The 65,023-nt window shown below is 50.5% G+C and overlaps 1 protein-coding gene across 1 annotated transcript; it reads right to left on the reverse strand.

Moving 5' to 3' along the window:
- Window positions 1-24,171: 24,171 nt before the first annotated feature.
- On the reverse strand, window positions 24,172-60,665 carry LOC140110404 (obscurin-like; the record flags this gene model as incomplete). The annotated part of the gene is made up of 21 exons (XM_072132221.1): window positions 24,172-24,885; window positions 27,431-27,580; window positions 27,728-27,803; window positions 30,919-31,142; window positions 35,346-35,585; window positions 35,659-35,743; window positions 36,165-36,332; window positions 37,667-37,789; window positions 37,864-38,031; window positions 38,172-38,279; window positions 38,421-38,546; window positions 39,450-42,036; window positions 43,516-43,593; window positions 44,020-44,065; window positions 47,022-47,174; window positions 47,273-47,299; window positions 53,529-53,701; window positions 53,783-53,860; window positions 57,350-57,410; window positions 58,114-58,314; window positions 60,584-60,665. Coding segments are annotated over 21 exons (5,129 nt in total), but the record flags the coding sequence as incomplete, so codon positions are not given.
- Window positions 60,666-65,023: the final 4,358 nt, after the last annotated feature.

The raw sequence follows: 65,023 nt of genomic DNA on the forward strand, positions 1-65,023 counted from the left end.
ATCTAAAGGAGAACGTTTACCTGCACTTTTCCCCGCATAAAGGGCTGTGTCCAGAAGATGGACTGTTCCTAAAGCTTTCTGAGAGACTTTTAGCCAACTGCCATAGAGGAAAAGTTGCTATGTTAATGTTTTGCACTGATTGTCTTTCATTTTCAGGAATGGACATTTTGTTTTGCAATATCCATGCCTTTTTTCTCCACAGGAAAATGGACATTTTTGCTATCACTACTATGAGTAGTCATTTTGTAACGTTATCACGTTCAAGCCAGTTACCCATTGGGCTGCTAAAGCCAATGTGCGTTTGACATGATGTTTGCACAACTGTCAGTTATTGCCAGTCAGTTTACACCTAACCATTTCATAGGCTTTGCAAGATTGTAGTTGAGGCTGTGTCGGACCGTCTTTGTATGTTAATCCTGACCGCAGGCTTACACCTAGAATTGGAGCTCTGTACAACTGCGGGTCCTTAGGGGACCGGGGGTGTTCATCCAGTAGCACCTAGACACCATACAGCCAGGGTAAGACCGTCAGATGGCAGGTAAAACTGTATTGTATGCACTACATATACTGATAAGTGTATTATATTTGTCACCAGGGATGAAGAGTTTTCGGACAAATAGTCAGGCCTTGGATTACAGGACATGACACCACACCTTTCTCTACTATACAGCCGGTTTAAGGGTGTTAGCTACCAAATGTTACATTCTTTGTATTTTGTGTATCTACTCCGACACCAACCCAGGTGCCTGTCTCCAGGACCATGGGCGGTTTGTCCCCTACACTGCACATAGCCAGCACTTCCCAGCAAGTGCAACCTATACCATCTAAACCCCTGCCGGCTGTTACACACCTGGACCCTCTGGAGACCATCTGCTCCTGGTCAACGTTAGTTTTTCTTCTCCCATCTGGTCCATAGCCGAGCCGTGGGCGGCTCTTTCAATTGCCCTGGGGGTATGCAACACCCCTGCCAATGCATAGGCAGAGGAGTAGTTGCGAATAAGCCCCTTTGTCTTTGTGTCCCAAGCAGGTAAGCCTGTACTACTCACTTCAGGGTCAGATAGAGGTAATTAATAGTGGTAGATACTGCCTGAACAGGCAAGGGTTGAATCTGTGTTTAATATCTGTTATCCAATTATATGCTTCACTGTAAGCTGGAGTGTGATTGGAGAGTGAGACCACCTGACCAGAGTGTAACAAAACCCCTGGACAGGAAGTGACAAGTCCTCTTAGGATCCAGCTCTCTAGGAGAACACACCTAGCAGATGATCCACCAATCATATAGAGAGAGACCATGTGTCGCACACCCCTAGTGCTACCACACAGAATACCTAGGATTAAAGCTGCAGCTTCCATATCTGGACACAGCTACCTCCCAGCCTGCACCTACTACCAGGCTGGGGAACTACTCCTGAGGATCACTCTCCATGACCACTCCAGTAATCCGGAATCTCCAACAATCCGGCATCTGTAACCAGATTGTTTGGCTCGTTGCCTGCCGTTGGTTGAATAAAGAAACGTGAGTTATTTTGCACAACGTTGCCTCCGTCTGATCCCTGGATACGGCTGTTACCACCACGGGCGCCACATCCATTACTCAGGGACTTATACTACGGACAATAAAGGGGCTGCCCCAGGGAGAACCAGTACCCTCCATATTTCTTGCTGAAGACCTGCAGGGCTGTAGGACAGTCCTCCGGTCCCCATACCAAGCACCATGACCACAGCGCGCCCTAGGCCACAGCCGCCAGCCACTCCGGTATTCTGGGCCCCGGCTGCCCAGAGTTCTCTGCCCCATGTAACACGTGTAATTCGTGTCGAACCGAAGTTTTCCTTAACAAATTCGTTAGAATCGATTTGCGCATCTCTAATTGACGGCCCTGCTTGCCAGAGCTTACAGTCTATGAGAATGAAGGGGGGACACATGAAGTAAAGATACTTGTATGCTGGTACACTAGAGCTTACAGTCTATGAGAATGAAGGGGGGACACATGAAGTATAGATACTTGTATGCTGGTACACTAGAGCTTACAGTCTATGAGAATGAAGGGGGGACACATGAAGTATAGATGCTTGTATGCTGGTACACTAGAGCTTACAGTCTATGAGAATGAAGGGGGACACATGAAGTATAGATACTTGTATGCTGGTACACTAGAGCTTACAGTCTATGAGAATGAAGGGGGGACACATGAAGTATAGATGCTTGTATGCTGGTACACTAGAGCTTACAGTCTATGAGAATGAAGGGGGGACACATGAAGTATAGATGCTTGTATGCTGGTGCACTAGAGCTTACAGTCTATGAGAATGAAGGGGGGACACATGAAGTATAGATGCGTGTATGCTGGTACACTAGAGCTTACAGTCTATGAGAATGAAGGGGAGACACATGAAGTATAGATGCTTGTATGCTGGTACACTAGAGCTTACAGTCTATGAGAATGAAGGGGGGACACATGAAGTATAGATGCTTGTATGCTGGTACACTAGAGCTTACAGTCTATGAGAATGAAGGGGGGACACATGAAGTATAGATACTTGTATGCTGGTACACTAGAGCTTACAGTCTATGAGAATGAAGGGGGGACACATGAAGTATAGATGCTTGTATGCTGGTACACTAGAGCTTACAGTCTATAAGAATGAAGGGGGGACACATGAAGTATAGATGCTTGTATGCTGGTACACTAGAGCTTACAGTCTATGAGAATGAAGGGGGGACACATGAAGTATAGATACTTGTATGCTGGTACACTAGAGCTTACAGTCTATGAGAATGAAGGGGGGACACATGAAGTATAGATACTTGTATGCTGGTACACTAGAGCTTACAGTCTATGAGAATGAAGGGGGGACACATGAAGTATAGATGCTTGTATGCTGGTACACTAGAGCTTACAGTCTATGAGAATGAAGGGGGGACACATGAAGTATAGATGCTTGTATGCTGGTACACTAGAGCTTACAGTCTATGAGAATGAAGGGGAGACACATGAAGTATAGATGCTTGTATGCTGGTACACTAGAGCTTACAGTCTATGAGAATGAAGGGGAGACACATGAAGTATAGATGCTTGTATGCTGGTACACTAGAGCTTACAGTCTATGAGAATGAAGGGGGGACACATGAAGTATAGATGCTTGTATGCTGGTACACTAGAGCTTACAGTCTATGAGAATGAAGGGGGGACACATGAAGTATAGATGCTTGTATGCTGGTACACTAGAGCTTACAGTCTATGAGAATGAAGGGGGGACACATGAAGTATAGATGCTTGTATGCTGGTACACTAGAGCTTACAGTCTATGAGAATGAAGGGGGGACACATGAAGTATAGATGCTTGTATGCTGGTACACTAGAGCTTACAGTCTATGAGAATGAAGGGGAGACACATCAAGTATAGATGCTTGTATGCTGGTACACTAGAGCTTACAGTCTATGAGAATGAAGGGGAGACACATGAAGTATAGATGCTTGTATGCTGGTACACTAGAGCTTACAGTCTATGAGAATGAAGGGGGGACACATGAAGTATAGATGCTTGTATGCTGGTACACTAGAGCTTACAGTCTATGAGAATGAAGGGGGGACACATGAAGTATAGATGCTTGTATGCTGGTGCACTAGAGCTTACAGTCTATGAGAATGAAGGGGGGACACATGAAGTATAGATGCTTGTATGCTGGTACACTAGAGCTTACAGTCTATGAGAATGAAGGGGGGACACATGAAGTATAGATGCTTGTATGCTGGTACACTAGAGCTTACAGTCTATGAGAATGAAGGGGGGACACATGAAGTATAGATGCTTGTATGCTGGTACACTAGAGCTTACAGTCTATGAGAATGAAGGGGGGACACATGAAGTATAGATGCTTGTATGCTGGTGCACTAGAGCTTACAGTCTATGAGAATGAAGGGGGGACACATGAAGTATAGATGCTTGTATGCTGGTACACTAGAGCTTACAGTCTATGAGAATGAAGGGGGGACACATGAAGTATAGATGCTTGTATGCTGGTACACTAGAGCTTACAGTCTATGAGAATGAAGGGGGGACACATGAAGTATAGATGCTTGTATGCTGGTACACTAGAGCTTACAGTCTATGAGAATGAAGGGGGGACACATGAAGTATAGATGCTTGTATGCTGGTACACTAGAGCTTACAGTCTATGAGAATGAAGGGGGGACACATGAAGTATAGATGCTTGTATGCTGGTACACTAGAGCTTACAGTCTATGAGAATGAAGGGGGGGCACATGAAGTATAGATGCTTGTATGCTGGTACACTAGAGCTTACAGTCTATGAGAATGAAGGGGGGACACATGAAGTATAGATGCTTGTATGCTGGTGCACTAGAGCTTACAGTCTATGAGAATGAAGGGGGGACACATGAAGTATAGATGCTTGTATGCTGGTGCACTAGAGCTTACAGTCTATGAGAATGAAGGGGGGACACATGAAGTATAGATGCTTGTATGCTGGTACACTAGAGCTTACAGTCTATGAGAATGAAGGGGGGACACATGAAGTATAGATGCTTGTATGCTGGTGCACTAAAGCTTACAGTCTATGAGAATGAAGGGGGGACACATGAAGTATAGATGCTTGTATGCTGGTGCACTAGAGCTTACAGTCTATGAGAATGAAGGGGGGACACATGAAGTATAGATGCTTGTATGCTGGTACACTAGAGCTTACAGTCTATGAGAATGAAGGGGGGACACATGAAGTATAGATGCTTGTATGCTGGTACACTAGAGCTTACAGTCTATGAGAATGAAGGGGGGACACATGAAGTATAGATGCTTGTATGCTGGTACACTAGAGCTTACAGTCTATGAGAATGAAGGGGGGACACATGAAGTATAGATGCTTGTATGCTGGTACACTAGAGCTTACAGTCTATGAGAATGAAGGGGGGGCACATGAAGTATAGATGCTTGTATGCTGGTACACTAGAGCTTACAGTCTATGAGAATGAAGGGGGGGCACATGAAGTATAGATGCTTGTATGCTGGTACACTAGAGCTTACAGTCTATGAGAATGAAGGGGGGACACATGAAGTATAGATGCTTGTATGCTGGTGCACTAGAGCTTACAGTCTATGAGAATGAAGGGGGGGACACATGAAGTATAGATGCTTGTATGCTGGTGCACTAGAGCTTACAGTCTATGAGAATGAAGGGGGGACACATGAAGTATAGATGCTTGTATGCTGGTACACTAGAGCTTACAGTCTATGAGAATGAAGGGGGGCACATGAAGTATAGATACTTGTATGCTGGTACACTAGTGCTTACAGTCTATGAGAATGAAGGGGGGACACATGAAGTATAGATACTTGTATGCTGGTACACTAGAGCTTACAGTCTATAAGAATGAAGGGGGACACATGAAGTATAGATACTTGTATGCTGGTACACTAGTGCTTACAGTCTATGAGAATGAAGGGGGACACATGAAGTATAGATACTTGTATGCTGGTACACTAGAGCTTACAGTCTATGAGAATGAAGGGGGGACACATGAAGTAAAGATACTTGTATGCTGGTACACTAGAGCTTACAGTCTATGAGAATGAAGGGGGACACATGAAGTATAGATACTTGTATGCTGGTACACTAGAGCTTACAGTCTATGAGAATGAAGGGGGGACACATGAAGTATAGATACTTGTATGCTGGTACACTAGAGCTTACAGTCTATGAGAATGAAGGGGGGACACATGAAGTATAGATACTTGTATGCTGGTACACTAGAGCTTACAGTCTATGAGAATGAAGGGGGGACACATGAAGTATAGATACTTGTATGCTGGTACACTAGAGCTTACAGTCTATGAGAATGAAGGGGGGACACATGAAGTATAGATGCTTGTATGCTGGTACACTAGAGCTTACAGTCTATGAGAATGAAGGGGGGACACATGAAGTATAGATGCTTGTATGCTGGTACACTAGAGCTTACAGTCTATGAGAATGAAGGGGAGACACATGAAGTATAGATGCTTGTATGCTGGTACACTAGAGCTTACAGTCTATGAGAATGAAGGGGAGACACATGAAGTATAGATGCTTGTATGCTGGTACACTAGAGCTTACAGTCTATGAGAATGAAGGGGGGACACATGAAGTATAGATGCTTGTATGCTGGTACACTAGAGCTTACAGTCTATGAGAATGAAGGGGGGACACATGAAGTATAGATGCTTGTATGCTGGTACACTAGAGCTTACAGTCTATGAGAATGAAGGGGGGACACATGAAGTATAGATGCTTGTATGCTGGTACACTAGAGCTTACAGTCTATGAGAATGAAGGGGGGACACATGAAGTATAGATGCTTGTATGCTGGTACACTAGAGCTTACAGTCTATGAGAATGAAGGGGAGACACATGAAGTATAGATGCTTGTATGCTGGTACACTAGAGCTTACAGTCTATGAGAATGAAGGGGAGACACATGAAGTATAGATGCTTGTATGCTGGTACACTAGAGCTTACAGTCTATGAGAATGAAGGGGGGACACATGAAGTATAGATGCTTGTATGCTGGTACACTAGAGCTTACAGTCTATGAGAATGAAGGGGGGACACATGAAGTATAGATGCTTGTATGCTGGTACACTAGAGCTTACAGTCTATGAGAATGAAGGGGGGACACATGAAGTATAGATGCTTGTATGCTGGTGCACTAGAGCTTACAGTCTATGAGAATGAAGGGGGGACACATGAAGTATAGATGCTTGTATGCTGGTGCACTAGAGCTTACAGTCTATGAGAATGAAGGGGGGACACATGAAGTATAGATGCTTGTATGCTGGTACACTAGAGCTTACAGTCTATGAGAATGAAGGGGGGACACATGAAGTATAGATGCTTGTATGCTGGTACACTAGAGCTTACAGTCTATGAGAATGAAGGGGGGACACATGAAGTATAGATGCTTGTATGCTGGTACACTAGAGCTTACAGTCTATGAGAATGAAGGGGGGACACATGAAGTATAGATGCTTGTATGCTGGTACACTAGAGCTTACAGTCTATGAGAATGAAGGGGGGACACATGAAGTATAGATGCTTGTATGCTGGTACACTAGAGCTTACAGTCTATGAGAATGAAGGGGGGGCACATGAAGTATAGATGCTTGTATGCTGGTACACTAGAGCTTACAGTCTATGAGAATGAAGGGGGACACATGAAGTATAGATGCTTGTATGCTGGTGCACTAGAGCTTACAGTCTATGACAGTGATGGCGAACCTTTTAGCGGCCGAGTGCCCAAACTGCAAGCCAAAACCCCCCTTATTTATTGCGAGGTGCCAACCAAAAATTAAAGCAGTAACTTATTGCTTCCTGTTCCTCAACAACGTTCGATCATATTGGCCTCCTGAGGACAAGCTGGAAAATTTGCATCATTTTAGCTTCTTTCCAGTTTTCCTCAGTACTCAGAGAATCGTGGGGCCAGCAGGAGGTCCTCCAAAGATAATTCGGCCCTTCTCCCTCTTCCTACATTCCCAAGTAAGTATCACTTTAATATATGACTGAAAGCAGCATAGAGTCCTGTCTGGTGTGCTGGGGCGATGGCCCGGGTGCCCACAAAAAGGGCTCTGAGTGCCGCCTCTGGCACCCGTGCCATAGGTTCGCCACCACTGGTCTATGAGAATGAAGGGGGGACACATGAAGTATAGATGCTTGTATGCTGGTGCACTAGAGCTTACAGTCTATGAGAATGAAGGGGGGACACATGAAGTATAGATGCTTGTATGCTGGTACACTAGAGCTTACAGTCTATGAGAATGAAGGGGGGACACATGAAGTATAGATGCTTGTATGCTGGTGCACTAGAGCTTACAGTCTATGAGAATGAAGGGGGGACACATGAAGTATAGATGCTTGTATGCTGGTGCACTAGAGCTTACAGTCTATGAGAATGAAGGGGGGACACATGAAGTATAGATGCTTGTATGCTGGTACACTAGAGCTTACAGTCTATGAGAATGAAGGGGGGACACATGAAGTATAGATGCTTGTATGCTGGTACACTAGAGCTTACAGTCTATGAGAATGAAGGGGGGACACATGAAGTATAGATGCTTGTATGCTGGTACACTAGAGCTTACAGTCTATGAGAATGAAGGGGGGACACATGAAGTATAGATGCTTGTATGCTGGTACACTAGAGCTTACAGTCTATGAGAATGAAGGGGGGGCACATGAAGTATAGATGCTTGTATGCTGGTACACTAGAGCTTACAGTCTATGAGAATGAAGGGGGGGCACATGAAGTATAGATGCTTGTATGCTGGTACACTAGAGCTTACAGTCTATGAGAATGAAGGGGGGACACATGAAGTATAGATGCTTGTATGCTGGTGCACTAGAGCTTACAGTCTATGAGAATGAAGGGGGGACACATGAAGTATAGATGCTTGTATGCTGGTGCACTAGAGCTTACAGTCTATGAGAATGAAGGGGGGACACATGAAGTATAGATGCTTGTATGCTGGTACACTAGAGCTTACAGTCTATGAGAATGAAGGGGGACACATGAAGTATAGATACTTGTATGCTGGTACACTAGTGCTTACAGTCTATGAGAATGAAGGGGGGACACATGAAGTATAGATACTTGTATGCTGGTACACTAGAGCTTACAGTCTATAAGAATGAAGGGGGACACATGAAGTATAGATACTTGTATGCTGGTACACTAGTGCTTACAGTCTATGAGAATGAAGGGGGGACACATGAAGTATAGATGCTTGTATGCTGGTGCACTAGAGCTTACAGTCTATGAGAATGAAGGGGGGACACATGAAGTATAGATGCTTGTATGCTGGTACACTAGAGCTTACAGTCTATGAGAATGAAGGGGGGACACATGAAGTATAGATGCTTGTATGCTGGTGCACTAGAGCTTACAGTCTATGAGAATGAAGGGGGGACACATGAAGTATAGATGCTTGTATGCTGGTGCACTAGAGCTTACAGTCTATGAGAATGAAGGGGGACACATGAAGTATAGATGCTTGTATGCTGGTGCACTAGAGCTTACAGTCTATGAGAATGAAGGGGGACACATGAAGTATAGATGCTTGTATGCTGGTACACTAGAGCTTACAGTCTATGAGAATGAAGGGGGGACACATGAAGTATAGATGCTTGTATGCTGGTACACTAGAGCTTACAGTCTATGAGAATGAAGGGGGGACACATGAAGTATAGATGCTTGTATGCTGGTACACTGAGCTTACAGTCTATGAGAATGATGGGGGGACACATGAAGTATAGATGCTTGTATGCTGGTACACTAGAGCTTACAGTCTATGAGAATGAAGGGGGGACACATGAAGTATAGATGCTTGTATGCTGGTACACTAGAGCTTACAGTCTATGAGAATGAAGGGGGGACACATGAAGTATAGATGCTTGTATGCTGGTACACTAGAGCTTACAGTCTATGAGAATGAAGGGGGGACACATGAAGTATAGATGCTTGTATGCTGGTACACTAGAGCTTACAGTCTATGAGAATGAAGGGGGGGGCACATGAAGTATAGATGCTTGTATGCTGGTACACTAGAGCTTACAGTCTATGAGAATGAAGGGGGGACACATGAAGTATAGATGCTTGTATGCTGGTACACTAGAGCTTACAGTCTATGAGAATGAAGGGGGGACACATGAAGTATATAAGCTTGTAAGCTGGTACACTAGAGCTTACAGTCTATGAGAATGAAGGGGGGACACATGAAGTATAGATGCTTGTATGCTGGTACACTAGTGCTTACAGTCTATGAGAATGAAGGGGGGACACATGAAGTATAGATGCTTGTATGCTGGTACACTAGAGCTTACAGTCTATGAGAATGAAGGGGGGGACACATGAAGTATAGATGCTTGTATGCTGGTACACTAGAGCTTACAGTCTATGAGAATGAAGGGGGGACACATGAAGTATAGATGCTTGTATGTTGGTACACTAGAGCTTACAGTCTATGAGAATGAAGGGGGGGCACATGAAGTATAGATGCTTGTATGCTGGTACACTAGAGCTTACAGTCTATGAGAATGAAGGGGGGACACATGAAGTATAGATGCTTGTATGCTGGTACACTAGAGCTTACAGTCTATGAGAATGAAGGGGGGGCACATGAAGTATAGATACTTGTATGCTGGTACACTAGAGCTTACAGTCTATGAGAATGAAGGGGGGACACATGAAGTATAGATGCTTGTATGCTGGTACACTGAGCTTACAGTCTATGAGAATGAAGGGGGGACACATGAAGTATAGATGCTTGTATGCTGGTACACTAGAGCTTACAGTCTATGAGAATGAAGGGGGGACACATGAAGTATAGATGCTTGTATGCTGGTACACTAGAGCTTACAGTCTATGAGAATGAAGGGGGGACACATGAAGTATAGATGCTTGTATGCTGGTACACTAGAGCTTACAGTCTATGAGAATGAAGGGGGGACACATGAAGTATAGAAGCTTTTATGCTGGTACACTAGAGCTTACAGTCTATGAGAATGAAGGGGGGACACATGAAGTATAGATGCTTGTATGCTGGTATACTAGAGCTTACAGTCTATGAGAATGAAGGGGGGGACACATGAAGTATAGATGCTTGTATGCTGGTACACTAGAGCTTACAGTCTATGAGAATGAAGGGGGGACACATGAAGTATAGATGCTTGTATGCTGGTACACTAGAGCTTACAGTCTATGAGAATGAAGGGGGGACACATGAAGTATAGATGCTTGTATGCTGGTACACTAGAGCTTACAGTCTATGAGAATGAAGGGGGGACACATGAAGTATAGAAGCTTCTATGCTGGTACACTTGAGCTTACAGTCTATGAGAATGAAGGGGGGACACATGAAGTATAGATGCTTGTATGCTGGTACACTAGAGCTTACAGTCTATGAGAATGAAGGGGGGCACATGAAGTATAGATGCTTGTATGCTGGTACACTAGAGCTTACAGTCTATGAGAATGAAAGGGGGACACATGAAGTATAGATGCTTGTATGCTGGTACACTAGAGCTTACAGTCTATGAGAATGAAGGGGGGACACATGAAGTATAGATGCTTGTATGCTGGTACACTAGAGCTTACAGTCTATGAGAATGAAGGGGGGCACATGAAGTATAGATGCTTGTATGCTGGTACACTAGAGCTTACAGTCTATGAGAATGAAGGGGGGGACACATGAAGTATAGATGCTTGTATGCTGGTGCACTAGAGCTTACAGTCTATGAGAATGAAGGGGGGACACATGAAGTATAGATGCTTGTATGCTGGTACACTAGAGCTTACAGTCTATGAGAATGAAGGGGGGACACATGAAGTATAGATGCTTGTATGCTGGTGCACTAGAGCTTACAGTCTATGAGAATGAAGGGGGGGACACATGAAGTATAGATGCTTGTATGCTGGTGCACTAGAGCTTACAGTCTATGAGAATGAAGGGGGGACACATGAAGTATAGATGCTTGTATGCTGGTACACTAGAGCTTACAGTCTATGAGAATGAAGGGGGGCACATGAAGTATAGATACTTGTATGCTGGTACACTAGTGCTTACAGTCTATGAGAATGAAGGGGGGACACATGAAGTATAGATACTTGTATGCTGGTACACTAGAGCTTACAGTCTATAAGAATGAAGGGGGGACACATGAAGTATAGATGCTTGTATGCTGGTACACTAGAGCTTACAGTCTATGAGAATGAAGGGGGGACACATGAAGTATAGATACTTGTATGCTGGTACACTAGTGCTTACAGTCTATGAGAATGAAGGGGGACACATGAAGTATAGATACTTGTATGCTGGTACACTAGAGCTTACAGTCTATGAGAATGAAGGGGGGACACATGAAGTAAAGATACTTGTATGCTGGTACACTAGAGCTTACAGTCTATGAGAATGAAGGGGGACACATGAAGTATAGATACTTGTATGCTGGTACACTAGAGCTTACAGTCTATGAGAATGAAGGGGGGACACATGAAGTATAGATACTTGTATGCTGGTACACTAGAGCTTACAGTCTATGAGAATGAAGGGGGGACACATGAAGTATAGATACTTGTATGCTGGTACACTAGAGCTTACAGTCTATGAGAATGAAGGGGGGACACATGAAGTATAGATACTTGTATGCTGGTACACTAGAGCTTACAGTCTATGAGAATGAAGGGGGGACACATGAAGTATAGATGCTTGTATGCTGGTACACTAGAGCTTACAGTCTATGAGAATGAAGGGGGGACACATGAAGTATAGATACTTGTATGCTGGTACACTAGTGCTTACAGTCTATGAGAATGAAGGGGGACACATGAAGTATAGATACTTGTATGCTGGTACACTAGAGCTTACAGTCTATGAGAATGAAGGGGGGACACATGAAGTAAAGATACTTGTATGCTGGTACACTAGAGCTTACAGTCTATGAGAATGAAGGGGGACACATGAAGTATAGATACTTGTATGCTGGTACACTAGAGCTTACAGTCTATGAGAATGAAGGGGGGACACATGAAGTATAGATACTTGTATGCTGGTACACTAGAGCTTACAGTCTATGAGAATGAAGGGGGGACACATGAAGTATAGATACTTGTATGCTGGTACACTAGAGCTTACAGTCTATGAGAATGAAGGGGGGACACATGAAGTATAGATACTTGTATGCTGGTACACTAGAGCTTACAGTCTATGAGAATGAAGGGGGGACACATGAAGTATAGATGCTTGTATGCTGGTACACTAGAGCTTACAGTCTATGAGAATGAAGGGGGGACACATGAAGTATAGATGCTTGTATGCTGGTACACTAGAGCTTACAGTCTATGAGAATGAAGGGGAGACACATGAAGTATAGATGCTTGTATGCTGGTACACTAGAGCTTACAGTCTATGAGAATGAAGGGGAGACACATGAAGTATAGATGCTTGTATGCTGGTACACTAGAGCTTACAGTCTATGAGAATGAAGGGGGGACACATGAAGTATAGATGCTTGTATGCTGGTACACTAGAGCTTACAGTCTATGAGAATGAAGGGGGGACACATGAAGTATAGATGCTTGTATGCTGGTACACTAGAGCTTACAGTCTATGAGAATGAAGGGGGGACACATGAAGTATAGATGCTTGTATGCTGGTACACTAGAGCTTACAGTCTATGAGAATGAAGGGGGGACACATGAAGTATAGATGCTTGTATGCTGGTACACTAGAGCTTACAGTCTATGAGAATGAAGGGGAGACACATGAAGTATAGATGCTTGTATGCTGGTACACTAGAGCTTACAGTCTATGAGAATGAAGGGGAGACACATGAAGTATAGATGCTTGTATGCTGGTACACTAGAGCTTACAGTCTATGAGAATGAAGGGGGGACACATGAAGTATAGATGCTTGTATGCTGGTACACTAGAGCTTACAGTCTATGAGAATGAAGGGGGGACACATGAAGTATAGATGCTTGTATGCTGGTACACTAGAGCTTACAGTCTATGAGAATGAAGGGGGGACACATGAAGTATAGATGCTTGTATGCTGGTGCACTAGAGCTTACAGTCTATGAGAATGAAGGGGGGACACATGAAGTATAGATGCTTGTATGCTGGTGCACTAGAGCTTACAGTCTATGAGAATGAAGGGGGGACACATGAAGTATAGATGCTTGTATGCTGGTACACTAGAGCTTACAGTCTATGAGAATGAAGGGGGGACACATGAAGTATAGATGCTTGTATGCTGGTACACTAGAGCTTACAGTCTATGAGAATGAAGGGGGGACACATGAAGTATAGATGCTTGTATGCTGGTACACTAGAGCTTACAGTCTATGAGAATGAAGGGGGGACACATGAAGTATAGATGCTTGTATGCTGGTACACTAGAGCTTACAGTCTATGAGAATGAAGGGGGGACACATGAAGTATAGATGCTTGTATGCTGGTACACTAGAGCTTACAGTCTATGAGAATGAAGGGGGGGCACATGAAGTATAGATGCTTGTATGCTGGTACACTAGAGCTTACAGTCTATGAGAATGAAGGGGGACACATGAAGTATAGATGCTTGTATGCTGGTGCACTAGAGCTTACAGTCTATGACAGTGATGGCGAACCTTTTAGCGGCCGAGTGCCCAAACTGCAAGCCAAAACCCCCCTTATTTATTGCGAGGTGCCAACCAAAAATTAAAGCAGTAACTTATTGCTTCCTGTTCCTCAACAACGTTCGATCATATTGGCCTCCTGAGGACAAGCTGGAAAATTTGCATCATTTTAGCTTCTTTCCAGTTTTCCTCAGTACTCAGAGAATCGTGGGGCCAGCAGGAGGTCCTCCAAAGATAATTCGGCCCTTCTCCCTCTTCCTACATTCCCAAGTAAGTATCACTTTAATATATGACTGAAAGCAGCATAGAGTCCTGTCTGGTGTGCTGGGGCGATGGCCCGGGTGCCCACAAAAAGGGCTCTGAGTGCCGCCTCTGGCACCCGTGCCATAGGTTCGCCACCACTGGTCTATGAGAATGAAGGGGGGACACATGAAGTATAGATGCTTGTATGCTGGTGCACTAGAGCTTACAGTCTATGAGAATGAAGGGGGGACACATGAAGTATAGATGCTTGTATGCTGGTACACTAGAGCTTACAGTCTATGAGAATGAAGGGGGGACACATGAAGTATAGATGCTTGTATGCTGGTGCACTAGAGCTTACAGTCTATGAGAATGAAGGGGGGACACATGAAGTATAGATGCTTGTATGCTGGTGCACTAGAGCTTACAGTCTATGAGAATGAAGGGGGGACACATGAAGTATAGATGCTTGTATGCTGGTACACTAGAGCTTACAGTCTATGAGAATGAAGGGGGGACACATGAAGTATAGATGCTTGTATGCTGGTACACTAGAGCTTACAGTCTATGAGAATGAAGGGGGGACACATGAAGTATAGATGCTTGTATGCTGGTACACTAGAGCTTACAGTCTATGAGAATGAAGGGGGGACACATGAAGTATAGATGCTTGTATGCTGGTACACTAGAGCTTACAGTCTATGAGAATGAAGGGGGGGCACATGAAGTATAGATGCTTGTATGCTGGTACACTAGAGCTTACAGTCTATGAGAATGAAGGGGGGGCACATGAAGTATAGATGCTTGTATGCTGGTACACTAGAGCTTACAGTCTATGAGAATGAAGGGGGGACACATGAAGTATAGATGCTTGTATGCTGGTGCACTAGAGCTTACAGTCTATGAGAATGAAGGGGGGACACATGAAGTATAGATGCTTGTATGCTGGTGCACTAGAGCTTACAGTCTATGAGAATGAAGGGGGGACACATGAAGTATAGATGCTTGTATGCTGGTACACTAGAGCTTACAGTCTATGAGAATGAAGGGGGACACATGAAGTATAGATACTTGTATGCTGGTACACTAGTGCTTACAGTCTATGAGAATGAAGGGGGGACACATGAAGTATAGATACTTGTATGCTGGTACACTAGAGCTTACAGTCTATAAGAATGAAGGGGGACACATGAAGTATAGATACTTGTATGCTGGTACACTAGTGCTTACAGTCTATGAGAATGAAGGGGGGACACATGAAGTATAGATGCTTGTATGCTGGTGCACTAGAGCTTACAGTCTATGAGAATGAAGGGGGGACACATGAAGTATAGATGCTTGTATGCTGGTACACTAGAGCTTACAGTCTATGAGAATGAAGGGGGGACACATGAAGTATAGATGCTTGTATGCTGGTGCACTAGAGCTTACAGTCTATGAGAATGAAGGGGGGACACATGAAGTATAGATGCTTGTATGCTGGTGCACTAGAGCTTACAGTCTATGAGAATGAAGGGGGACACATGAAGTATAGATGCTTGTATGCTGGTGCACTAGAGCTTACAGTCTATGAGAATGAAGGGGGACACATGAAGTATAGATGCTTGTATGCTGGTACACTAGAGCTTACAGTCTATGAGAATGAAGGGGGGACACATGAAGTATAGATGCTTGTATGCTGGTACACTAGAGCTTACAGTCTATGAGAATGAAGGGGGGACACATGAAGTATAGATGCTTGTATGCTGGTACACTGAGCTTACAGTCTATGAGAATGATGGGGGGACACATGAAGTATAGATGCTTGTATGCTGGTACACTAGAGCTTACAGTCTATGAGAATGAAGGGGGGACACATGAAGTATAGATGCTTGTATGCTGGTACACTAGAGCTTACAGTCTATGAGAATGAAGGGGGGACACATGAAGTATAGATGCTTGTATGCTGGTACACTAGAGCTTACAGTCTATGAGAATGAAGGGGGGACACATGAAGTATAGATGCTTGTATGCTGGTACACTAGAGCTTACAGTCTATGAGAATGAAGGGGGGGGCACATGAAGTATAGATGCTTGTATGCTGGTACACTAGAGCTTACAGTCTATGAGAATGAAGGGGGGACACATGAAGTATAGATGCTTGTATGCTGGTACACTAGAGCTTACAGTCTATGAGAATGAAGGGGGGATACATGAAGTATATAAGCTTGTAAGCTGGTACACTAGAGCTTACAGTCTATGAGAATGAAGGGGGGACACATGAAGTATAGATGCTTGTATGCTGGTACACTAGTGCTTACAGTCTATGAGAATGAAGGGGGGACACATGAAGTATAGATGCTTGTATGCTGGTACACTAGAGCTTACAGTCTATGAGAATGAAGGGGGGGACACATGAAGTATAGATGCTTGTATGCTGGTACACTAGAGCTTACAGTCTATGAGAATGAAGGGGGGACACATGAAGTATAGATGCTTGTATGTTGGTACACTAGAGCTTACAGTCTATGAGAATGAAGGGGGGGCACATGAAGTATAGATGCTTGTATGCTGGTACACTAGAGCTTACAGTCTATGAGAATGAAGGGGGGACACATGAAGTATAGATGCTTGTATGCTGGTACACTAGAGCTTACAGTCTATGAGAATGAAGGGGGGCACATGAAGTATAGAAGCTTGTATGCTGGTACACTGAGCTTACAGTCTATGAGAATGAAGGGGGGACACATGAAGTATAGATGCTTGTATGCTGGTACACTAGAGCTTACAGTCTATGAGAATGAAGGGGGGACACATGAAGTATAGATGCTTGTATGCTGGTACACTAGAGCTTACAGTCTATGAGAATGAAGGGGGGACACATGAAGTATAGATGCTTGTATGCTGGTACACTAGAGCTTACAGTCTATGAGAATGAAGGGGGGACACATGAAGTATAGAAGCTTTTATGCTGGTACACTAGAGCTTACAGTCTATGAGAATGAAGGGGGGACACATGAAGTATAGATGCTTGTATGCTGGTATACTAGAGCTTACAGTCTATGAGAATGAAGGGGGGGACACATGAAGTATAGATGCTTGTATGCTGGTACACTAGAGCTTACAGTCTATGAGAATGAAGGGGGGACACATGAAGTATAGATGCTTGTATGCTGGTACACTAGAGCTTACAGTCTATGAGAATGAAGGGGGGACACATGAAGTATAGATGCTTGTATGCTGGTACACTAGAGCTTACAGTCTATGAGAATGAAGGGGGGACACATGAAGTATAGAAGCTTCTATGCTGGTACACTTGAGCTTACAGTCTATGAGAATAAAGGGGGGACACATGAAGTATAGATGCTTGTATGCTGGTACACTAGAGCTTACAGTCTATGAGAATGAAGGGGGGGCACATGAAGTATAGATGCTTGTATGCTGGTACACTAGAGCTTACAGTCTATGAGAATGAAAGGGGGACACATGAAGTATAGATGCTTGTATGCTGGTACACTAGAGCTTACAGTCTATGAGAATGAAGGGGGGACACATGAAGTATAGATGCTTGTATGCTGGTACACTAGAGCTTACAGTCTATGAGAATGAAGGGGGGCACATGAAGTATAGATGCTTGTATGCTGGTACACTAGAGCTTACAGTCTATGAGAATGAAGGGGGGACACATGAAGTATAGATGCTTGTATGCTGGTACACTAGAGCTTACAGTCTATGAGAATGAAGGGGGGACACATGAAGTATAGATGCTTGTATGCTGGTACACTAGAGCTTACAGTCTATGAGAATGAAGGGGGGACACATGAAGTATAGATGCTTGTATGCTGGTACACTAGAGCTTACAGTCTATGAGAATGAAGGGGGGACACATGAAGTATAGATGCTTGTATGCTGGTACACTAGAGCTTACAGTCTATGAGAATGAAGGGGGAACACATGAAGTATAGATGCTTGTATGCTGGTACACTAGAGCTTACAGTCTATGAGAATGAAGGGGGGACACATGAAGTATAGATGCTTGTATGCTGGTACACTAGAGCTTACAGTCTATGAGAATGAAGGGGGGACACATGAAGTATAGATACTTGTATGCTGGTACACTAGAGCTTACAGTCTATGAGAATGAAGGGGGGACACATGAAGTATAGATGCTTGTATGCTGGTACACTAGAGCTTACAGTCTATGAGAATGAAGGGGGGACACATGAAGTATAGATACTTGTATGCTGGTACACTAGAGCTTACAGTCTATGAGAATGAAGGGGGGCACATGAAGTATAGATGCTTGTATGCTGGTACACTAGAGCTTACAGTCTATGAGAATGAAGGGGGGACACATGAAGTATAGATGCTTGTATGCTGGTACACTAGAGCTTACAGTCTATGAGAATGAAGGGGGGGCACATGAAGTATAGAAGCTTGTATGCTGGTACACTAGAGCTTACAGTCTATGAGAATGAAGGGGGGACACATGAAGTATAGAAGCTTGTATGCTGGTACACTAGAGCTTACAGTCTATGAGAATGAAGGGGGGGACACATGAAGTATAGATGCTTGTATGCTGGTACACTAGAGCTTACAGTCTATGAGAATGAAGGGGGGACACATGAAGTATAGATGCTTGTATGCTGGTACACTAGAGCTTACAGTCTATGAGAATGAAGGGGGGACACATGAAGTATAGATGCTTGTATGCTGGTACACTAGAGCTTACAGTCTATGAGAATGAAGGGGGGACACATGAAGTATAGATGCTTGTATGCTGGTACACTAGAGCTTACAGTCTATGAGAATGAAGTGGGGGACACATGAAGTATAGATGCTTGTATGCTGGTACACTAGAGCTTACAGTCTATGAGAATGAAGGGGGGACACATGAAGTATAGATGCTTGTATGCTGGTACACTAGAGCTTACAGTCTATGAGAATGAAGGGGGGACACATGAAGTATAGATGCTTGTATGCTGGTACACTAGAGCTTACAGTCTATGAGAATGAAGGGGGGACACATGAAGTATAGAAGCTTGTATGCTGGTACACTAGAGCTTACAGTCTATGAGAATGAAGGGGGGACACATGAAGTATAGATGCTTGTATGCTGGTACACTAGAGCTTACAGTCTATGAGAATGAAGGGGGGGCACATGAAGTATAGATGCTTGTATGCTGGTACACTAGAGCTTACAGTCTATGAGAATGAAGGGGGGACACATGAAGTATAGATGCTTGTATGCTGGTACACTAGAGCTTACAGTCTATGAGAATGAAGGGGGGACACATGAAGTATAGATGCTTGTATGCTGGTACACTAGAGCTTACAGTCTATGAGAATGAAGGGGGGGCACATGAAGTATAGATGCTTGTATGCTGGTACACTAGAGCTTACAGTCTATGAGAATGAAGGGGGGACACATGAAGTATAGATGCTTGTATGCTGGTACACTAGAGCTTACAGTCTATGAGAATGAAGGGGGGGCACATGAAGTATAGAAGCTTATATGCTGGTACACTAGAGCTTACAGTCTATGAGAATGAAGGGGGGACACATGAAGTATAGAAGCTTGTATGCTGGTACACTAGAGCTTACAGTCTATGAGAATGAAGGGGGGACACATGAAGTATAGATGCTTGTATGCTGGTACACTAGAGCTTACAGTCTATGAGAATGAAGGGGGGACACATGAAGTATAGAAGCTTATATGCTGGTATACTAGAGCTTACAGTCTATGAGAATGAAGGGGGGACACATGAAGTATAGATGCTTGTATGCTGGTACACTAGAGCTTACAGTCTATGAGAATGAAGGGGGGACACATGAAGTATAGATGCTTGTATGCTGGTACACTAGAGCTTACAGTCTATGAGAATGAAGGGGGGACACATGAAGTATAGATGCTTGTATGCTGGTACACTAGAGCTTACAGTCTATGAGAATGAAGGGGGGACACATGAAGTATAGATGCTTGTATGCTGGTACACTAGAGCTTACAGTCTATGAGAATGAAGGGGGGACACATGAAGTATAGATGCTTGTATGCTGGTACACTAGAGCTTACAGCTTATGCAAGTCTTCAAAAGTGGCCGATCCAGACGCATGAAAAGTTCACCAGTAAATACAGTAGCGAAGCCGAAGTATTTCTTTACGCCACCGTAATTAAAAAGCGAAGTTTCGCCCTCTCCATGAAGGCGTTATCAAGTCTCCTTACAAGATGTTTGATACCCGGCAGGTATTTTTGGTTGTTTATATCATTATCGATATGGTGTTTGCCTTTTGGTGGCCCCCGGGTTGTGGGTTTTGTGCTGTTATCTAGGTCACGTTTGACCTCATCCCGTCCTTCCTGGGCCGTTTGGTGTCATGAGATCGGTTGGGTATTTTTTTGTCATCTCTTTTGCCAATAAGGGGGTATTTGCGTCTCGGCGCCAGACAGACAGAGACACAGACAGAGACCCAGACAAGGACAGACAGACAGAGACACAGACAGAGACCCAGACAAGGACAGACAGACAGAGACACAGACAGAGACACAGACAGAGACCCAGACAGAGACAGAGACACAGACACAGACAGAGACACAGACAGAGACCCAGACAGAGACAGAGACACAGACAGAGACCCAGGCAGAGACACAGACAGACAGGTCTGGCAACTTTCTAAACATATACAGCAGATTTATCTTAGTCTGATGCACATTTTTTGAGCGCATTTGGATATTTGCGCCTTTTGCAGCAGGTCGCCGGAGTCGCCGTGTAGCCGTTCGCTGGTTGGCGCCTCTGTTGTCTTTGTATTTCTGCTGTGAATGATTTAGTCATTGCGCTCACACCGGTCCTGACTCTGCGTGGAATGCAATGCTATAAAGGCTTTGTTAAAATTTGCGCCTAATAAGTCTTAATAAAAGCTTTTGACAAAGAACCAGAAAGACAAAGGAGGGGCAAAAAATCGACTAACAAAAGGCGATAATTGAGGTGGGGGGGGGGGAGAGATAAAAGACCCCCACGGACTGTACACACCACAGATGTCACACTGTGCATGGAGCAGAGCGGGTGAGTGACCCTCAGGCTCCGCACGCAGCAGCAGGACCTGTCATTCAGGAGGCTCTGCTGCAGACCCCTCCCCCTTGTCCTGACCATTCACACAGATCTGTCAGGGAGGAGGAGCCAGGGGAAGGGAACTCAAGCAGAGACAGATTTCACATCTGACGAGAAGCACAAACACCCGGCTCTGAGAACCTTTTTCTGAACATCCTCCTAGCAGTGACCGGGGACCCGGATCGGTCAGGCCGTGAGTTGATGTTTCACATCCCTGGTCTCCGTGTGATCCCTGGAAGCCGCGTGACATCGAGGGCCTCCCCTCTGCATCATCCCGGGGATCCGCACACATTCATGCACCCGGAGTCCCATCCACCCGCAGCATCTCCCTCTTTCTTGCAATTCACCTGTCAGACACCTGCCCGGCGTGGACGACGTCTGCTCCTCCGATACCCAGCGACCATGACCCAGTGAAGCGCCAGGCCGCACTCAGCCACCACCACCAGGGGAATCCAGCAGCACCCAAGCCAAAAAGTCAGGCCGGCGAGGGCAATGCTGCAGATGCAAGTCTCACCCAAGTCTCATCCATGAAGCAGACACTGGGAGACACGACGTCTGAGGCAGCAAGACCGGGCTATGGCCGGAGCACACGAGGGAGAAGCGGCTCTGGAGCCTCCTGATACTGGAGGAATCCGGCTCGCGTTGTCCCTTCTTCTTAGTCCGGGGTCCCACAGGCTCGGAGAGGCGGATACCTGCCATGGCAGGCAAAATAACCTGCGGCCATGCAGGATCTTCTCCGGTGTGCGTCCTACTCTGCCATCACTGGCCACGCCCCTGCTCATCCGTTTTAGGCTTTTATCGCTGTGGGTCGCCATTTTTTCGCCACAAGCTGCAACATCGACACAGACCCAAAAATTCTGCGATATAAGGAAGGAGACAGAATCCTTCTACAGATCGGGCGAGCGCGCTGATCCTCGGCTCATACTCAGCTCATACACAGCTCATACACAGATCATACTCTGCTCATACTCTGCTCATACTCGGCTCATACACGGCTCATACACGGCTCATACTCGGCTCATACACAGCTCATACACGGCTCATACTCGGCTCATACACAGCTCATACACAGATCATACTCTGCTCATACACGGCTCATACTCGGCTCATACACAGCTCATACACAGATCATACTCTGCTCATACTCTGCTCATACTCGGCTCATACACAGCTCATACACAGCTCATACACAGCTCATCTACAGCTCATACTCTGCTCATATACAGCTCATACCCAGCTCATACTCTACTGCTCATCTACAGCTCATACACAGATCTTACTCTGCTCATACTCAGCTCATACACAGATCATACTCTGCTCATACTCGGCTCATACTCGGCTCATACACAGCTCATACACGGCTCATACACGGCTCATACACGGCTCATACACGGCTCATACACAGCTCATACACAGATCATACTCTGCTCATACTCGGCTCATACACGGCTCATACACGGCTCATACTCGGCTCATACACAGATCATACACAGATCATACACAGATCATACTCTGCTCATACTCGGCTCATACACAGCTCATACACAGCTCATACTCTGCTCATACACAGCTCATCTACAGCTCATACTCTGCTCATATACAGCTCATACCCAGCTCATACTCTGCTCATACACAGCTCATACTCTACTGCTCATCTACAGCTCATACTCTGCTCATACACAGCTCATCCTCAGCTCATACACAGATCATACACAGCTCATACACAGCTCATACACGGCTCATACTCTGCTCATACTCAGATCATACACGGCTCATACACAACTCATACTCGGCTCATACACAGCTCATACTCGGCTCATACACAGCTCATACACTGCTCATCTACTGCTCATACACAGCTCATCCGCAGCTCATACACAGCTCATACTCGGCTCATACACGGCTCATACACTGCTCATCTACTGCTCATCCGCAGCTCATACGCCGCTCATCCGCAGCTCATACTCCGCTCATACACAGCTCATACTCCGCTCATACACAGCTCATACTCCACTCATCCGCAGCTCATACTCCGTTCATACACAGCTCATCCGCAGCTCATACACAGCTCTTACACAGCTCATACACTGCTCATCTACTGCTCATCCGCAGCTCATACTCCGCTCATACTCTGCTCATACACTGCTCATCTACTGCTCATACACAGCTCATACTCCGCTCATACACAGCTCATACACGGCTCATACTCGGCTCATACACAGCTCATACTCGGCTCATACTCGGCTCAAACACAGCTCATACACTGCTCATCTACTGCTCATACACAGCTCATCCGCAGCTCATACACAGCTCATACTCGTCTCATACACGGCTCATACTCTGCTCATTTACTGCTCATACACAGCTCATCCGCAGCTCATACTCGGCTCATACACTGCTCATACACTGCTCATACTCTGCTCATCCTCAGCTCCTACTCGGCTCATACACTGCTCATACTCTGCTCATACTCAGCTCCTACTCGGCTCATACACAGCTCATCTACAGCTCATACTCGTCTCATACACGGCTCATACCCAGCTCATACTCTGCTCATACACAGCTCATCCGCAGCTCATACTCGGCTCATACACGGCTCATACTCGGCTCATACTCTGCTCATACTCTGCTCATACTCTGCTAATACTCAGCTCATACTCTGCTCATACTCAGCCCCAAACTACTTCGCAAAACTTTATTGAAAAAAGATAAAACAGACAAATCTGACCACAATAACCCAGTAACAAATGTGACGAAAGGTAAAAATCTGTTCCCTTATCTCTAAATAGGAAGAAAGACATTAACCCTGAAACTGCTGGTTGACACAACGCGTCTGTGGGGACATGGTGCGATGATGATGGTCTCCGCTGCCTTGTGGCTCCGGGACGCGGCCGCCATCTTCCCCGCTCTTGTTAGTAAATGTTTACATAGAAACTCCACACGATAAATGTTACGACGTCCTACGTGATACATGGATTATGTAACGGCAGAAGTGTGGAAGATCTCAGCACACCAGGTGGGAGGGGCCTGACAGGAAGATTGGGGTGCAGCTCTGCTTGGCCCCGCCTCCCTGTAGCCCCCCACTTTATCAGGCACTGCAACGTCAGCAAACAAGGGAGGGGGTGCATGGAGAGGAGGGAGTCCGAGTAGTGCCAGATACGGCCTGGGGGTAGAGGGGGCGCTGTGCACAGAATCCTTCCGCCTTCTCCACGGACTGAGGTCACTGCATCTTCTGTGCTGCAGCCGCATGGACCGACGCCTCACGCCTCCTCCGCTCATGCAAATGGCTCCGAAGTTTTGTGCTGGGGAAGATGACTGGTGGCTCCTGCAACGTGGCCAAACCGGCCTCCTGCAGCCACGGCATCTTCAGACAGTCAGCAGCCGAGGGGCGCCCCCTGCAGGAAACAGAGGAGGAAAAACAGGAGGTTAATGTCCAAACCCCTCTGTCCTCCTCCTCCTCCAGACTCCTCTGTCCTCATCCTCCCCCAGACTCCTCTGTCCTCCTCCTCCTCCAGACTCCTCTGTCCTCATCCTCCCCCAGACTCCTCTGACCTCCTCCTCCTCCAGACTCCTCTGTCCTCCTCCTCCTCCAGACTCCTCTGTCCTCCTCCTCCTCCAGACCCCTCTGTCCTCCTCCCCCAGACTCCTCTGTCCTCCTCCTCCAGACTCCTCTGTCCTCCTCCTCCTCCAGACCCCTCTGTGCTCCTCCTCCTCCAGACTCCTCTGTCCTCCTCCTCCTCCAGACTCCTCTGTCCTCCTCCCCCAGACTCCTCTGTCCTCCTCCTCCAGACTCCTCTGTCCTCCTCCTCCTCCTCCTCCAGACTCCTCTGTCTTCCTCCTTCTCCAGACTCCTCTGTCCTCCTCCTTCTCCAGACTCCTCTGTCCTCCTCCTCCTCCTCCAGACTCCTCTGTCCTCCTCCTCCAGACCCCTCTGTGCTCCTCCTCCTCCAGACTCCTCTGTCCTCCTCCTCCTCCAGACCCCTCTGTCCTCCTCCCCCAGACTCCTCTGTCCTCTTCCTCCAGACTCCTCTGTCCTCCTCCTCCTCCTCCTCCAGACTCCTCTGTCTTCCTCCTTCTCCAGACTCCTCTGTCCTCCTCCTTCTCCAGACTCCTCTGTCGTCCTCCTTCTCCAGACTCCTCTGTCGTCCTCCTCCTCCTCCAGACTCCTCTGTCCTCCTCCTCCAGACTCCTCTGTCCTCCTCCTCCTCCAGACTCCTCTGTCCTCCTCCTCCTCCAGACCCCTCTGTCTTCCTCCCCCAGACTCCTCTGTCCTCCTTCTCCTCCAGACTCCTCTGTCCTCCTCCTCCAGACTCCTCTGTCCTCCTCCTCCTTCTCCAGACTCCTCTGTCCTTCTCCAGACTCCTCTGTCCTACTCCTCCAGACTCCACTGTCTTCCTCCTCCAGACTCCTCTGTCCTCCTCCTCCAGACTCCTCTGTCCTCCTCCTCCTTCTCCAGACTCCTCTGTCCTTCTCCAGACTCCTCTGTCCTCCTCCTTCAGACTCCTCTGTCCTCCGCCTCCTCCCGCCTCCTCTGTCCTCCTCCTCCTCCAGACTCCTCTGTCCTCATCCTCCCCCAGACTCCTCTGTCCTCCTCCTCCTCCAGACTCCTCTGACCTCCTCCTCCTCAAGACTCCTCTGTCCTCCTCCTCCTCCAGACTCCTCTGTCCTCCTCCTCCTCCAGACCCCTCTGTCCTCCTCCCCCAGACTCCTCTGTCCTCCTCCCCCAGACTCCTCTGTCCTCCTCCTCCTCCAGACCTCTCTGTCCTCCTCCTCCAGACTCCTCTGTCCTCCTCCTCCTCCTCCAGACTCCTCTGTCCTCCTCCTCCAGACCCCTCTGTGCTCCTCCTCCTCCAGACTCCTCTGTCCTCCTCCTCCTCCAGACTCCTCTGTCCTCCTCCCCCAGACTCCTCTGTCCTCCTCCTCCAGACTCCTCTGTCCTCCTCCTCCTCCTCCTCCAGACTCCTCTGTCTTTCTCCTTCTCCAGACTCCTCTGTCCTCCTCCTTCTCCAGACTCCTCTGTCGTCCTCCTTCTCCAGACTCCTCTGTCGTCCTCCTCCTCCAGACTCCTCTGTCGTCCTCCTCCTCCAGACTCCTCTGTCCTCCTCCTCCTCCAGACCCCTCTGTCCTCCTCCTCCAGACCCCTCTGTCCTCCTCCTCCTCCAGACCCCTCTGTCTTCCTCCCCCAGACTCCTCTGTCCTCCTTCTCCTCCAGACTCCTCTGTCCTCCTCCTCCAGACTCCTCTGTCCTCCTCCTCCTTCTCCAGACTCCTCTGTCCTTCTCCAGACTCCTCTGTCCTACTCCTCCAGACTCCACTGTCCTCCTCCTCCAGACTCCTCTGTCCTCCTCCTCCAGACTCCTCTGTCCTCCTCCTCCTTCTCCAGACTCCTCTGTCCTTCTCCAGACTCCTCTGTCCTCCTCCTCCAGACTCCTCTGTCCTCCTCCTCCTTCTCCAGACTCCTCTGTCCTTCTCCAGACTCCTCTGTCCTACTCCTCCAGACTCCACTGTCCTCCTCCTCCAGACTCCACTGTCCTCCTCCTCCAGACTCCAGACCCCTCTGTCCTCCTCCTCCTCCTCCAGACCCCTCTGTCCTCCTCCTCCTCCAGACTCCTCTGTCCTCCTCCTCCAGACTACACTGTCCTCCTCCTCCAGACTCCACTGTCCTCCTCCTCCTCCTCCAGACCCCTCTGTCCTCCTCCTCCTCCTCCAGACCCCTCTGTCCTCCTCCTCCAGGCTCCTCTGTCCTCCTCCTCCTCCAGACCCCTCTGTCCTCCTCCTCTTCCAGACCCCTCTGCCCTCCTACTGATTTTATAGGTAGGACTCCTAGATATATGATGATGGATCTCAGGCCAGGAAGAAGCCTACAGTGTGACATGCAGTAGGTAATTTGGGAGGTGATGTTTGTGTATGTGAATAGTCAGGCTGTGGGTGCGGCTCATACCAGGGATTGGCCCATAAGGTGCTCTGCAGGAATCGCACTGCCCCTCCGGACAATCCGGCATAACAGCGACCAAATCTGACGACTCCCTTCTTTATTCCCTTCTCCAGCTCCGACCCCTGGTCACCGCTAAATGGGAGATCCGCACTCAACCTGGAAGAAACGGGAGGATTGGGAAAATCAGCATCAGCTGTGAGCATTGCTCTCTGTTATCAGCCATGCCAGAAGTAGCATCAGGACTTATACTCTAGTCACATCCAGAGCTGCAATTCACCTGCGGCTCATTGGGGTAATACTCACATGATAAACGCTGTTATCCCCACTGCCCAAATATCTGTGGGGGGAACGGCCCCTTGTCCCTCCAGAATCTCTGGAGCTGAGAAAGAGTAATAACCTGAATCAATTATACAATAACCACAATGACCCCCACCCTTCACCTATCCTGACCCCAACACAGACCCCCAACCTCCATCTATCCTGACCCCAACACAGACCCCCGCCCTTCATCTATCCTGACCCCAACACAGACCCCCACCCTTCATCTATCCTGACCCCAACACAGAACCCCACCCTTCATCTATCCTGACCCCAACACAGACCCCCAACCTCCATCTATCCTGACCCCAACACAGACCCTCACCCTTCATCTATCCTGACCCCAACACAGACCCCCACCCTTCATCTATCCTGACCCCAACACAGACCCCCAACCTCCATCTATCCTGACCCCAACACAGACCCCCAACCTCCATCTATCCTGACCCCAACACAGATCCCCAACCTCCATCTATCCTGACCCCAACACAGGCCCCCAACCTCCATCTATCCTGACCCCAACACAGACCCCCAACCTCCATCTATCCTGACCCCAACACAGACCCTCACCCTTCATCTATCCTGACCCCAACACAGACCCCCACCCTTCAACTATCCTGACCCCAACACAGACTCCCACCCTTCATCTATCCTGACCCCAACACAGACCCCCACCCTTCATCTATCCTGACCCCAACACAGACCCCTAACCTCCATCTATCCTGATCCCAACACAGACCCCCAACCTTCATCTATCCTGACCCCAACACAGACCCCCAACCACCATCTATCCTGACCCCAACACAGACCCCCACCCTTCATCTATCCTGACTTCAACACAGACCCCCACCCTTCATCTATCCTGACCCCAACACAGACCCCCAACCTCCATCTATCCTGACCCCAACACAGACCCCCAACCTCCATCTATCCTGACCCCAACACAGACCCCCAACCTCCATCTATCCTGACCCCAACACAGACCCTCACCCTTCATCTATCTTGACCCCAACACAGACCCCCAACCTCCATCTATCCTGACCCCAACACAGACCCCCAACCTCCATCTATCCTGACCCCAACACAGACCCCCAACCTCCATCTATCCTGACCCCAACACAGACCCCCACCCTTCATCTATTCTGACCCCAACACAGACCCCCACCCTTCATCTATCCTGACCCCAACACAGACCCTCACCCTTCATCTATCCTGACCCCAACACAAACCCCTAACCACCATCTGACCTGACTCAAACCATGAAATCGATACCAGACTCCCCCATACTTCATCTAACCTGACCCAACATAAGATAATCACCCTTAATCTATCAGACTCCAACCATGAACCCAAATCTCAGACCCCCAACCTTCACCTAACCTGACCCCAACTATAACCCAAAATGAGACCATCACCCTTCATCTAACTTGACCCAACTATAATCCAACATCAGACCATCACCCTTCATCTCACCTGACCCTTACAATGAACCCAACATCAGACCATCACCCTTCATCTATCTTGACCCCAACTATAACCCAACATCAGACCATCACCCTTCATCTAACTTGACCCCAACTACAACCCAACATCAGACCATCACCCTTCATCTAACCTGACCCTTACTATGAACCTAACATCAGACCATCACCTTTCATCTAACCTGACCCCAACTATAACCCAAAATCAGACCATGACCCTTCATCTAACCTGACCCCAACTATAACCCAACATCAGACCATCACCCTTCATCTAACCTGACCCCAACTATAACCTAACATCAGACAATCCCCCTTCATCTAACCTGACCCCAACTATAACCAAACATCAGACCATCACCCTTCATCTAACCTGACCCCAACTATAACCCAACATTAGACCATCACCCTTCATCTTACTTGACCCAACTATAATCCAACATCAGACCATCACCCTTCATCTCACCTGACCCTTACAATGAACCCAACATCAGACCATCACCCTTCATCTAACTTGACCCCAACTATAACCCAACATCAGACCATCACCCTACATCTAACTTGACCCAACTATAATCCAACATCAGACCATCACCCTTCATCTCACCTGACCCTTACAATGAACCCAACATCAGACCATCACCCTACATCTAACTTGACCCAACTATAATCCAACATCAGACCATCACCCTTCATCTCACCTGACCCTTACAATGAACCCAACATCAGACCATCACCCTTCATCTAACTTGACCCCAACTATAACCCAACATCAGACCATCACCCTTCATCTAACCTGACCCTTACTATGAACCTAACATCAGACCATCACCCTTCATCTAACCTGACCCCAACTATAACCCAAAATCAGACCATGACCCTTCATCTAACCTGACCCCAACTACAACCCAACATCAGACCATCACCCTTCATCTTACCTGACCCTTACCATGAACCCAACATCAGACCATCACCCTTTATCTAACCTGACCCCAACTATAACCTAACATCAGAACATCACCCTTCATCTAACCTGACCCCAACTATAACCCAACATCAGACCATCACCCTTCATCTTACCTGACCCTTACTATGAACCCAACATCAGACCATCACCCTTCATCTAACCTGACCCCAACTATAACCTAACATCAGACCATCACCCTTCATCTCACCTGACCCTTACTATGAACCCAACATCAGACCATCACCCTTCATCTAACCTGACCCCAACTATAACCTAACATCAGACTATCACCCTTCATCTAACCTGACCCCAACTATAACCCAACATTAGACCATCACCCTTCATCTAACCTGACCCCAACTATAACCTAACATCAGACCATCACCCTTCATCTTACCTGACCCCAACTATAACCCAACATCAGACCATCACCCTTCATCTAACCTGACCCTTACTATGAACCCAACATCAGACCATCACCCTTCATCTAACCTGACCCCAACTATAACCCAACATCAGACCATCACCCTTCATCTAACCTGACCCTTACTATGAACCCAACATCAGACCATCACCCTTCATCTACCCTGACCCTTACTATGAACCCAACATCAGACCATCACCCTTCATCCAACCTGATCCAAAGCATAAACCCAACGCTACATCTGACTAGTCTCTGACCATTGCCCGCACCTATGACCCTATGTCCTGATTTTGGGGTGACACGTTACCCATAGTCTCCAGGTAGTCGGAGTATCTGCGGAGGGTCACCAATTTGTCAGGGAGGTAGTACTGGGCGCTCCCAAAGTCTAGGATCTTCAGTAATTTGTGCTCAGTGACAATGATGTTCTCTGACCGCAGGTCCAGGTGCAGGATCTGCTTGTCGTGTAGGAACTCCACCGCGCTGAGGACCTGCCACAGGTAATCGCGCACCTCCAGCTCCGAGTATGAGGGCCTGAGGGTGGAGGTATGATGAGAAATGTGTGTGATATAGTCACAGAGGGTCACAATGTTCTGGGTTATAGACATCTCATACATGAGTGTGACGTGTGACTATGTAGCGTCTGATCGTCAGGTAACTCCATTGTTACTCTTCTGTTTTTGTGGATCCACCTTTGTTCTCATCGCAGCTTGGATCCCTCTGGCCACATTCTCCATCAAAATCTGCTCCCAATTCTGGGGCTACTGGTCACATGGGTGTGACTACTCACAAGGCTTGGATTGGGTGTGTAAGCAGGACACCTATATACTGGGGGCTGTGAGGATATTAATTAGAGGTGTACTATTCAGTGTGGGGGGCTGTTATTTAGTGTGTGGGGCTATTATTTAGTGTGGGGGGCTGTTATTCTGCATGGGGCACTATTATTCGGTATGGGGAGGCTATTATTCAGAGTGGGGGCTATTAATCAGTATGTGGGGCTATTATTCATCATGGGGCACTATTATTCAGTATGGGAAGGCTATTATTTAGAGTGGGGGCTATTATTCGCTATGTGGGGCTATTATTTAGTGTGGGGGCTATTATTTAGCATTGGGCACTATTAATCAGTATAGGGAGGCTATTATTCAGTATGAGGGGCTATTATTTAGTGTGGGGGGGCTGTTATTCTGCATGGGGCACTATTATTCGGTATGGGGAGGCTATTATTTAGTGTGGACTTCGGATCGGGACTCTTTCACTGGTCATGATAAAGAAGCGGACACTTTGTGTAACCAGAATGAGTAGTGTATATATATATACACTCAGCGGCCACTTTATTAGGTGCACCATGCTAGTAACGGGTTGGACCCCCTTTTGCCTTCAGAACTGCCTCAATTCTTCGTGGCATAGATATAACAAGGTGCTGGAAGCTCCTCAGAGATTTTGCTCCATATTGACATGATGGCATCACACAGTTGCCGCAGATTTGTCGGCTGCACATCCATGATGCCAATCTCCCGTTCCACCACATCCCAAAGATGCTCTATTGGATTGAGATCTGGTGACTGTGGAGCCATTTGTGTCCAGTGACCTCATTGTCATGTTCCAGAAACCAGTCTGAGATGATTCCAGCTTTATGACATGGCACATTATCCTGCTGAAAGTAGCCATCAGATGTTACAGGGTACATTGTGCTCATAAAGGGATGGACATGGGCAGCAACAATACTCAGGTAGGCTGTGGCGTTGTACCAAGGAGCCCAAAGACACCATGACACCACCACCACCAGCCTGAGCCGCTGATACAAGGCAGGATGGATCCATGACACCACCACCACCAGCCTGAGCCGCTGATACAAGGCAGGATGGATCCATGCTTTCATGTTGTTGCCGCCAAATTCTGACCCTACCATCCGAATGTCACAGCAGAAATCGAGACTCATCAGACCAGGCAACGTTTTTCCAATCTTCTACTGTCCAATTTCGATGAGCTTGTGCAAATTGTAGCCTCAGTTTCCTGTTCTTAGCTGAAAGGAGTGGCACCCGGTGTGGTCTTCTGCTGCTGTAGCCCATCTGCCTCAAAGTTGGACGTACTGTGCGTTCAGAGATGCTCTTCTGCCTACCTTGGTTGTAATGGGTGGCGATTTGAGTCACTGTTGCCTTTCTATCAGCTTGAACCAGTCTGCCCATTCTCCTCTGACCTCTGGCATCAACAAGGCATTTCCGCCCACAGAACTGCCGCTCACTGGATGTTTTTTCTTTTTCGGACCATTCTCTGTAAACCCTAGAGATGGTTGTGCGTGAAAATCCCAGTAGATCAGCAGTTTCTGAAATACTCAGACCAGCCCTTCCGGCACCAACAACCATGCCACGTTCAAAGGCCACAAATCACCTTTCTTCCCCATACTGATGCTCGGGAGAACTGCAGGAGATTGTCTTGACCATGTCTACATGCCTAAATGCACTGCCGCCATGTGATTGGCTGATTAGAAATTAAGTGTTAACGAGCAGTTGGACAGGTGGACCTAATAAAGTGGCCGGTGAGTGTATATGTGTTTGGGTTATACTTGGGGGGTGATTTGGGGGTCAGTGTATGGTGTATTGCCACAACTACAGGCAGTAGGGGGCGTGGGGCCCACATTATGGGGCATGTTACAGTGTAAGGCCTGGAATAGGGGGTATTTTAGGAAGCGTTATCAGGGAGACCTTCTACTCCATCATCATTGACCCGTTTCTCCCCCAATCTGGACGTCTGATTCGGGTCGTTGTCCTGCTGGACCACCATGTCCTGCTCTTCATGCTCATAATTCTAGAGTGTAGGACCCTCACATATAGCTCAGCATTGGGACCACCACCAATGGTCAAGTATCTGACTACCACCTGACAGTCCCATCCATTTCCCTTTACCCTTGATCCTTCCCGAGCGATCAAAGTCACGTCCATTCACTTGGGTCTCATTGTTCTTCCATTTCTAACCTTCTACTTTCTTCTACTTTTCATACATTTTGTAGAGCGGAGCTGACGCCTCTACTGATGATATTGAAGTTGAGTTTTGTTCGCCATTTCCCGGTGCTCGGAGGACGTCTGCCGCCTCCATTGCCAGAGCTCATAGACCTTGGGGTGACTCGTCCTCTCGGCTTTGGGATAGACTTTGTTTTGTATTCTTTCAGCTGTCATGGGCGCAGTTTCTTGGCTTTATTACTAGTCATATGCTAATTAGTCACATGTCACATGGTCACACGGTCACACGTATGTACGAGATAGAAGATGTCCATGATATGATGGCGCGTCATCCTCAGAGTTATAGTGGAGGATGAAATATGGAGACAGAAAGTCACAAGTTCCTCATTGTACGTATAAAATATGTACAGTATGTGATATGTATGATGTGTATATACAGTAGGTGATATGTACGATGTGTATATACAGTATGTGATATGTACAATGTGTATACACAGTATGTGATATGTACAATGTGTATACATAGTATGTGATATTTACAATGTGTATACATAGTATGTGATATGTACGATGTGTATATACAGTATGTGATATGTACGATGTGTATATACAGTATGTGATATGTACAATGTGTATACACAGTATGTGATATGTACAATGTGTATACACAGTATGTGATATTTACAATGTGTATACATAGTATGTGATATGTACGATGTGTATATACAGTATGTGATATGTACAATGTGTATACACAGTATGTTATATGTACAATGTGTATACATAGTATGTGATATTTACAATGTGTATACATAGTATGTGATATGTATGATGTGTATATACAGTATGTGATATGTACGATGTGTATATACAGTATGTGATATGTACAATGTGTATACATAGTATGTGATATTTACAATGTGTATACATAGTATGTGATATGTACGATGTGTATATACAGTATGTGATATGTACGATGTGTATATACAGTATGTGATATGTACAATGTGTATACACAGTATGTGATATGTACAATGTGTATACATAGTATGTGATATTTACAATGTGTATATATAGTATGTGATATGTACGATGTGTATATACAGTATGTGATATGTACGATGTGTATATACAGTATGTGATATGTACAATGTGTATACACAGTATGTGATATGTACAATGTGTATACATAGTATGTGATATTTACAATGTGTATACATAGTATGTGATATGTACGATGTGTATATACAGTATGTGATATGTACGATGTGTATATACAGTATGTGATACGTATGATGTGTATGTACTGTATGTGATACGTACGACGTGTATATACAGTATGTGATATGTACGATGTGTATATACAGTATGTGATATGTACAATGTGTACATACAGTATGTGATATGTACGATGTGTATATACTGTATGTGATATGTACAATGTGTATATACAGTATGTGATATGTACGATGTGTATATACAGTATGTGATACGTACGATGTGTATATACAGTATGTGATACGTATGATGTGTATGTACTGTATGTGATATGTACGATGTGTATATACAGTATGTGGTATGTATGATGTGTATATACAGTATGTGATATGTATGATGTGTATATACAGTATGTGGTATGTATGATCTGTATATACAGTATGTGATATGTATGATTTGTATATACTGTATGTGATATGTACGATGTGTATGTACAGTATGTGATCTGTGTGTACATATGATAGATAACATCTGTGTGATAATTCTGTGCCATTATTACCCTGTCGTCAGGCAGTGCAGCAGCTGGCGGCCCTCGCACAGCTCCAGCATCAGCACCAGGTCATGCGGGCTTAGATACGCGGCGTGCAGCTGTACCACGTTGGTGTGATGTAGCTTCTTCAGCACCTGGTACTCCTGCAGCGTCTCCTCCCGTGTCTCCTCCGTGTACGGGATGACCTTAGCCACGTATGCCCGTCCAGTAGACTTCTCTCTGCAGGGTCTCACACTGCTGAAGCGCCCCCTGGAGGACACACACATCACTGGCAGTGAGAGGGATCTTTGGAAGCTTCGCACCATCCATGAGCTCTCCTTACCTTCCCCCCTCCACATGTAGATCCGCCATGAATCCTCGCTCCGATGCATCAGCAGACTCTGGAGCTGTGGGTGATCCCACGTGTCCTGCGGAGAGGAGACACATGGAGGAGGTGAGGCTACTGCTCCCTGTTATCACTCAGATGAGGGGTTGGTGCAGTGTGTCAGTGCAGACAATCTCTCTCCTGCCTATGGCTGATATATATATATATATATATATATATATATATATATATACTCCAACCCATCCAGAACAAGTCACCATAGATAACGGAGTGTAATAATGAGAAATGACACAAAGAAAAGAACTGAAGAAAGAGAGGAGCAAAAAGCCCCGGAGAGTCATGACACCATCCGGAATCTATCAGTAATTAGAAAGCAATCCTGACGTGATACATAATATCAGAGGCTTCACCTGATGGACTAGGAAGGAGACCTCTGATGATGGGAGGACGGATGCTCCTCCACCTTATTACACATCAGTTATGGACATGTGTGCTGCACTTACCTGGGCTCAGCCTCCCAATCCTCACCCCGGCCGAGGGCTCGCTGTACGGCCCCATCCCCGCCTTACTGATACACGCGATGCGGAAGGAGTAGACCTGCCCCTCACACAGGCTGCGGGTGGAGTAACAGCAGTCAGAGATGTCCAGAGTCAGCGCCCGCCACTCCTCACCTGCCGGGAGAGACAAGATCACATCTGGGAGGTTCTGCAGCAGCTGAGGTGTGTATGATGAGGTTCTGCAGCAGCTGATGTGTGTATGATGAGGTTCTGCGGCAGCTGAGGCGTGTATGATGAGGTTCTGTGGCAGCTGAGTTGTGTATGATGAGGTTCTGCGGCAGCTGAGTTGTGTATGATGAGGTTCTGCAGCAGCTGATGTGTGTATGATGAGGTTCTGCGGCAGCTGAGGTGTGTATGATGAGGTTCTGCGGCAGCTGAGGTGTGTATGATGAGGTTCTGCGGCAGCTGAGGTGTGTATGATGAGGTTCTGCGGCAGCTGAGGTGTGTATGATGAGGTTCTGCGGCAGCTGAGGTGTGTATGATGAGGTTCTGCGGCAGCTGAGGTGTGTATGATGAGGTTCTGCGGCAGTTGAGGTGTGTATGATGAGGTTCTGCGGCAGCTGAGGTGTGTATGATGAGGTTCTGCGGCAGCTGAGGTGTGTATGATGAGGTTCTGCGGCAGCTGAGGTGTGTATGATGAAGTTCTGCGGCAGCTGAGGTGTGTATGATGAGGTTCTGCGGCAGCTGAGGTGTGTATGATGAGGTTCTGCAGCAGCTGAGGAGTGTGATGAGGTTCTGCAGCAGCTGAGGTGTGTATGATGAGGTTCTGCAGCAGCTGAGGCGTGTATGATGAGGTTCTGCGGCAGCTGAGGTGTGTATGATGAGGTTCTGCGGCAGTTGAGGTGTGTATGATGAGGTTCTGCGGCAGCTGAGGTGTGTATGATGAGGTTCTGCGGCAGCTGAGGTGTGTATGATGAGGTTCTGCGGCAGCTGAGGTGTGTATGATGAGGTTCTGCGGCAGCTGAGGTGTGTATGATGAGGTTCTGCGGCAGTTGAGGTGTGTATGATGAGGTTCTGCAGCAGCTCAGGTGTGTATGATGAGGTTCTGCGGCAGCTGAGGTGTGTATGATGAGGTTCTGCGGCAGCTGAGGTGTGTATGATGAGGTTCTGCAGCAGCTGAGGTGTGTATGATGAGGTTCTGCGGCAGCTGAGGTGTGTATGATGAGGTTCTGCGGCAGCTGAGGTGTGTATGATGAGGTTCTGCGGCAGCTGAGGTGTGTATGATGAGGTTCTGCGGCAGCTGAGGTGTGTATGATGAGGTTCTGCGGCAGCTGAGGTGTGTATGATGAAGTTCTGCGGCAGCTGAGGTGTGTATGATGAAGTTCTGCGGCAGCTGAGGTGTGTATGATGAGGTTCTGCGGCAGCTGAGGTGTGTATGATGATGTTATGCAGCAGCTCAGGTGTGTATGATGAGGTTCTGCAGCAGCTTAGACATGTTAATCACTCACCCTCCTTTCTGTATTGTAGGAAGTATGTGACTGGAGAGTTGGACTCCACGGGTCTCCATACGATCAGTGCTCCATCCTTGTACACTTGCGCCACCTCTGGTCGGCTCGGGCAGCACGGGATCTCTGCAGGGAGACAAGTTACACATCACCGGACTCTGGGGGATCTCCGAGCCAGCGGTCATGGTGGGAGGACTCACCGGCCTTCTTAATGATGCAGCAGGTGGATGCGCTGCCCAGGGGGTTGGTGGCCACGCAGGCGTAGATGCCCAGGTCCTGGGCGCTCACCACCAGGATGGTCAGGAGGTGGTAGTTCTTCAGGGTGGAGGATATGAGGACACGCTCACTGCTCTGGAGGGGAACGCCATCTGATGATAGAATGGGAAGACTCTGAGGACCAGCGGGAGGCCCTGGTCCTCCACCTGGGGGGCTACATAGTAAATGTGCATGGGCGTGGCTATGAGGGTCCTAGAAGGCGGAGTCACAGAGGAGAGGGCCCTGCATTTACCTTTATACCACTCAACAGCATTCACCGCCTGCGCCGTCCGGCAGGTCAACGTCACTAGATGACCGACCACCACCGTCTGGTCCGTCAGCTCCTCCACAAATGCTGGAGCTGAAAGGAACAAGTTCATTATGAAGCCTCCTCCAGTCACATCCAGAGCTGCAGCCACAGTCACAGACTGTTGTATAATGCAGGATACACCCTGCGCAGGCACCGGACCTGCAGAAACCGCAGTTTGATGCATCTTCTCACCTTTGTCCTTGCTGCTGAGGTTCGGCAGCTTGAAGGTCGGGAGCCCTCTTTTCTTGAGTGATCCAGAGACTCTGCCCACTGCTGCTTGTTCAGTGACTGGAAGCTTCATCATCTCTGAGGGACCTGCTGGAGAGTGATCAGACTGTTGTCAGAGGTCATGTACGATCACGTAGACATCCCATGTCTGCAGGTCACGTATGCAGGTCATGTATGGTCATGTAGGCAGGCCATGTATGGTCACGTATGCAGGTCATGTACGGTCACGTAGACAGGCCATGTATGGTCATGTAGGCAGGTCATGTATGGTCATGTAGGCAGGTCATGTATGGTCATGTAGACAGGTCATGTATGGTCATGTAGGCAGGTCATGTATGGTCATGTAGGCAGGCCATGTATGGTCATGTAGGCAGGCCATGTATGGTCATGTATGGTCACGTATGCAGGTCATGTATGGTCATGTAGGCAGGCCATGTATGGTCATGTATGGTCACGTATGCAGGTCATGTATGGTCATGTAGGCAGGTCATGTAGACAGGTCATGTATGGTCATGTAGGCAGGTCATGTATGGTCATGTAGGCAGGTCATGTATGGTCATGAAGACAGGTCATGTATGGTCATGTAGGCAGGTCATGTATGGTCATGTAGGCAGGTCATGTATGGTCATGTATGCAGGTCATGTATGGTCATGTAGACAGGTCATGTATGGTCATGTAGGCAGGTCATGTATGGTCACGTATGCAGGTCATGTATGGTCATGTAGGCAGGCCATGTATGGTCATGTAGACAGGTCATGTATGGTCATGTAGGCAGGTCATGTATGGTCACGTATGCAGGTCATGTATGGTCATGAAGACAGGTCATGTATGGTCATGTAGGCAGGTCATGTATGGTCATGTAGGCAGGTCATGTATGGTCATGTAGACAGGTCATGTATGGTCATGTAGGCAGGTCATGTATGGTCACGTAGACAGGTCAGGTATGGTCATGTGGTCATCCATATTATTAGAAACTGGGACCTCTCTTCTCACCTTCCTTCCCATTCCCTGGCTTTCTTTTGATGATTCGGGATATGTTGGCCACCGAGGCTTTTACCTTCTGCTTCAGACTTAGCTCTGAACTTTTCATGTTGTTTTCAGATTTCCGATGAGTTCGGAAGAGTTTTATCCTTTTTCTTAACAATTTTCTGTCTTTTGTAGCCGTCTGATGCAAATCTTCAGGCTGGAGTGTCTGCAGAGGTAGAACAGCCTTCATGACCTCTGAGCCTCCTGATGAGGTCTCCATGGCCATCTCACCGGAGTCCTGGGGAAGCTCAGATGTTGTGGAAGACACTGGAGACTTTTGTTCATCTATAGCCAGGGAAGTCTGGGGGGCTGTAAAAAGGTCATAAATATCTTGGAGGTGGGAAGGAGTTGCACCTATGTCTAAACGCTTAAGCTCAGGACTTGTGGAGGACGCTTTGTGATGAATTTCAACAATCTCCACCAATGACACCTCTGAATGTCTACCGGCCTCATCAAAGTCTGAGAAGTTGTCTGATCGTCGCCCTGTACCGGAACTATCTGAATGTGAAATGAAGGTCTTACTGGAGCTTCGGCTCTCAATGGTGGATACCTCTGCCCGAGAGAGAGACTCATAGAAGCTGCACTGAGAGCCTGAGGTCATCTCTGGATCCTTGGTTATCTGCTCTATTGGGCTAGGGTCAGTATCCATTGCTGGGATGTCCACGTCTTCTAATCCCATGGGAACCACTGGAGGAAAATCAGGAACAGCTTCTTGGATGGTTGTCTTCTGCCCACTTGCCAACATGTCCATCTCATCTGACAAAGTGGACATTTCTCCAACTAAGTCCTCTATGGTAACATGCTGGCAATTAAGTTGAGGCGAAATATTGCTATGGCCAGGTGGGACTTGTACTACATGAATGGTTTCTGACATTTCAGATGGAGGCATTTCTGGACTGTCTATCTGGTGGTCCAGCATCTGGCTGATAGTTGGCTGTATCTGCTCTCCATGGTCAGGCTGGGGTACCTTCATCTCTGTCGTTATCGTATCTTCAAAGATTTTATCTTCCAAAGGTTTTGTGGCCATTATCAAAGAGATTGGCTCAGTCATTGTCTCTGGAATTCTTGCACGTTCTTCATGGACTGTGATATGTTCCTCCATGTTCTCTTGATGGATCACTGTCACCGTTGTGTTATCGTCATTGCTTAGTTCTACAAGCTGGGACGTTTCTGAATTGGTTTCTCCAAAAGCCTTAGACACATCAGTCCTTTTCTTGTCCGGTATAATCCGTTCTGTGCATTTATCACCTTCTGTGGAAGTGTCCGAGGTCAGAAAGTCATTTCCTTTAAAAGCGCTGTGGACTGTGAATGTCACTCCACCTTGAATGTCTAAGGGCGGAGCTGAAGAGTCTAAAGTTTCCACAGGTCTCACAAATGCTATGATGGTGCTTTCATCTACCTCTGGTGGTACAGATGATGATCTTTCTCTACTTCCATTGACGTCTGTTATAGTGTGCTGGTGAAACACTGCAATGATGCTGCTGCCCCTGTCTGTTGGGGGTGCAGACAGAGGTCTCTGTGTCGAGGACATTTTTATGGGTGCTGAAAACTCAGTGTCAGTGTCCATCTTACATTTCCCTGTCTCCACTCTTGAAGTATCTTGATCTACTTCTTCCACAACAGTCCCTTTGTAGACACTCAGTGGTCTTGATTTGTAGTCATCAAGAGAACGGCTTCTACTGGAAACTTTGAAGGAAGACTTGAAGGAGCTCTTCGCTGTGTCAAATGATGCCGATTTCTTAAGGGAGCTTAGCTGTCCATCCTGGTCAGAAAATATTCTTTGTTCCATGGCAAACTGTTCCAGCAGTGGTTCCCGCAAACCACTTAGGATTTTTGGGGAATATCCGGCCTTCATCAAACTTCTGCGCGCTCTCTCTCGATGCCTGATGAAGTCTTTTGGCGAGCTGTCCTGTGAAGTCAGGCCGGGTGCTTCAGAATCCTGGTTGTAGAAGGTGCTATTGATGATGCTTTGTCTCGGCACACAGACTAAGGATGGTTTGTCAGCCAATCTTTGATGTAGCAGAGCACTGTCTGCAGAAGTCCCTCTAACAAAAGATCCAGTCTTTGGTTTTTTAGAGACAAGGCCCCCTATTTCAATGGTGGCAGATCTGCAGATATGTTGCTTGCCTGGAGAGGTCTCCACAGAAAGTATTTTTTCCTCTAGATCTTTTTGGCTTTCTATTGACTCCACAACACTTTCATGTTCTCGCTTGTGTCTGGTCATTGGGGAGGCATCAAGACTTTCCAACTTTTTTTCTTTTAGAACATCTTTGTCTACTTGACCCGTTTCTGGCTCCGGCGTGTTCGACTTTTCCAACATTTCCTTTTCAGACATTTTGAAGATTGACAAGTGCAGCTCGAGGGAAGGATTGCAATCTTTTGCAGTGGGACTAACGTCACTCTCATTGTCGGAGGACGAGCCGCTGCTGGAGGAGGAGCTGCTGCATTCCACCAGGTGTCGGGGAATACCGAGCGATGTGCTCTCCAGTTTGCCGTTCAGGAGCTCCGGAATGGACCTCATGACCAGGATGGATTTATAACACATCAGCGACCGCTGAAAACACAAGATCAATCAGAGTTACCTGGAATAATCACCTAGTAGGACAAGGCGTACAAAAATAATCCACCACCCACCCACGGCATACAGAGAAGCGCAATGTTTCCTGCTCATATCGCATGCAGACAGATTGGTTGCTATAGGTAACAGAATTTATTTCTAATGTGGGGACAAGTCTGCACAAAACGTAATGTGACTGCATAATGACACTTGGTGCAGCTGTCGCATCATAGACCGTCTTTACTGAGGAGCCGCCACATTTCCCAGGAATAAGATGAAATTCCATGTATTTTTCACTGTAACATCGCGTCAGTGGTGAATCACCCGGAACATTCTGACTCTTTTCTGATGGTGACTCAGTCTTCGTGTTCGCTCTATTTGCAGAAGCCCATCTGAGGATATCAAGAAGATGTCACATGCGGATTATGGGAATGTGCAGCTTCCCGGTGTGTATCACCAGGGAGAAGATGTGGATGTCCAAGCACCTCAAAACCGGAACTAGGAAGAAGCAGGGTGCTGCTCCCTCCACCCACTGAGAAGATCCCTCGCATCCCAAGTGACAGCTGCTCCCTCACATCCCAAGTGACAGCTGCTCCCTCCACCCACTGAGAAGATCCCTCGCGTCCCAAGTGACAGCTGCTCCCTCGCGTCCCAAGTGACAGCTGCTCTCTCGCGTCCCAAGTGACAGCTGCTCCCTCGCGTCCCAAGTGACAGCTGCTCCCTCGCGTCCCAAGTGACAGCTGCTCCCTCGCGTCCCAAGTGACAGCTGCTCTCTCGCGTTCCAAGTGACAGCTGCTCCCTCGTGTCCCAAGTGACAGCTGCTCCTTCATGTCCCAAGTGACAGCTGCTCCCTCACTTCCCAAGTGACAGCTGCTCCCTCGCATCCCAAGTGACAGCTGCTCCCTCGTGTCCCAAGTGACAGCTGCTCCTTCATGTCCCAAGTGACAGCTGCTCCCTCGCGTCCCAAGTGACAGCTGCTCTCTCGCATCCCAAGTGACAGCTGCTCCCTCGGGTCCCAAGTGACAGCTGCTCCCTCGGGTCCCAAGTGACATCCGCTCCCTTGCGTCCCAAGTGACATCCGCTCCCTTGCGTCCCAAGTGACAGCCGCTCCCTTCCGTCCCAAGTGACAGCTGCTCCCTCACATCCAAAGTGACAGCTGCTCTCCTGCTGCCTCAAGTTCCAAGTGACAGCCGCTCCCTTCCGTCCCAAGTGACAGCCGCTCCCTCGCGTCTCAAGTGACAGCCGCTCTCCTGCTCCCTTATGTTCCAAGTGACAGCTGCTCCCTCGGGTCCCAAGTGACAGCTGCTCCCTCACATCCTAAGTGACAGCTGCTCTCCTGCTGCCTCAAGTTCCAAGTGTCAGCTTCTCTTTTACATCTTTTGTGACAGTCATCATGTCCCTAAGATTTCCGGTCTTACCATTTACCTTCTATTATGATTCATCCGCACAGGAGCAGCTGTAGGACACGGCACTCACCTGCCACCGGCTGCGAGCCACAAGAAATCGAAGGTTTTTGGAACTGATAGGTTGTGTGTCCTCCGGGCCTGAGCTCCCCTGAAATATGCAACAGACACCAAGATATGATAAAAGAAAAAAGGGATAAAATGGGAGGAGAAAGGAAAAAGCGGAGGAAGGGGAAACGTTTAGAAAGAGGAGGAAGAGAAAGAGGAAAAAGCGGAGGAAGGGGAAACGTTTAGAAAGAGGAGGAAGAGAAAGAGGAAAAAGCGGAGGAAGGGGAAACGTTTAGAAAGAGGAGGAAGAGGGGAGGAAATGGGATTAAAATGAAGTAAAAGAAGAGCAAAGGAACAGAGAAGAACAAGGGAAGAAGAAAGAAAGAGAGTGAGGGTGGAAGAAGTGAATGAAAGAAGAAGAGAAGGAGAGGAATGGGGGTCACAGCGACCCAATCAGTAATGGACGACCCCAGGAAAGGGACTTGAGGGTCTGTATATAATCTGCAGCGAGATATAAAATGCAACTCACCGTGAACCACTGGTGCTGGATGCACTCATGGGCGGTGGGCCGGGCGCTGCCAGAGCCAGGGAGACAAAGAGTTAATGCTACAAACAACTACACATAGAGAAACATGCAAATGAGAAGAGACACGGGCGACGCCCCTCGCGCCATATGGTAATTAGGAGGGTAATGTTGCGACTGATCTCTCCTCACCTAGAGACACCCTGCGTCCTATGCGTTATGGCAGATATCGCAGGTCAAGTGGATGGGGGGGCACTGCGTCTTCCCGGGATCCGGGACTGGGTTGTGCCGGATGGGGAAATCCCATGGAAAGGGTATAAAAAAACGGGCTGGTGTAAGACGCGCTTCCCGTAATGAGGTTGATGCGACACAAGTTACTTTTGTTGGAAATTTATTCAAAAATAGATAATGGAGCGCGCGTTTCGGTTCCCCTTCATCAGGTCTGTAAGTGGTACCAGAGAAAATAACAATATACATACCAGTGTCTGTAAGAACATAGGAAATAATAAAGACGATGAACATATCAATATATATAAATAACCATAAGTCATATCAATGTATAAAAAATACACATACAAATAATGAACGAATCCCGAGGAGTTTATTTTATTCCCCCCCCCCCTACATATTGAAATGTTCAACGTCATTGTTATTTTTTTATGTATATTTATATTTTGTCTAGTACCACTTACGGACCTGATGAAGGGGGCAGACGACCCCCCCAACCGCGTGGCCCATTATCTATAAAGTAACAACCTCATTACGGGAAGCGCGTCTTACACACCACCCCGGTTTTTCTCCAGACCCTGTCCATGTGACTCAGTGAAAGATGGCAGCCAGCAGACTGTGTGCTGACCAGAACCCTCCCACTGATGACCAGCACCCATCTGCTGATGACCAGAACCCTCCCACTGATGACCAGAACCCATCTGCTGAGGAGCAGAACCCTCCCACTGATGACCAGCACCCATCTGCTGATGACCAGCACCCATCTGCTGATGACCAGCACCCATCTGCTGATGACCAGAACCCTCCCACTGATGACCAGCACCCATCTGTTGATGACCAGCACCCATCTGCTGATGACCAGAACCCATCTGCTGAGGAGCAGAACCCTCCCAGTGATGACCAGAACCCATCTGCTGAGGAGCAGAACCCTCCCACTGATGACTAGCACCCATCTGCTGCTGACCAGAACCCTCCCACTGATGACCAGCACCCATCTGCTGATGACCAGCACCCATCTGCTGATGACCAGCACCCATCTGCTGATGACCAGAACCCTCCCACTGATGACCAGCACCCATCTGTTGATGACCAGCACCCATCTGCTGAGGAGCAGGAATATCCAGACCCTCCCACTGCTGACCAACACCCATCTGCTGATGACCAGAACCCATCTGCTGATGACCAGCACACATCAGCTGAGGAGCAGAACCCTCCCACTCATGACCAGCACCCATCTGCTGAGGAGCAGAACCCTCCCACTGATGACTAGCACCAAGCTGCCGATGACCAGAACCCTCCCACTGCTGACCAGAACCCATCTGCTGATGACCAGCACCCATCTGCTGAGGAGCAGAACACTCCCACTGATGACCAGCACCCATCTGCTGATGACCAGCACCCTCCCAGTGATGACCAGAACCCATCTGCTGAGGAGCAGAACCCTCCCACTGATGACCAGCACCCATCTGCTGATGACCAGAACCCTCCCACTGATGACCAGCACCCATCTGTTGATGACCAGCACCCATCTGCTGAGGAGCAGGAATATCCAGACCCTCCCACTGCTGACCAACACCCATCTGCTGATGACCAGAACCCATCTGCTGATGACCAGCACACATCAGCCGAGGAGCAGAACCCTCCCACTCATGACCAGCACCCATCTGCTGAGGAGCAGAACCCTCCCACTGATGACTAGCACCAAGCTGCCGATGACCAGAACCCTCCCACTGCTGACCAGAACCCATCTGCTGATGACCAGCACCCATCTGCTGAGGAGCAGAACACTCCCACTGATGACTAGCACCCATCTGCTGATGACCAGCACCCTCCCAGTGATGACCAGAACCCATCTGCTGAGGAGCAGAACCCTCCCACTGATGACCAGCACCCATCTGCTGATGACCAGAACCCTCCCACTGATGACCAGCACCCATCTGTTGATGACCAGCACCCATCTGCTGAGGAGCAGGAATATCCAGACCCTCCCACTGCTGACCAACACCCATCTGCTGATGACCAGAACCCATCTGCTGATGACCAGCACCCATCAGCTGAGGAGCAGAACCCTCCCACTCATGACCAGCACCCATCTGCTGAGGAGCAGAACCCTCCCACTGATGACTAGCACCAAGCTGCCGATGACCAGAACCCTCCCACTGCTGACCAGAACCCATCTGCTGATTACCAGCACCCATCTGCTGAGGAGCAGAACACTCCCACTGATGACTAGCACCCATCTGCTGAGGAGCAGAACACTCCCACTGATGACTAGCACCCATCTGCTGATGACCAGATCCCATCTGCTGATGACCTTAACCCATCTGCTGAGGAGCAGCACCCTCCCACTGATGACCAGAACCCATCTGCTGAGGAGCAGGAATATCCAGAACCCTCCCACTGATGACCAGAAGCTGACCCAGAGCTGGACCTGAAACCTATCGGGAGCCGGGTGATTCTTAGGATCCATCAGCAGAGAGAAAGGACAGTGGAGAGATTTGTGCTGCTGATTAGAGGTAAGTGGACCCAGTGCGTCCCATCAAGCATCATGTGTGGGTTACATGAAGCTGCCGAATGAAGGACACTGAACCCAAAGTTGGGGTCTCCTCACCTTTACTGCTGATGTGTTCAGTGAAGAAATGATCATTTATATTGTTACAATCTATTAGCTGTGAGATGTATTTGCTCAGGAGACTTTGGTTTGAGCCTCTGGAAGGTTCTATTCATTGACAACAAGCAAAAATCACAAGTGGAAGAAACCTATCCATGACTGGACTCACTCTGGAGACATGTGGACAGTGGCCATCATGAAGTCCTTGGCGGGTTGGCTGAGCTGGGTGAATGCAGGGCAGCTCCAGTTCATCTTCCCGTGCTGCACGTTCAGTAGTGTCTCTCTATCATTCTGACCAGCAAACGGGGAGGCACTGACGAGACTGAGCAAGAGAGAGCAAGACCCCCGGTACCACCACAAGGGAGAGTTAGAAGAGTCATCACCTGTCACCTTTCCCCTTCTCCAGGAGATGATACTCACCATAAGTAGCTGATCACCCCAATAGGCCTGAAAAAGTAATGAAATCTGATCAGTCCTGAGAGGGCATCGCATGACACCGACACCACACCATCCTCAACACCACACTCTCTCTAACACCACAGCATCTCCAGACACCACACTCTCCCCGACACCACATCATCTCCCACACCACACTCTCCCCGACACCACAGCATCTCCCCGACACCACAGCATCTCCAACACCACACCATCTCCCACACCACACATTCTCCCACAGCACAGCATCTCCCACACCACACTCTCTCCAACACCACAGCATCTCCAGACACCACACTCTCCCCGACACCACAGCATCTCCCACACCACACTCTCCCCGACACCACAGCATCTCCCCGACACCACAGCATCTCCCACACCACACCATCTCCCCAACACCACACCATCTCCCACACCACACATTCTCCCACAGCACAGCATCTCCCACACCACACTCTCTCCAACACCACAGCATCTCCCCGACACCACAGCATCTCCCACACCACACCATCTCCCCGACACCACACCATCTCCCACACCATCTCCCACACCATACTCTCCCCGACACCACAGCATCTCCCCGACACCACAGCATCTCCCACACCACACTCTCCCCGACACCACAGCATCTCCCCGACACCACACCATCTCCCACACCACACTCTCCCCGACACCACACCATCTCCCCGACACCACACCATCTCCCACACCATCTCCCACAGCATCTCCCACACCACAGCATCTCCCACACCACACTCTCTCGGACACCACACTCTCCCGGACACCACACCATCTCCCACACCATCTCCCACACCATCTCCCACACCACAGCATCTCCCACACCACACTCTCCCCGACACCACAGCATCTCCCACACCACAGCATCTCCGACACCACACCATCTCCCCGAACACCACACCATCTCCCCGAACACCACACCATCTCCCACACCACAGCATCTCCGACACCACACCATCTCCCCGAACACCACACCATCTCCCCGAACACCACACCATCTCCCACACCACAGCATCTCCCACACCACACTCTCCCCAAAACCACAGCATCTCCCACACCACACCATCTCCCACACCACAGAATCTCTCTGACACCACAACATCTCCCACACCACACCATCTCCAACTACATCTCCCACACCACAGCATCTCCCACACCACAACATTTCCCACACCACAGCATCTCCCACACCACAACATTTCCCACACCACAGCATCTCCCTGACACCACAGCATCTCCCACACCACAGCATCTCCCGCACCACACCATCTCCCGCACCACACCATCTCCCACACCACACCATCTCCCACACCACACCATCTCCCACACCACACCATCTCCCACACCACACCATCTCCCACACCACACCATCTCCCACACCACACCATCTCCCACACCACACCATCTCCCACACCATCTCCCACACCACATTCTTCCCGACACCACAACATCACCTACACCACACTCTCCCCGACACCACGGCATCTCCCACACCACACCATCTCCCACACCACACACCCTCCCCGACACCACACTCTCCTCGACACCACACTCTCCCCGACATTACACCATCTCCCACACCACAGCATTTCCCACACCACATTCTCTCGGACACCACACTCTCCCGGACACCACACCATCTCCCACACCACACCATCTCCCACACCACACTCTCTCCGACACCACACTGTCCCCGACACCACACCATCTCCCACACCACAGCATCTCCCACACCACACTCTCTCCGACACCACACCATCTCCCCGACACAACATTATCCCACACCACACCATCTCGCCGACACCACACTCTCTCCCACACCACAGCATCTCCCCGACACCACACTCTCTCCCACACCACAGCATCTCCCCGACACCACAGCATCTCCCACACCATCTCCCCGAACACCACAGCATCTCCCACACCACACCATCTCCCACACCACAGAATCTCCATGACACCACAACATCTCCCACACCACACCATCTCCAACTACATCTCCCACACCACAGCATCTCCCACACCACACCATCCTCAACACCACAATATTTCCCACACCACAGCATCTCCCCGACACCACACCATCTCCCACACCACACCATACCATCTCCAACACCATCTCCCACACCACACCATCTCTAACACCACACCATCTCCCACACCACACCGTCTCCAACACCACACTCTTCCTGACACCACACTCTTCCTGACACCACACCATCTCCCACACCACACCGTCTCCAACACCACACTCTTCCTGACACCACACTCTTCCTGACACCACACCATCTCCCACACCACACCGTCTCCAACACCACACTCTTCCTGACACCACACTCTTCCTGACACCACACCATCTCCCACACCACACCGTCTCCAACACCACACTCTTCCTGACACCACACTCTTCCTGACACCACACCATCTCCCACACCACACTCTCCCCGACACCACGGCATCTCCCACACCACACTCTCCCCGACACCACAGCATCTCCCACACCACACACTCTCTCCCACACCACACACTCTCTCTCCCACACCACACACTCTCTCTCCCACACCACACACTCTCTCTCCCACACCACACACTCTCTCTCCCACACCACACACTCTCTCTCCCACACCACACACTCTCTCTCCCACACCACACACTCTCTCTCCCACACCACACACTCTCTCTTCTACACCACACACTCTCTCTTCTACACCACACACTCTCTCTCCCACACCACACACTCTCTCTCCCACACCACACACTCTCTCTCCCACACCACACACTCTCTCTCCCACACCACACACTCTCTCTCCCACACCACACACTCTCTCTTCCACACCACACACTCTCTCTTCCACACCACACACTCTCTCTTCCACACCACACACTCTCTCTTCCACACCACACACTCTCTCTTCCACACCACACACTCTCTCTCCCACACCACACACTCTCTCTCCCACACCACACACTCTCTCCCCGACACTACACCCTCTCTCGCCGATACTACACCATCTCCCACACCACAGCATTTCTCACACCATTGCATCACCTACACCACACCATCTTCCACACCACACCATCTCCCACACCACACTCTCCCCGACACCACACCATCTTCCACACGACACACTCTCTCCCACACCACACACTCTCCCCGACACCACACCATCTCCCACAACACAGCATCTTCCCAACACCACAGCATCTCCCACACCACACTCTCCCCGACACCACACCATCTCCCCGACACCAAGGCATCTCCCACACCACACCATCTCCCCGAACACCACACCATCTCCCACACCACACCATCTCCCACACCACAGCATCTCCCACACCACAGCATCTCCCACACCACACTCTGTCCGACACCACAGCATCTCCCCAAACACCACACCATCTCCCACACCACAGCATCTCCAACACCATCTCCCACACCACAGCATCTCCCACACCACACCATCCTCAACACCACACTCTCCTCAACACCACACTCTCCTCAACACCACACTCTCCCCGACACCACAGCATCTCCCCGACACCACACCATCTCCCACACCACACCATCTCCCACACCACAGCATCTCCCACACCACAGCATCTCCCACACCACAGCATCTCCCACACCACAGCATCTCCCACACCACAGCATCTCCCACACCACAGCATCTCCCACACCACAGCATCTCCCACAGCATCTCCCACACCACAGCATCTCCCACACCACAGCATCTCCCACACCACAGCATCTTCAACACCACACCATCTCCAACACCACACCATCTCCAACACCACACCATCTCCAACACCACACCATCTCCAACACCACACCATCTCCAACACCACACCATCTCCCACACCACACCATCTCCCACACCACACCATCTCCCACACCATCTGCAACACCACACCATCTCCCACACCACAGCATCACCTACACCACACTCTCCCCGACACCACGGCATCTCCCACACCACACCATCTCCCACACCACACTCTCCCCAACACCACACCATCTCCCACACCACACCATCTCCCACACCACACCATCTCCCACACCACACCATCTCCCCGACACCACACACTCTCCCCGACACCACACACTCTCCCCGACACCACACACTCTCCCCGACACCACACTCTCCCCGACACCACACTCTCCCCGACACCACACTCTCCCCGACACCACACCCTCTCCCCGACACCACACCCTCTCCCCGACACCACACCCTCTCCCCGACACCACACCATCTCCCACACCACAGCATCTCCCACACCACAGCATCTCCCACACCACAGCATCTCCCACACCACAGCATCTCCCACAGCATCTCCCACACCACAGCATCTCCAACACCACAGCATCTCCAACACCACAGCATCTCCAACACCACAGCATCTCCAACACCACAGCATCTCCAACACCACAGCATCTCCAACACCACAGCATCTCCAACACCACACCATCTCCAACACCACACCATCTCCAACACCACACCATCTCCCACACCACACCATCTCCCACACCATCTGCAACACCACGCCATCTCCCACACCACAGCATCACCTACACCACACTCTCCCCGACACCACGGCATCTCCCACACCACACCATCTCCCACACCACACTCTCCCCAACACCACACCATCTCCCACACCACACCATCTCCCACACCACGACATTTCCGACACCACACCATCTCCCCGACACCACACACTCTCCCCGACACCACACTCTCCCCGACACCACACACTCTCCCCGACACCACACACTCTCCCCGACACCACACCATCTCCCACACCACAGCATTTCCCACACCATTGCATCACCTACACCACACCATCTTCCACACCACACTCTCCCCGACACCACACACTCTCCCCGACACCACACACTCTCCCCGACACAACAGCATCTCCCACACCACACCATCTCCCAGCCCGCAGCATCTCCCACACCACACAATCTTAGACACCACACCCTCGACCCCTCAGTACACAATGCCCAATTCTACACCATCCGCGACACTGGACTATTTGTGACACAAGACCACCCGCAACACGAAATCATCCTCGACACCCTCCACGGCCTGACACCATCCTCAACAACACCCCTTCTCTGATACCACACCCTCCACCTCACAGCACACCATCCCGACACCGCATCATCTCTGACATCGCACCATCCACAACACCATCCCTGACACTGCACCATCCCCAGCCTCGCACCATGCTCGACACCACACCATGCCTGACACCACACCATCCCCAATCTCACACAATCTCCAACAACGCACCATCCCTGACATTGCACCATCCTCGGCCTCTCATCATACCCGATACCGCAGCATCCCCGGCCTTGTACCATCCCCGACACCATCCCCGGTCTGACACAATCCCGATACCCCATCATTCCCGACATCGCATCATCCCCGGCACCACACGATTCATGACGCCATCCCCAATCTCACACAATCTTCAACAATGCACCATACCTGACACCGCACCATTCCCGACACCATCCCCAGTTTCGCAATAAGCCTGATACCACACTATTCCCGACACCAGCCTAGATACCGCAGCATCCCCGGCCTTGCACCATCCCGTCACCATCCCCAGTTTCACAAAATCCCCGACACCGTACAATTCCTGTCACCAAACCATCCCAGACACCACACCATTCAAGAAACTGTACATTCCCCGGGCTCACAGCATCCCCGACACCACACCCATCCCTGGCACCACACCATCCCCGGAACTATCCCCTCCACCCTACAGCATGCAATCCCATACCCCACACCATCTTTGACGCCACACCCATCCCGGCACCACACCATCCCCTTAACCAGACCCTTCCCTGACACCACACCCATCCCCAGTATCACACAATCCTCGACACCACACCCATCCCCAGTATCACACAATCCTCGACACCACACCCATCCCCAGTATCACACAATCCTCGACACCACACCCATCCGCCCGACTCCACACCCATCCCCAGTATCACACAATCCTCGACACCACACCCATCCGCCCGACACCACACCCATCCGCCCGACACCACACCCATCTGCCCGACACCACACCCATCCGCCCGACACCACACCCATCCGCACGACACCTCACCCATCCGCCCGACACCACACCCATCCGCCCGACACCACACCCATCCGCCCGACACCACACCCATCCGCCCGACACCACAGATTAAGATATTCACCAGATATCGGAGCCTTTGCAAACAGGAGCCTGGGAAGCGATTTCTGGAGCCACAAACTCGGGGGTCCCATACTTGCTGTACTGAAACTCTGAGGGAATTATCTTCTGAGCAAATCCAAAGTCACAGAGTTTAATGTCGTCCTGGGCAGAGCGAAGCATCAGGATGTTAGACGGCTGAGGAGAGGAAACAGGTGTCAGGTACCCAACGATCCCTACCATCCCTCTCCTCCAAAGTGTGACATCTCCTGCACTCACCTTGATGTCCAGGTGCAGGATGTTCTTGTCATGGAGATAAGCGATGGCTTCGAGAAGCTGCCGGAGGTAGAGCTTCACCTGCACAAAGCAGAGCAGTGCATGATGGGAGAGGTCATGCCTTCAGAACATCAGGAGGACCCAAAGTCAGACAGCAGTAGAACCCCCAGACCTCTCACACAGGATATACAGGCAGGGGGCGGGGCTGTGACTACCTCTCACACAGGATATACTAGCAGGGGGCGGGGCTGTGACTACCTCTCACACAGGATATACAGGCAGGGGGCGGGGCTGTGACTACCTCTCACACAGGATATACAGGCAGGGGGCGGGGCTGTGACTACCTCTCACACAGGATATACAGGCAGGGGACGGGCTGTGACTACCTCTCACACAGGATCTGCAGGCAGGGGGCGGGGCTGTGACTACCTCTCACACAGGATATACAGGCAGGGGGCGGGGCTGTGACTACCTCTCACACAGGATATACTAGCAGGGGGCGGGGCTGTGACTACCTCTCACACAGGATATACAGGCAGGGGGCGGGGCTGTGACTACCTCTCACACAGGATATGCAGGCAGGGGGCGGGCTGTGACTACCTCTCACACAGGATATGCAGGCAGGGGGCGGGGCTGTGACTACCTCTCACACAGGATATGCAGGCAGGGGCCGGGGCTGTGACTACCTCTCACACAGGATATGCAGGCAGGGGGTGGGGCTGGATCACAGGATATACAGGCAGGGGGCGGGGCTGTGACTACCTCTCACACAGGATATGCAGGCAGGGGGTGGGGCTGGATCACAGGATATACAGGCAGGGGGCGGGGCTGTGACTGCTCCCTGTCAGTGTCTCTGTGCTGTGGGAAGGGAGGAGGGGGATGCAGCTTCAGCTTTTATCCCTCCGTGTCTCTGTGCTGTGGGAAGGGAGGAGGGGGATGCAGCTGCAGCTTTTATCCCTCAGTGTCTCTGTGCTGTGGGAGGGGAGGAGGGGGATGCAGCTGCAGCTTCTATCCCTCAGTGTCTCTGTGCTGTGGGAGGGGAGGAGGGGGATACAGCTGCAGCTTCTATCCCTCAGTGTCTCTGTGCTGTGGGAGGGGAGGAGGGGGATGCAGCTGCAGTTTCTCTCTTTGTGTCTCTGTGCTGTGGGAGGGGAGGAGGGGGATGCAGCTGCATCTTCTATCCCTCAGTGTCTCTGTGCTGTGGGAAGGGAGGAGGGGGATGCAGCTGCAGCTTCTCTCTTTGTGTCTCTGTGCTGTGGGAGGGGGGGAGGGGGATGCAGCTGCAGCTTCTATCCCTCAGTGTGTCTCTGCTGTGGGAGGGGAGGAGGGGGATGCAGCTGCAGCTTCTATCCCTCAGTGTCTCTGTGCTGTGGGAGGAGAGGAGGGGGATGCAGCTGCAGCTTCTATCCCTCAGTGTCTCTCTGCTGTGGGAGGGGAGGAGGGGGATGCAGCTGCAGCTTCTATCCCTCAGTGTCTCTGTGCTGTGGGAGGAGAGGAGGGGGATGCAGCTGCAGCTTCTATCCCTCAGTGTCTCTCTGCTGTGGGAGGGGAGGAGGGGGATGCAGCTGCAGCTTCTATCCCTCAGTGTCTCTGTGCTGTGGGAGGGGAGGAGGGGGATGCAGCTGCAGTTTCTCTCTTTGTGTCTCTGTGCTGTGGGAGGGGAGGAGGGGGATGCAGCTGCATCTTCTATCCCTCAGTGTCTCTGTGCTGTGGGAAGGGAGGAGGGGGATGCAGCTGCAGCTTCTCTCTTTGTGTCTCTGTGCTGTGGGAGGGGGGGAGGGGGATGCAGCTGCAGCTTCTATCCCTCAGTGTGTCTCTGCTGTGGGAGGGGAGGAGGGGGATGCAGCTGCAGCTTCTATCCCTCAGTGTCTCTGTGCTGTGGGAGGAGAGGAGGGGGATGCAGCTGCAGCTTCTATCCCTCAGTGTCTCTCTGCTGTGGGAGGGGAGGAGGGGGATGCAGCTGCAGCTTCTATCTCTCAGTGTCTCTGTGCTGTGGGAGGAGAGGAGGGGGATGCAGCTGCAGCTTCTATCCCTCAGTGTCTCTCTGCTGTGGGAGGGGAGGAGGGGGATGCAGCTGCAGCTTCTATCCCTCAGTGTCTCTGTGCTGTGGGAGGGGAGGAGGGGGATGCAGCTGCAGCTTCTATCCCTCAGTGTCTCTGTGCTGTGGGAGGGGAGGAGGGGGATGCAGCTGCAGCTTCTATCCCTCAGTGTCTCTCTGCTGTGGGAGGGGAGGAGGGGGATGCAGCTGCAGCTTCTATCCCTCAGTGTCTCTCTGCTGTGGGAGGGGAGGAGGGGGATGCAGCTGCAGCTTTTATCCCTCAGTGTCTCTGTGCTGTGGGAGGGGAGGAGGGGGATGCAGCTGCAGCTTCTATCCCTCAGTGTCTCTCTGCTGTGGGAGGGGAGGAGGGGGATGCAGCTGCAGCTTTTATCCCTCAGTGTCTCTCTGCTGTGGGAGGGGAGGAGGGGGATGCAGCTGCAGCTTCTATCCCTCAGTGTCTCTCTGCTGTGGGAGGGGAGGAGGGGGATGCAGCTGCAGCTTTTATCCCTCAGTGTCTCTGTGCTGTGGGAGGGGAGGAGGGGGATGCAGCTGCAGCTTCTATCCCTCAGTGTCTCTGTGCTGTGGGAGGGGAGGAGGGGGATGCAGCTGCAGTTTCTCTCTTTCAGTGTCTCTGTGCTGTGGGAGGGGAGGAGGGGGATGCAGCTGCATCTTCTATCCCTCAGTGTCTCTGTGCTGTGGGAAGGGAGGAGGGGGATGCAGCTGCAGCTTCTCTCTTTCTGTCTCTGTGCTGTGGGAGGGGAGGAGGGGGATGCAGCTGCAGCTTCTATCCCTCAGTGTGTCTCTGCTGTGGGAGGGGAGGAGGGGGATGCAGCTGCAGCTTCTATCCCTCAGTGTGTCTCTGCTGTGGGAGGGGAGGAGGGGGATGCAGCTGCAGCTTCTATCCCTCAGTGTCTCTGTGCTGTGGGAGGGGAGGAGGGGGATGCAGCTGCAGCTTCTATCCCTCAGTGTCTCTCTGCTGTGGGAGGGGAGGAGGGGGATGCAGCTGCAGCTTCTATCCCTCAGTGTCTCTCTGCTGTGGGAGGGGAGGAGGGGGATGCAGCTGCAGCTTCTCTGTGTCTCTGCTGTGGGAGGGGAGGAGGGGGATGCAGCTGCAGCTTCTATCCCTCAGTGTCTCTCTGCTGTGGGAGGAGAGGAGGGGGATGCAGCTGCAGCTTCTATCCCTCAGTGTCTCTGTGCTGTGGGAGGAGAGGAGGGGGATGCAGCTGCAGCTTCTATCCCTCAGTGTCTCTGTGCTGTGGGAGGAGAGGAGGGGGATGCAGCTGCAGCTTCTATCCCTCAGTGTCTCTCTGCTGTGGGAGGGGAGGAGGGGGATGCAGCTGCAGCTTCTATCCCTCAGTGTCTCTGTGCTGTGGGAGGGGAGGAGGGGGATGCAGCTGCAGCTTCTCTGTGTCTGTGCTGTGGGAGGGGAGGAGGGGGATGCAGCTGCAGCTTCTCTGTGTCTGTGCTGTGGGAGGGGAGGAGGGGGATGCAGGAGTCTTTGACCCCGAAGTACTATGGCTGACGCTCTCCACCTGTCTCTCGGTGATCGTGTGTTTCCTGAACAGACGATCCAGCAATTCTTCTCCGCAACATCTGAAAACGTTAAGGAGAAAGAGGAGTCTTGACCTGCAGAGCACTGCCCCCCCCCTCTCTGATCCCCGAGCACTGCCCCCCTCTCTGATCCCCGAGCACTGCCCCCCCCCCCTCTGATCCCCGAGCACTGCCCCCCTCTGATCCTTGAGCACTTCCCCCCCCTCTGATCCCTGAGCACTGCCCCCCTCTGATCCCTGAGCACTGCCCCCCTCTGATCCCTGAGCACTGCCCCCCTCTGATCCCTGAGCACTGCCCCCCTCTGATCCCTGAGCACTGCCCCCCTCTGATCCCTGAGCACTGCCCCCCCTCTCTGATCCTTGAGCACTTCCCCCCCCTCTGATCCCTGAGCACTGCCCCCCTCTGATCCCTGAGCACTGCCCCCCTCTGATCCCTGAGCACTGCCCTCCCCTCTGATCCTTGAGCACTTCCCCCCCCCCTCTGATCCCTGAGCACTGCCCCCCTCTGATCCCTGAGCACTGCCCCCCCCTCTGATCCCTGAGCACTGCCCCCCCCTCTGATCACCGAGCACTGCCCCCCCCTCTGATCCCCGAGCACTGCCCCCCCTCTGATCCCCGAGCACTGCCCCCCCTCTGATCCCCGAGCACTGCCCCCCCTCTGATCCACGAGCACTGCCCCCCCTCTGATCCACGAGCACTGCCCCCCCCCTCTGATCCCCGAGCACTGCCCCCGCAGTAAAGGATACATCTCCATAATGAGGATTAATGTCTTTTTAGTTTCGAAGGCGTCGAGTAGGCGGGTGATGCGATCATGTGACAGCTCAGAGAGAATGTCCCGCTCCCGGAACGCCTGATGCCGGGTCTTACTCCTCAGGGGGATGAATTTGGCTGCACAAGTCGCTCCATTCCCTTTGTGTACAACTCGTTTCACAAAACCAAAGCATCCCCTGGAAACAAGGGAGAAAGCGGTGTAAAGGGTCAGCGAGCAAGAGCTCCAGCGCTGTGGACAGGGGGGTCAGCGAGCAAGAGCTCCAGCGCTGTGGAGAGGGGGGTCAGCGAGCAAGAGCTCCAGCGCTGTGGAGAGGGGGGTCAGCGAGCAAGAGCTCCAGCGCTGTGGAGAGGGGGGTCAGCGAACAAGAGCTCCAGCGCTGTGGAGAGGGGGGTCAGCGAGCAAGAGCTCCAGCGCTGTGGAGAGGGGGGTCAGCGAGCAAGAGCTCCAGCGCTGTGGAGAGGGGGGTCAGCGAGCAAGAGCTCCAGCGCTGTGGAGAGGGGGGTCAGCGAGCAAGAGCTCCAGCGCTGTGGAGAGGGGGGTCAGCGAGCAAGAGCTCCAGCGCTGTGGAGAGGGGGGTCAGCGAGCAAGAGCTCCAGCGCTGTGGAGAGGGGGGTCAGCGAGCAAGAGCTCCAGCGCTGTGGAGAGGGGGGTCAGCGAGCAAGAGCTCCAGCGCTGTGGAGAGGGGGGTCAGCGAGCAAGAGCTCCAGCGCTGTGGAGAGGGGGGTCAGCGAGCAAGAGCTCCAGCGCTGTGGAGAGGGGGGTCAGCGAGCAAGAGCTCCAGCGCTGTGGAGAGGGGGGTCAGCGAGCAAGAGCTCCAGCGCTGTGGAGAGGGGGGTCAGCGAGCAAGAGCTCCAGCGCTGTGGAGAGGGGGGTCAGCGAGCAAGAGCTCCAGCGCTGTGGAGAGGGGGGTCAGCGAGCAAGAGCTCCAGCGCTGTGGAGAGGGGGGTCAGCGAGCAAGAGCTCCAGCGCTGTGGAGAGGGGGGTCAGCGAGCAAGAGCTCCAGCGCTGTGGAGAGGGGGGTCAGCGAGCAAGAGCTCCAGCGCTGTGGAGAGGGGGGTCAGCGAGCAAGAGCTCCAGCGCTGTGGAGAGGGGGGTCAGCGAGCAAGAGCTCCAGCGCTGTGGAGAGGGGGGTCAGCGAGCAAGAGCTCCAGCGCTGTGGAGAGGGGGGTCAGCGAGCAAGAGCTCCAGCGCTGTGGAGAGGGGGGTCAGCGAGCAAGAGCTCCAGCGCTGTGGAGAGGGGGGTCAGCGAGCAAGAGCTCCAGCGCTGTGGAGAGGGGGGTCAGCGAGCAAGAGCTCCAGCGCTGTGGAGAGGGGGGTCAGCGAGCAAGAGCTCCAGCGCTGTGGAGAGGGGGGTCAGCGAGCAAGAGCTCCAGCGCTGTGGAGAGGGGGGTCAGCGAGCAAGAGCTCCAGCGCTGTGGAGAGGGGGGTCAGCGAGCAAGAGCTCCAGCGCTGTGGAGAGGGGGGTCAGCGAGCAAGAGCTCCAGCGCTGTGGAGAGGGGGGTCAGCGAGCAAGAGCTCCAGCGCTGTGGAGAGGGGGGTCAGCGAGCAAGAGCTCCAGCGCTGTGGAGAGGGGGGTCAGCGAGCAAGAGCTCCAGCGCTGTGGAGAGGGGGGTCAGCGAGCAAGAGCTCCAGCGCTGTGGAGAGGGGGGTCAGCGAGCAAGAGCTCCAGCGCTGTGGAGAGGGGGGTCAGCGAGCAAGAGCTCCAGCGCTGTGGAGAGGGGGGTCAGCGAGCAAGAGCTCCAGCGCTGTGGAGAGGGGGGTCAGCGAGCAAGAGCTCCAGCGCTGTGGAGAGGGGGGTCAGCGAGCAAGAGCTCCAGCGCTGTGGAGAGGGGGGTCAGCGAGCAAGAGCTCCAGCGCTGTGGAGAGGGGGGTCAGCGAGCAAGAGCTCCAGCGCTGTGGAGAGGGGGGTCAGCGAGCAAGAGCTCCAGCGCTGTGGAGAGGGGGGTCAGCGAGCAAGAGCTCCAGCGCTGTGGAGAGGGGGGTCAGCGAGCAAGAGCTCCAGCGCTGTGGAGAGGGGGGTCAGCGAGCAAGAGCTCCAGCGCTGTGGAGAGGGGGGTCAGCGAGCAAGAGCTCCAGCGCTGTGGAGAGGGGGGTCAGCGAGCAAGAGCTCCAGCGCTGTGGAGAGGGGGGTCAGCGAGCAAGAGCTCCAGCGCTGTGGAGAGGGGGGTCAGCGAGCAAGAGCTCCAGCGCTGTGGAGAGGGGGGTCAGCGAGCAAGAGCTCCTGCGCTGTGGACAGGGGGGTCAGCGAGCAAGAGCTCCTGCGCTGTGGACAGGGGGGTCAGCGAGCAAGAGCTCCTGCGCTGTGGACAGGGGGGTCAGCGAGCAAGAGCTCCTGCGCGGTCTCGGAGGAGGGGTGATGCGGCACATGCCGGGGGGGTGGATGGGTGATGCGGGGGGAGGGGTTGCGGGGTGACGGGTGCAGATCTCCCCCCCCCCCCTCCTACCTCCCAATCTCTTCTTTAACCTGGAAGAAGGACTTGAGCTTCCTCCTCCGGGGCTGACGCTTCGGGTTTTGTTCTTTCTCATCTAAGAAATAGAATAAAGATTCCGTCACATGATACAGAAGCCCCCCCCCCCCCCCAAATGTTCCCGGGAGATGATGAGACTCCCCCGGAATCTTCATCACATCAAGGACACAAAGTAACATAAGAGACACAATGTAACACTGCAGGGATGGGGGGTATAATGTAACACTGCAGGGATGGGGGGGTATAATGTAACACTGCAGGGATGGGGGGTATAATGTAACACTGCAGGGGGGGGTATAATGTAACACTGCAGGGATGGGGGGGTATAATGTAACACTGCAGGGATGGGGGGGTATAATGTAACACTGCAGGGGGGGGTATAATGTAACACTGCAGGGATGGGGGGGTATAATGTAACACTGCAGGGATGGGGGGGTACAATGTAACACTGCAGGGATGGGGGGTATAATGTAACACTGCAGGGATGGGGGGGTATAATGTAACACTGCAGGGATGGGGGGGGTATAATGTAACACTGCAGGGATGGGGGGGTATAATGTAACACTGCAGGGATGGGGGGGTATAATGTAACACTGCAGGGATGGGGGGGGTATAATGTAACACTGCAGGGATGGGGGGGGGTATAATGTAACACTGCAGGGGGGGGTATAATGTAACACTGCAGGGGGGGGGGTATAATGTAACACTGCAGGGATGGGGGGGTATAATGTAACACTGCAGGGATGGGGGGGGTATAATGTAACACTGCAGGGATGGGGGGGGGGGTATAATGTAACACTGCAGGGGGGGGGGGTATAATGTAACACTGCAGGGATGGGGGGGTATAATGTAACACTGCAGGGGGGGGGGTATAATGTAACACTGCAGGGATGGGGGGGGGTATAATGTAACACTGCAGGGGGGGGTATAATGTAACACTGCAGGGATGGGGGGGTATAATGTAACACTGCAGGGATGGGGGGGGGTATAATGTAACACTGCAGGGATGGGGGGGGTATAATGTAACACTGCAGGGGGGGGGTATAATGTAACACTGCAGGGATGGGGGGGGGGTATAATGTAACACTGCAGGGGTGGGGGGTATAATGTAACACTGCAGGGGGGGGGGGGTATAATGTAACACTGCAGGGATGGGGGGGTATAATGTAACACTGCAGGGGGGGGTATAATGTAACACTGCAGGGGGGGGGGTATAATGTAACACTGCAGGGATGGGGGGGGGTATAATGTAACACTGCAGGGATGGGGGGGTATAATGTAACACTGCAGGGATGGGGGGGTATAATGTAACACTGCAGGGGGGGGGGTATAATGTAACACTGCAGGGATGGGGGGTATAATGTAACACTGCAGGGGGGGGGTATAATGTAACACTGCAGGGATGGGGGGGGGTATAATGTAATACTGCAGGGGGGGGGTATAATGTAACACTGCAGGGATGGGGGGGGTATAATGTAACACTGCAGGGGGGGGTATAATGTAACACTGCAGGGATTGGGGGGTATAATGTAACACTGCAGGGATGGGGGGGGTATAATGTAACACTGCAGGGATGGGGGGGTATAATGTAACACTGCAGGGATGGGGGGGGGTATAATGTAACACTGCAGGGGGGGGGGGGTATAATGTAACATTGCAGGGATGGGGGGGGGGTATAATGTAACACTGCAGGGATGGGGGGGGTATAATGTAACACTGCAGGGATGGGGGGGTATAATGTAACACTGCAGGGGGGGGTATAATGTAACACTGCAGGGATGAACACTGGGGGGGTATAATGTAACACTGCAGGGAGGGGGGGTATAATGTAACACTGCAGGGATGGGGGGGTATAATGTAACACTGCAGGGATGGGGGGGTATAATGTAACACTGCAGGGGGGTAGAATGGGGGGTATAATGTAACACTGCAGGGGAAAGTGAGGGGGGGTATAATGTAACACTGCAGGGGGGGTATAATGTAACACTGCAGGGGGGGGTATAATGTAACACTGCAGGGGGGGGGGGTATAATGTAACACTGCAGGGGATGGGGGGGGTATAATGTAACACTGCAGGGATGGGGGGTATAATGTAACACTGCAGGGGGGGGGTATAATGTAACACTGCAGGGGGGGGGGGGTATAATGTAACACTGCAGGGGGGGGTATAATGTAACACTGCAGGGGGGGTATAATGTAACACTGCAGGGATGGGGGGTATAATGTAACACTGAAGGGAGGGGGGGGTATAATGTAACACTGCAGGGATGGGGGGGTATAATGTAACACTGCAGGGATGGGGGGGGGGTATAATGTAACACTGCAGGGATGGGGGGGGGGGTATAATGTAACACTGCAGGGATGGGGGGTATAATGTAACACTGCAGAGATGGGGGGTATAATGTAACACTGCAGGGATGGGGGGGGTATAATGTAACACTGCAGGGATGGGGGGGGGGTATAATGTAACACTGCAGGGGGGGGGTATAATGTAACACTGCAGGGATGGGGGGTATAATGTAACACTGCAGGGATGGGGGGGGGGTATAATGTAACACTGCAGGGATGGGGGGGTATAATGTAACACTGCAGGGATGGGGGGGTATAATGTAACACTGCAGGGATGGGGGGGTATAATGTAACACTGCAGGGATGGGGGGGTATAATGTAACACTGCAGGGATGGGGGGGGTATAATGTAACACTGCAGGGATGGGGGGGGTATAATGTAACACTGCAGGGGTGGGGGGGTATAATGTAACACTGCAGGGGGGGGGTATAATGTAACACTGCAGGGATGGGGGGGTATAATGTAACACTGCAGGGATGGGGGGGTATAATGTAACACTGCAGGGATGGGGGGGTATAATGTAACACTGCAGGGATGTGGGGGGTATAATGTAACACTGCAGGGATGGGGGGGGGTATAATGTAACACTGCAGGGATGGGGGGGTATAATGTAACACTGCAGGGAGGGGGGTATAATGTAACACTGCAGGGATGGGGGGGGTATAATGTAACACTGCAGGGGGGGGGTATAATGTAACACTGCAGGGATGGGGGGGGTATAATGTAACACTGCAGGGATGGGGGGTATAATGTAACACTGCAGGGATGGGGGGTAATAATGTAACACTGCAGGGATGGGGGGGGTATAATGTAACACTGCAGGGATGGGGGGGTATAATGTAACACTGCAGGGATGGGGGGGTATAATGTAACACTGCAGGGATGGGGGGGTATAATGTAACACTGCAGGGATGGGGGGGTATAATGTAACACTGCAGGGATGGGGGGGTATAATGTAACACTGCAGGGATGGGGGGGTATAATGTAACACTGCAGGGTGGGGGGTATAATGTAACACTGCAGGGATGGGGGGGTATAATGTAACACTGCAGGGATGGGGGGGTATAATGTAACACTGCAGGGATGGGGGGGGTATAATGTAACACTGCAGGGATGGGGGGGGTATAATGTAACACTGCAGGGATGGGGGGGTATAATGTAACACTGCAGGGATGGGGGGGTATAATGTAACACTGCAGGGATGGGGGGGTATAATGTAACACTGCAGGGATGGGGGGGGGTATAATGTAACACTGCAGGGGGGGGGGTATAATGTAACACTGCAGGGATGGGGGGGTATAATGTAACACTGCAGGGATGGGGGGGTATAATGTAACACTGCAGGGATGGGGGGGGTATAATGTAACACTGCAGGGGGGGGGGGTATAATGTAACACTGCAGGGGGAGGGGGGTATAATGTAACACTGCAGGGGGGGGGGGGTATAATGTAACACTGCAGGGGGGGGGGTATAATGTAACACTGCAGGGATGGGGGGGGTATAATGTAACACTGCAGGGGGGGGTATAATGTAACACTGCAGGGATGGGGGGGGTATAATGTAACACTGCAGGGGGGGGGTATAATGTAACACTGCAGGGATGGGGGGGTATAATGTAAACACTGCAGGGATGGGGGGGTATAATGTAACACTGCAGGGATGGGGGGGGGTATAATGTAACACTGCAGGGAGGGGGGGTATAATGTAACACTGCAGGGGGGGGGGTATAATGTAACACTGCAGGGATGGGGGGGTATAATGTAACACTGCAGGGGGGGGGTATAATGTAACACTGCAGGGATGGGGGGGGTATAATGTAACACTGCAGGGGGGGGGGGTATAATGTAACACTGCAGGGATGGGGGGGTATAATGTACACACTGCAGGGATGGGGGGGGTATAATGTACACTGCAGGGATGGGGGGGTATAATGTAACACTGCAGGGATGGGGGGGTATAATGTAACACTGCAGGGGGGGGGTATAATGTAACACTGCAGGGATGGGGGGGGGGTATAATGTAATACTGCAGGGGGGGGGGTATAATGTAACACTGCAGGGATGGGGG

Source organism: Engystomops pustulosus, unplaced genomic scaffold, assembly GCF_040894005.1.
Source record: "Engystomops pustulosus unplaced genomic scaffold, aEngPut4.maternal MAT_SCAFFOLD_274, whole genome shotgun sequence".
Lineage (NCBI taxonomy): Eukaryota > Metazoa > Chordata > Amphibia > Anura > Leptodactylidae > Engystomops > Engystomops pustulosus.